At 37.5% G+C, this 72,089-nt stretch overlaps 3 protein-coding genes across 3 annotated transcripts; 2 read left to right on the top strand and 1 right to left on the bottom strand.

Annotated features, from left to right (window-relative positions):
* The first annotated feature begins 19,007 nt into the window (after window positions 1-19,007).
* On the top strand, window positions 19,008-25,972 carry LOC144350013 (BMP-binding endothelial regulator protein-like). The gene is made up of 6 exons (XM_085494314.1): window positions 19,008-19,139; window positions 21,199-21,530; window positions 21,791-21,886; window positions 22,770-23,008; window positions 25,141-25,421; window positions 25,625-25,972. Exons 1-6 carry the CDS (start codon window positions 19,027-19,029, stop codon window positions 25,632-25,634), a joined length of 1,071 nt encoding a protein of 356 aa, XP_085350440.1. The 5' UTR covers window positions 19,008-19,026; the 3' UTR covers window positions 25,635-25,972.
* A 7,664-nt stretch (window positions 25,973-33,636) lies between these two features.
* Window positions 33,637-55,663, top strand: LOC144350012 (uncharacterized). The gene is made up of 8 exons (XM_085494206.1): window positions 33,637-33,683; window positions 37,568-37,621; window positions 38,137-38,407; window positions 42,895-43,294; window positions 45,799-46,075; window positions 51,604-51,754; window positions 52,335-52,470; window positions 54,105-55,663. Exons 2-8 carry the CDS (start codon window positions 37,614-37,616, stop codon window positions 54,254-54,256), a joined length of 1,395 nt encoding a protein of 464 aa, XP_085350332.1. The 5' UTR covers window positions 33,637-33,683; window positions 37,568-37,613; the 3' UTR covers window positions 54,257-55,663.
* A 4,105-nt stretch (window positions 55,664-59,768) lies between these two features.
* On the bottom strand, window positions 59,769-69,819 carry LOC100369711 (D-beta-hydroxybutyrate dehydrogenase, mitochondrial-like). Its single transcript, XM_002733746.4, has 3 exons — window positions 69,385-69,819; window positions 65,094-65,246; window positions 59,769-61,256 (listed from the first exon to the last, which is right to left on the bottom strand). Exons 1-3 carry the CDS (start codon window positions 69,797-69,799, stop codon window positions 60,790-60,792), a joined length of 1,035 nt encoding a protein of 344 aa, XP_002733792.2. The 5' UTR covers window positions 69,800-69,819; the 3' UTR covers window positions 59,769-60,789.
* Window positions 69,820-72,089: the final 2,270 nt, after the last annotated feature.

The following is a 72,089-nucleotide window of genomic DNA, read 5'->3' as shown; positions in this document are numbered from 1 at the left end:
CTTAATCAAAAATAATCCATTAAGTAAAACCAATTATTATGTTATTTCATATATATATATATATATATATATATATATATATATATATATATATATATATATATATATATATATATATATATATATATATATATATATATATATATATATATATATATATATAGTGAATAATCTGAATCACAATAACAACGTCTGGTTATAATACCTCGTCTACCCAATTGGCACGTAACACACACATGTGCATAGAACTCGTGTGTGTTAATCAGTCTCTGACTGAAACTAATTTACATAACAGGTATGTTTTTATTTATTTCGCGAAAAATAGATTATGAGACCATCTTTAGGATCTTTAATTAATGATATGAAACTGAAATTCATTTTCGAAATATTTAATATCTATTATTATGAAATGATAAAATCATTGTCGGCTGTGTTCCGAACATCCTGTTGATGCTGATACTGCCCGGTTGATCACTACACACCAGCTGCTGCAATGTATGTTTTGTGAATGCATACAATTTAAATAGGCTTTGTTTTTTGTTTTGTTGTTACGATCGTCCGAATTTAGCATGACAATTTTTTCATGTTCACTGAAACCAGGAGGAACAACAACGTGTTTTGCAAAATTGTTGATTATATACAGATTAATAGGTTTGTGCACAGATTTTGAGATGTTTAATGACTCTCGAATATATATGAGTTTTCCCTAGTGTTTATGATGCGATAAATAACTCACGTCAAGTCATCGTCAACTCATATTCAACATGGTATTGCCCCAATGATCGTCCAGACTCTGTGAAAAGAACATAATATGAACACAATTCGACTGTCTGCAACCAGGCAAACACGGAATTACACAATATTATCATATATGTTTTTTTTTTATTTTCCTAAAATAAAACTCAAAATAAAAACGGCACTTGTAGATCGAGGTGGGTAGATGACGTGGGTCCGTGACGGAATAATCTTTTCACATAATGAAAGCATGTGTGCAGTGAATGCTGACTGGTGTTGAAAGAAAATATCCACATGATTCACCAAACTGTATAGAAAAAATTAATACGTTTCTGTTATTATATGTTAACGGTACAAGGAATACTTATTTTTCATTATTAATGTGATTTACCAGCATTCCACTGAAAAAGAAAACAACTAAATTCTTGTTTTCATATTGGCCGTAACAAACGGACGACATGCTTTGAAAAAAATGGCTGTCAGGTCAGATGTTAATGTTTCAAAATACGTATTTTAGACGTGATTGCGAAAATAAAGTGTATATATTTTTTTCACTTTTATCAAATCAGATTAAGTTTACATTGAAATATTTAAAATAAAAGTTAAAATAAAAGTTAAAATAATTAAAGTAGTTAAATCGTAGCTAGTATAATGGACAAATTAATATTAATTAGCTCATGATTAATAATGACCTCATGAATATTAATTAGCAAACGAATTGATGCTCAATAATGGGATACATTATCGCGAATAATCTGCTGCAATTACATCATAAAATACACTGGTATTGATAATGCTATAACATAATATAATATGATATAATATGATATAATCAAACTATTGTTTATTGTTTTCTGAAAATCTATTTCATATTGATGCAATGTATTGTTTTGTGAATGCTTACAGTAAACATTGCCTTGTTTATTTTTTTTGTCATCATGAGTGTAGGCTCTCGGCTTCAAAGATTTGTTTCGTGGATTGTGATTGTCCATAATGTATTAGATTGCGTTTACATTTAGGTGATTTATTTGTCGCAATGATTTTTCTTCTTTTAGCCTATTAGCCTATTCTTGTTCACTTAGAACAGGAGAAACTACAAATTACACATCGTTATCGTTGTTTTTTGTCTTTTAAATTAGCCCAAACGTCAAAACTCCAAATGAAAAAATTATTCCAAATTGGTAACGCGGTAACAGACAGTCACGTAAAATGCCTTTTCAAATCAAGTAGTATTTGGATAGCTTGTTATGTATGCATATGTTGTCTTCTCGTCGGACGAACGGCATCAAACTTCACTAACGTCTGACAGAATAGTGTATGTCTCGTCGTCAGGATCAGTACTGTGAATTCGCAAAGTTCACCCCTTCTTGCAATGAGTTTCGATGAATATTCATTTTGGTGGTCGTGGTAACACTGCGCGGAGGGCGCAACTCACGCGATTTTGTCAGGCTACAACAGACTGTGTCTTCCCTGTGCTCACTCGTAACCTGGGAGACAAATCCGTGTTTGAATTGTTGGCAAAAATCACAGATTGTTTTCAACACGATGACGAACATTGGGCAGAAATTTGCAAGCACTTTATCACACGTTACTCTTTGATGGCTGGATGATTGGTTTGGACATAAAACATCATTCTGTCAGGCGTGTGTTGGGTTTGAAGCACTGTAGAGAGGGCAACCCATACGAGCTTGTCACGCTAGTGTCTGAGCAATTCAAATAAACTTTATATATTTATACATTTGTTTGCTTGTTACTCAATGGCTTAAAATGATATAAAAAGTTATAGCCTTGGATTCAAGTAAAAATGACGTTCATCATGATGAGTTTTATTGATCAAATTGCCCAATAATTTGCTTTCACTGAATGAGTTCTAGCTTAGACAAGATTTCACAGTCACGCTTGGTTTCATTCATTCATGTATATACACATGCAGTCAGTATTCGTATTTATAATCTTCAGTCAGGTTCCATTTCATAATGTTTAAAGCCAGTACCATTCAAGTCCTGCATTTTGGTTTTGTTCAATAAGATATAATTATCTGGTTTTATTTCTGTTTTTTTGTGATTGTATATTTTTGCCCTCTTTTCTCAATTATGCTGTCCTGTGTCTTATTTGGAATATGTTAATTTGATGATGTCATATTATCCAGACAGTACTTTGAAAGTTTAGCTGTTATGTGTTAGAACACGATTTGTTTTATATGTAAGTAACATATTATATTTCTGTCAACAGCGAGTCTTTATGGTTAAAATGATGTTCAATTGGCCTACAGTATTCAGTATTTTACTGATCATTGAGTGCAACAACATTAACAAACGGCTTCACAGAAAATACTACATTGGATATGATGGGAAGTCCGTATAACGTGATCGGTGATATTACTATCAACGGAGATGTAACAGTAATTATTGAAGCTGGTGTATCGTTAAATTTTGAACCTGGTACAGGATTAACCGTTGAGGGTGCACTGGTAGCTGTTGGCACAGCCACTGAAAGAGTCACATTCACCTCCCTTCAAACAAACCCGAATAATAACTTGAGTGGTGACTTTGAAGTGGCCTCCGTTCGATTGGTCGATGGATCAAATCCTAATGAAGGTAGACTATAAATAAACATCAATGGTAAATGGGGGACTGTCTGTAAAGACGGATGGGGACCTACTGAATCAAGTGTCGCATGTAGACATCTTGGTTTTGAAGGAGGTTCCTTACATGCAAGTACACATGGTACAGGTGATATATGGATGGACGACGTGGAGTGTACTGGTTCAGAGTCATCTTTATTCCAATGTGGAAATGCAGGTTTTGGAAATCACAACTGCGGTAAGCGTGTATACAATGTACATTATAGTTGTACTATGTTAACATTGAATACTTTATCATAGTGTCTTTACATTTGTAAAATGTGCGGATGTATTTAATTTGTCAATACAATTTGATGTGCCTTATCCTTCACAGACCACAGCAAAGACGTTGGATTGATGTGCATTGGTACGAGACAGCCTTCTTTGTCTCACAACTACTGGAGAGGTATCTTATTTACAGGGGAATCATCTTTGGTGACCTCTTCATTAAAAAACGTCGATATATCTTTTACATCTAGTAACACTCTATCTGAGACAGCAGGAGCTATTGAGATCGTAGGGAATGCTCCAAGTTTTGAAAGCGTCTACGTGACGAATTGCTTGTCTAGTGGCATGCTTGTGTCAACTGTAAATGACATAGAAATACGTGATACACGGATAGAGAACTGCATGAATGGAATGGTGATATCGAATGTTGGCGGTACTATTGATGTCACAGCGGTAGATATAGTATCAAACAATGGTTATGGTATTCAAATTATTCCAGCAGGTACGTTTTATGGTGCTCGACATCCATATAGTTTATGGTCGTTGTAGGCTGAACTAAATAATCAAAAATTGGGTTTATTATAGAAGAAACAGTCAAGGTTGATGCAACGAATTGACATCATAAACATTTGACATAATTCGGTAATATCATACTGTGTTATATGCGTGGATTATTTACAGTGTGACTGTGAATAACTAGGAATTACGTTAATCACTTTTTAGCATGTGTAGACATAAGTTGTAAAACGATGTGGTCTGAAGCTGTTTAATGCAGTGAAACTAGCAAGCAATTAATATGTAAATCGTTACGTATAGCACAGTTTGAAATCACTCCCATTGTTTATATTTCCCTTATAACCCTCATCCGGCTTAATGGATAATGGTTAGTGCATCCACCCAACGTGGGGAAGATTGCGAGTTCGACTTCTGTTGTCAGCTACGCACACAGCAGTGAAAAACGCAAACATACTTTCCACTTTCCACTTTGCAGATTTTATGACTGTAGAATAAATAAGTTCTTGGAAATGATAATACAGATATTTTGTTGAAAAAAACTTACGACTTTGTTTCATTTAGTCACATCATTTAACGGTATAATCTCATTTTGCAAACATCTAATTTAAAACCAGCGTTTTTGAGTCGGCTAGAAACAATTACATTTTTTTTTATTTTGTAGGTATAGTGACTATTGATCTAGAAGTGTCAATCTCGCAAAGTGCAATCAATCAGAATGGGAGAACTGCAATATCATACCAAGGCGAAACGAATAATGCAGCTGGCATTAGAGTAAACGTTAAACAAACAGAAATTGTTGGTAATGGAGTTTTGCTTGCATCAACGCCGTTAAACGAAAATGGTGCAATTACATTTGGAGTTGGAATAACTGAATTTGATATATCATCAAATTATTTTAATGACAATTATTTTGGTGGTATTGGGATTGATACAAATGCTTTTGGTGGAACAGATGATGGACTAATGAGATGTATTTATGACAATAGTTTCATCAGCAACAAAAAAAATGAACTGATTGATCTCAAATCCGATGATGAGACTGGTTGGGTCCTTGTCAGTGGCAATGACTTCCTTGATAACATCCTTGATAATGACAAAAGTATCATAATGATCCAAAATGTAGTGTGCGATTTAATGAACAATAAGTTTATTCAAAACACTGGTATGTACATGATCCACCGGACGCATCAAACACCACCAGCTGCCGGTCAACTATGCTTCTCTAATCTGCTGCTTTTGAACAAAGGCATTCATCCAGAAAAGAAGATTACTGTTGTAACCATTGGAAGCGGTATCGCTTTTCACAACAACCACTTTGAGAATCCAGCGAATGATTATGAGATCAGTGGTGAAGGTGAAAGGTCAGATGTAACAATTGATGCTACAGGAAATTGGTGGAATTTTATTAATAGTATCGATGTTTTGTCCCGAATAAGAGATGGTTCAAAAGTGCGTGGATTTCCAACTGTTAATTTTAAACCGATTCTAACAACATCATCAATTATTCATGGTAAGTTACAACATAATATCCATTGTGATCCATTTTTATATTGACATACTCGTGACGACTGTTTATTCATAGAACACAGTGGATGCCATGAGCCACAATCCTATGTGTTTTAAAAAAAGTATTTTGTGAACTAAAACCATATTAATGATTTTTGTTTAAATATAGCAACATCCTTCAACTGGCTGCGTCAAACAAACAAACAAACAATACAAATAATGCGCAAGGTGATATATTATGATCATTACATAGTTTATGCAAGGTACATTGAGTTCATTTGCTTTGACGAGGGCAAATTACTGTAACATTTTTTTGTTTAAATATGTATAACAACCTTTCCAATAATGTCATTAACATGTTTCAAGAATAGCACTGCCGAATAGGAAAAAATCACAGAGAATTAAATCAATTAATAACGTCAACAACTAATATATCGATGAATTTTTTTCCAATTCGTCTGTATACATATTGCTAAACATTGCTGTATATTAAATAGTACAGTGCCCTCCAAAAAGTGTTTAATGAATTATCATATGACTATCGTGCAAATAAACATAGTATGACGTATAACAGTGGTGATTCGTATTTGTTCCTGTTCTCCGTCACAGAACGAACTACTTTCCATGCATCAAAACGATCGTACGCAAAGTTTTGTCTGCCAAAATCACATACATTTTGACGTCATCAACCATTGAGACAAGTTTATTTCGGTGGGATGGCAATTTATTTTGGCTGCTTCGTTTGTAAGGTTGATGGTGATGGTGATCAAGTCACCGCTACAGCAGAAACTCCGGAGCTGATAGAACATGATACTACTGGATGATACGTGTATTTGATGAGTCCACAAAATGAACCATTCAAACAACAGCAGAGGAACACAGCCGAGCTAAAAATAATGACAAGTAGTCAGCTACTGCAGATAGAAGGCCGGTACAGCAAATTTAATCTGCTAAACTTGATGCTTATTTTGGGTAGCAGTTATAGACCAGACTCAATGAATGAGTCTAATTTGTCACAGTTAAAATCAAAAAGGCAAAGGGAACGAACCTCACTCAACCGAAGTCGTTACAGCACAGGAAGAGGACATTTTATAGGAAAAGGAATTCGTTGGAATGAAAAGCCATGATTCCAAGGATCTACAATAGAGGGGGCATTTCAACGAAAGTTTAAACAAAAGAATATTCGGTAAAGCTACCCCTAGACTATGCACACCCAAAACCATCACTAGTCCCGTATAACTGTTTGTTTGTGCTTACAAAGAATTTAAGTCTTACCGTCTGCATTAAGTAAGGAATCTCCTTTTTTTGCCCGTAAGGCAATAATAAATTCACCAACACACGTATATTTTTTATATGTGTTACAAATATATCCGAGTAAACTTCAGCAGATGTCCGTTTTTATACAGTTACGCCTTGCTGTGGTTGTGTCACGATTGTATCATAGACTTGTTGAAATGATGCCATAAAACTACAACTGAACAAAAAGTCTTATGTAACGTTTGTCCTGATTGTCTTGTCTTGATCCACAGTGTTTTACGATATCCTAACTCCGTGACAACAACCTTGTTATGCTGCCGGAACACATAATCATCGCACTGCAACGCATGCGCTCACAGTCAGGTGTGAAATAGCTAGTTGAGTGTCGTGCAGGGATCCGGTTTTTGTATTTGAAAGATCGCACACCAAAGGAGACTTTTGATGAAATGAAAGAAATTTATGGTGATGATGCCCCATCATATAACCTTGTAAAACGCTGGCATCATGAATTAAAACATGGCCGGAAGTCTGTAGAACAACTCCCAGACCTGATCGTCCCTCTTCTGCCATTGATGAGGCGTCTGTCCATCAAGTTGAGGCAGCCATTTTGAAAGACCGACGCATTACTGTTCGTCAAATAGCCCAAGAGGTCAAGATTAGTATAGGGTCTGTGGAAACTATCATTCATGACCATTTGCATATGCATAAGGTATCTGCCAGATGGATTCCCAGGTTGCTCACACATTTCTAGAATCAAGAACGGGTCGAGTGCTCCAGGATGAATTTGGAGATGTGCCAAGAAGATGAGTCTAAGTATTTCAAAAGACTGATTACACAGGATGAAACTTGGGTCCATCACTATGATTCAGAGACAAAAGCCTAGTCAATGCAGTGGAAGCACTTGGACTCACCACCTCCAAAGAAGGCAAGGGTGCAGCCCTCCGCTGGCAATGTCATGCTCACAGTCGTCTGGGACCAGAATGGAGTAGTGATGACAGATTTCCTGGCAAAGGGTACCACAATTACAGAAGCCTATTACGCTTCACTTTTGATGAAATTAAGAGAAGCTATCAAAATCAAGAGGCGGGGCAATATCAGCAAAGGTATCCTTCTCCTGCAGGACAACGCTCCGGTCCACAACTCGCATGTCACCAGATCAGAAGCACTATGAAAATCCTATGAAATTCTATGGCTATGAAATCCTCCCCCATCCTCCTTACTCTCCTGACCTTGCACCCTCTGAATGTCATCTCCTCCCAGCCATGAAGTTGTTTTTGAAAGGAAAGCGTTTCACAGATGACGCAGCCCTGATTTCTGAAGTTATGACGTGTTTGGAGGACCAACCTGGGGTGTTCTACATAAACGGTGTCCAGAGTCGCATCAAACGATGGGAGAGATGCACAACACTGGGTGGTTCCTATGTAGAGAAAGACTAATAACTGTGCCAAGTTTCATTAATCTCCAGCTATGGGAAGTGGGTCAGGGGCATTACTTATTGAATGCCCCTCGTATATATATAACCCCACATTTTTTTTTAATTTTCTATAAGTTATTTGAATGAATTTGACATAACTTCCCGTACAGTAAGTGGGGACATGTTGCATACTGATGAATATGAAAGACAAAGTAACAAAATATTAAATTTTTATTCTGAAATGAAAGACTCGTAATTCAACATTCGGTAAAACAAAGATCGACGGTTAATAACACACCAAGACAACATTTGCAAAGCTGTCAATCATGTGTTTCCGACTCCGTTCTCTAACTAAGTAAATTAGAATATTTATAATATACGGTATAATAGCAATACATAAACTTTCCTCTATAGATTCATGCCCAATTGGGTATACTCTCCATGGATCGAATTGCTATGGTTACAAGGGCGGGGTTCGGAAACTTGAGGATGCGAGACAAATATGTACGGTATGTAACGTGTAATGTAGGAAATGTTAGTAAATTTAAGTAAAAGCTATGAAACTATTTTTTAATTGCGTGTGTATTTATTGCATGTATCGGCAATTTATTAACTGCTGATTTCAGGATGAAGGAACGACACTTGTATCAACAGATGACGAGAGTGGTGTTAGTAATATACTTGTCAGTAGATCTGGAACTGAATGTACTTCAGAATTGAAAGTATGGCTTGATGATTTACAGGTAAGTGTATTTCTACTCAAGAATAATGCTTAATGAAATACACACTATACATTTACACATTGTATCATTTATGGGTAATGAACATGATAACAAAAAAGGGTTCGACTGGTCGGTCTAAACTATTTGGTGTGTAATATGTATTTCGGGAAATCCAGCTCATGGCAGAACGTAATCTCCAAGGAAAGATGATCATAAATTTTTTTTTAAATTTTTTTCTCGATCGGAATACTAGTTTTCTAAATAATTAAAAGATGCGATAATGTATGTGATCCAAACCATGATTATGCAAACCTTTTGATGCTGGCTTTTTGTGTGTTTTTTTTAGTATTGCAAGGTTCTGACAGTACAACTAGCCACTGCTGTTTCTACAGTACAGATCGTCAACTGCGAGCTTAGAAATGCGTTTATGTGTAAAGTTCCAGGTAACATATATTCTGACTATTCTCAGATGTATGGTGAAAGCTACTGTGAAAACGAATTGAAAGTATATTGCGAACTTTAATTATGACGCTGTTGGCTTATGTTATCAAATCTTATCTTTGGATGAAATTTTTAATTTGAACCAATATCCGAGCACGTTGATGTACATGGATGTTTGACTAGTTAAAAGAACACATATTGTTTTTCTGTTTCCTGCACACATAGATTTACGGATAAAAATGTAAACTCTCTGAAATACCAAATATGAATGTTGAATGTATTGTTTTTGCTCTAGTGACAAACAGTTGTCCAGCGTCCTGTTTAAACCATGGTATATGTATTGATAGTGTGTGCATTTGTAATGATGGTTGGCAAGGCAACGATTGTGCATCTTTTAATTGTGATGATGTCAACGGATGTTCCGGTGAAGGAACTTGTGTGGGACCAAATCAATGCAAATGTAATGATGCCTGGCAGGTAGGGTGGCAATATCTAAATGTTATTTCAACAACGGAAGACTTTTCCTGACCAGAGACAGTTTGCTCCGCTGAATAACGCTTTTTGATTGATGTTTATGTTTATATTTATAATTTAAGTGCTGAATGCAAAAATTGTAAAGACCAGTTGTCGATTCAAAAAGGAAACCTATTTCGACAACTACATTTGCAACTACTTAATACTTAATGTTGCTCCTTAGTGGACAACATGTTATCATACGCATTCGATATTTTTTTTCGCCCTTGATTCACTAACCCACGAACTTCTCCATAACAATGATATTTTAGATAATATTGGGATGTGTGTGGATAAATCACAGAAAGTACTTCTGATTACATACTTGTGTCCACTAGTACATAGTTTGCAAGTAACTTTACTGTGCTGTAATACAATAATTTCCGGAATGTATAGTTTAACATATTGCATATTATCTTCTGTATAGCGCATGTAAGCTCTTTCTTTGATTACCATTAGGGAGATTCATGCGATGTTAGTCTCTGCGCTTCGATTGATACATGCAGTGACTGTGCGTATTACGAGGCGTGTGGTTGGTGTGATACGACGCTACAATGTGCACCTGGTAATGGTGATGGACCAATCAGTGGTCAATGCCCATCATGGTTTTATTATGCATGTATAACAATTGGCCCTGTCAATGAATGCAATAGCAACATACAGGTATGGATGAATAGCAAAATATAAAGAATGTTTTATTTTTTAAATAGAAGACGCGATTACACTAATTAATACCAAAAGACTAGATTTGTGCCTCGAGCTCCCTCGTTCTGAAGGAGATCTTGGCAATGGTTCCATGGTCAATTTGAAATCAAAACATCTGAATTCCAAATACACCATTTTGCGCTTACTGAGGTCTGCGTGTTATACGAACACAAACACAGAACAAGCAAATATCATGGCAACTAACTGGCGTCAAAACGTAGCGTGAGATTCAAGAATTTCCACGGTTAATAATGTTTAATTTTGGTGAAGTAATGATATCTCAAAGCCATATTCCTCTCTGAACGATTGGCATTTAGACATTGAATTATAAAAACGAAATTCAAGTTCAAAATCAAATCATTCGATTTTTGCTACAGACTTTCGGTCAACAAGTTTGGTTCATGCAATACCAGAGATATCGCAGTTGAACGGAAAAAAACACCTATGGGATGAAAAACTATTTGCAAATTATAGCTATCCTTTTTGATGTGTGAAGTACATGCTCTCTACTCCTTAACGGAGGCAAGAGATATTTATTTACTAGTGAACACGGACGATTAATGTATCTTCTGTTCAGTAACAAATATTTCTAAATAAAAACTGAAAGCTATCTAATAAAAGAGCATTTAATGCGTCAATGCATGTTGGAAGGGTGAACAACTCATTCACCAATGGAGTGATACAGAAACTAATAGAGTTTAGATCGCTAGACACGATAATACATGTTTACAATAATATTCCAATAAAGTGTTCATTTTATTTCTTGTGTATCACAAGACATTTTACGCTTATTGTATTTGTCAACAGGGGATCGACTGTATGAACAACCAGTGCACAAGTTCAACTGGTAATTCCTTTCCTGGAAGCTGTACAGAATGTCATGATGTCGAACATTGTTTCAATGAAGAGGTTTGACTGTAATGATATTTGTATAATTTCTATAATCGATACAAATTAATTCAAATGAGATGTATTGAATGACTAACTGACTGGCTGACTGACTGACTGACTGACTGACTGACTGACTGACTGACTGACTGACTGACTCACTGACTCACTGACTCACTCACTCACTCACTCACTCACTCACTCACTCACTCACTGACTGACTGACTGACTGACTGACTGACTGACTGACTGACTGACTGACTGACAGGCTGACTGACTGACTGACTGACTGACTGACTGACTGACTGACTGACTGACTGACTGACTGACTGACAGGCTGACTGACTGACTGACTGACTGACTGGCTGACTGACTGACTGACTGACTGAATGACTGACTGACTCACTGGCTGACTGACTCACTGACTCACTGACTGACTCACTGAATGGATGGATGGAAGGTGGATGAGGGATGGATGAATTGTAGATGAATTCGGATCATTCTGTTTCTCTTTTTCCTAGCCAAGTGGTTGTCGAGGGTGGGACAACACACTCTGCCCTGGTGGTATTGTGCTTCCTGACTATAGCGATCCAACACGTGTGGACAAAACCATACTGAAAAGCAATGTGAAAACTATTGACGCCTCTCAAGCAATATTGTATACATGTCCAACGTTGAATGTTGATGACCAAATCGACAACACAATGCTATTTATTACGAAAGAAGAACTTGACGTTCAAACGGGTGATATTATCTGCAGCATTCAGGGCGATGGTATAATGCATAAAATATTGGTATATTTGAAACTAGGTAGGTTGTATGCGTTGTGCGATGGGTTGACAGCATGTAGGTCACTGAGTTATCGAAAACATTGACAGTTTTTGTGTCGTATTAAACAGACGTTCAATTATTGATTTTTTTTAAATAAAGAGTGGGAGAAGTTTATGAAAATAACCGAATGTTTGTGGTTATATACAAAATTTGCATATATTTTATTACTCAGCATGTCATTAGTTTATTCTATATATTCCTCCGGTTACACGAATTCACAATAGTGTCGTAGATATTATACTATTATGATATTTTCAAATGGAAGTTTCTGAATATCCCAACATGACGTATTCCATCATTTGTACATTTTTAGATATATACACTGTTCTACTGGGAGAATCAGCACAAATTGGTGACGTCCTTCAATATGCTGATTTTCGACAAGAGTTGGATTTAATCCCGGTGGAGGACAGCTTGGCAGAAGAAGGAGAAATTAGTCAATATCTATTGGAAGAACTCATAAATGGTGATATAACATTTGACGATGTTGATATACATGTTCTAGAAACAGGTATTTGTATAATATGGTCTAAATATTTCTCACAAATGACTAATCCTCGTTTTCCATAAATGAGTATGCAATCTTATATTCCAAGTGATAGTTCTGTCATGAATTTGTTTTTGCGTATCTGTTGACCGACTTAATTAACTGATTATTAGCTGAATTGCTGTGTTATGTCTGTCATCGTTTAGGTCTATTTGAAGTTTTGGACAGAACTTGGCTCAGTGATTTGGAACTAATTACCAGATAGCCGCCGTTTTTTAGACTACTCATTCTGACAGTTGGTATCCGTAGTTATTAATGTAGTGAACGATTAATCAAAAGATATGACGTATTCAGTACTTAGTGTGATTGGCTTTATGATTGAAGTTTACGCCTTAGAGTCTTTTACTGTTTTGTAATTGGTTAGAGTTTTGAAAATGAATAAAGAGAGTTTGAGTTGGTCTTGGCGAATACTCCACGACAGACGCAGTCCGAGAGAGTCCAGGGGCGAGCCTTGAGGCAGTCCAGTCTTGGGCTAGCCTTGGGTCAGCCTTGTGAGAGTCTTGGGGACTTTTCCCCAGGGCGCTGTGTCTTATAGAGTGCTCGAAAGATCGACTAAGACGAGAGCTGAAACGTATTTCGTTGTGTGTGCCTTATTTGACTGTAAAGTTAAAGTGACTTTCCCGATTCCGTACCTCAAGGGGACGAGATATAGAGACGAGACGAGTTTCCCCCCTGACACGTGTGGAGAACCCTGTGGAGAAGAATTTACCCCTGATAGTTCAGTTGATGAAGATTGTCTCCCTGAAGAAAGTGCGCATGCGGTGTTGATACATTTCACAATATTTCATTTTGTTTGAGTAAATGTGTTCGTACCTGAGCAAATTCACAGAATCAGAATTTTTTTAAATTGCATTGTTTATTATTTGTTTAATGCTTACCTACATCGATGTTCACGCACGAAATATATATATATATCATCAAACGTTTGTTAAATAATGTCAAATCATCTGCATTTCCAAAGTAAACTACGCACTAAGAAATATGAAAGTGTTATTAAATATACTTATATATAAAGGTGTTTTTATTTGACTCCCATCTACAGACGATGTGGTGTACAAATGTCTTGGCAGCTTTTACGATATTGAGATTGAAAATACAACAGAAACTGTAAAGACGTTTCACATCCTTCTTAGTGGCGGTCTTGTATTCGATATTGGAGATATCATAGTCTCGAATCACAGTGATGGATTCCTGGAAGATATAGTTGGAGTTGATGATGGTGAAACAAATGGAACATTTGTCAGAACAGAGCTCACATTTTGCGGAATTCCAGGATTAGTCGTTCTCGAAAAAGTAGCACCTGGTGAGCTGGAAGCCACAGTTGGAGACACAATTGTTGGCAGAAATAGCAATCCTTTTATTGGGAAGGTAATTTCTCAAGCATTGTTTGATTTATCGATTTTCATGTGACCTAAATGATACTATAGTGATAATATGTATAACATGTGCCTTATGACGATATGTTCTAGGGATGTCGTTTATGGAAAATAAAATTTCCACTAACTATTTACATAGCAGATTTAAACCATATCAAACAGTATATGTTATGAAAGCTCATAATTCAATCTAAGTAAACATTAATGTTATGTTAGATACAACCTTCATGTGGTCATGTTAGTGCTACATCTTATATTGAAGATTCGAATGGATACTCTGAAGAAATTGAAAGTGATATCGCATTTTTTGTTATACTAATTTGCATATCGATAGATAATTAGTAGTGTTGCTGTATTATTTTATAAATGGTCAAGAAATATTTTGTGATTAATATTTCGATGTCCAGTAAATGGTAGATAGATGGTAAGCATCAAAACAGTGTCTAGCATTTGTCAAATATGTGGTCACATGAGGGCTGTGATATGTAGCAATCAGCTGATCAAACTCAGCCAACCATCGTGAATACACTGAAGACGACATTCAAGCTGAGAAATCTACTTTATGCTGTTTATATTGTTTTACATATAGGTTGTGAGTTACAAGACTATTGGTACGTTCACTCTAATTGAGTTGCTTGAGATTACCACCACGGATGAGCTGTTTACTGCAGATGTAGGAAGTCTGCATCCAGTAGGAACAAGGAAGCGTAGGGCAACATTGAGACCAAGTTTTGAGCTGTCTTTCCCGTATGTCATTAAGGTATGTCCATTACAATGAAATATGCATCAAAATATAAATATGTCGATAATTTTTTGCTAGATTCAAGTTTCATTAACAAAATCTTTTAAGCTTTTCACATTAAAATGCCAACACATAGCCTGTCATGTAAGGTGCAAATATAAAACAGTTATGATAAATTTGCAAACAACATATTGCGTTTTCTCATACTAGAGAGGCCCACATATTTTGACAATTACTCCAAAAGTGGTGTTCCAATCAACTTTCAAGTTTAGCTTTGAAGCCGATTGGTGGAATGGCATAACTTTAGTTGGAATGGAATTTGACGGCTCTCTAACCAACACTGTTGAGGGAAAGTATGAATGGAAAGCAAGGTACGCTATGGAGCTTAGATGTAAATGATTTACGAGACCTTTTTAGGAACGATATTTATTTGTTCCTCATATAAAGTTCCACTATCGTCAATGCGTTCATTACCCATGTACAATGTTAAATGGAACAGTGAGTTCGAGCCGCAAAACACGCCTGTTTCATCACTTTCAGCGAGAGCATGGCGGCCATTTATATTAGTAGAACATTCACATAAACGTTAATAAATATATCATAGTAGTGACACATTTTTAGTTAACTCAAACCTTCACTACAACTAGTCACGGCAAACGGTAACAGATTATATATTGATAACAATAACAGCATATTTCATTGAATACATTAAAATATGAAATCATATCGTAATATTTTTTTTAAATATGTTTTTTGCAGTGCTTCAGTAGATGGGTCTAAAACTCTTGTTGATAAAGTACTGGCTCGATTTATTTTGCCTTACGTGTTTATTCCTGGCGTTATAAAATTTGTCGTGGATGTAGAAGGGTCGGCGTCTGCAAGTGTAAGTCTATTTTATACGCAAAGATATTACACCTAGAAAATTTGATTTTCTGTAACATGATATCCTTTACCTTAGAAGCTAAATATGTGTTCATTCCAATTATTGTGACACTACAAGTATTAATATGAGGGTATTACGAGGATACCAAAAGATATGCACGAAGACCAACGTACAGATGTAAGATGTCTCCATGCATATTTTCGGTATCCTTGTAATAAAACTTTAGAACAGATTGGCTAACATCTTTGTATGGGGTCCGGTCAAATCCTGGGGGCTGCCATGTGTGTTTGTTTTAGAGCACACTAGAAAAATTCATGGTATATATCCTTTTTCATAATTTATGTAATATTTACATTTCCTCAATGTTTTTCATGTTCAGAGTTTGGTTTTTGTTGCTGATAATTGATTTGACAATGTATGCTCTCTCTCGTTAGATATCTCTGGGTACACTTACTGGATCTGCTGGTATAAGAACTGGTCTGAAAGCTGGAGCTATATGGACAGACACATATGGCCTTCAAATTCCAAAACCTATAGTAAGTATAGTATAGTCTAAAATCGCAATGGCTTATGAGATTTTTTGAGGACAATGAGAAACAATAACAAGTCTGCTAAAGTACTAACTCAAATTTTGAAATCTGTTGTCAGCTAACACTGGATCCTATTTTGAAAGGAGATGTGAATTTTGGTGAATCAGTAGAAATCACAGTAAATGCAGAAGGAGCTATTGTCCCAAAATTTGTAGCAGAATTGCCGCCTCAAAACAAGAACCTCATGCATTTGCTTTCAAAGCTTCCGTGGTGGTTAAAAATACTTCCAGGTGAGTAAACATATTATTCCAAACAACTCAGAAACATGTACGTTTTATTTTTCTATTATTCAGGAAGTGAGGGTTATAGCTAACTATAATATCTAATACCTAAATTGTCACATTTAGTATTGAACTATGGCCCATCCTAATACTAGCCATGGTTTCGCAGCTCGTAGGGTCGTATTCTTACAAACAATCGATACATCACGTTGACTCCTTCGCCGCTGATTCAACTGTAAAAACTACTAATTCAAACGAATTGCCCGAAATATATGATGGGAAAACAAATATATATTTTACATATTATTTTCTGTTTGTGTTTATATTTCACATGCGTTGTGTTGCGAACCCCATATCGAACACGACGCGGTGAAGGCATGTGTCTTGGCGCTCCATGTTTGCAAATTCTGCTGTTGAATATATATTTTGTTAAGGTGTTGCAAAGGCTTCTGGGAATTTCGCGAAATTGACTACAATTTCCAATATGTTTGTTTTCTTCTTGCCGATAGCAAGGTGATTTGCTAGCCATTAATATTTTTCTCGTGTTACTGTGTATGATTTTGCAAAACCGAAGTGTGATCCCATCACAGAATCTCGCATTTCAGTAACTGTTTTAAACACTGTCGTTTGTTGTTCTGTTCCGTTTTACGTAATTCCAATTTCGAATTGGCTTATCGGAATCTTGTTTCATTGAAAATGTCGCAGGTGATTTTTGAAAGTTTTTCGATCAAAATTATTGGGCTAGACCACTTGCAGTGGGATGCTGGTGATGATGTATTGTGTCAACATCCCATTTACTATTCTTTTTATATTTGCGTTTTTGTTTGGTTACTCTATATGACCGGGCACTAATCGGTTTACGTTTGCTGGCTTATAGTTCTATTTTATGGTTCATTTTAATGTCCCATTTTTCCGTTGTTTCTATAAATACATAACTATATATATACATAACCATATAATTGGCTTAAATATAACGCTATCTGTACTATATGTCGGGTATTAGGATATTAGAGGTGTAAAATGATCTGTTGTATTGTTGTTGATTGTTTTGTTGTTTCAGTTCGTTATTCTGGATTATTAAGTGATTTGTTTACTCGGGGAATCTTCGCATTACCTTCTATATATATCTTCCAATTATTGACTTGTACGATTTACACCCGCGTCTTCCTGTTGTATCTGATTGACGTTTTCCCGCCTGACCAAACGGCGTTCCTCCTAGACTTTTTTGGTCGATGCCCCATCACGTACACCCAGATAACTGGTTTTACTCTCACTGGGAAACTGTTTAGCTGTTTTGTAAGCTTTTATTCAACTCCGCTTTCATTACGGCCTTTCTTGTGTTCTGCTAGCGATTGTACTTTTCCCCGACATGTGTCTGTATTCAGGAGATCGCGTAGAAATAATGTTGTTATATCTTTGAACAAATGTTTTTAAATGTACTCACCAGCTGTTATACGTCTAGCAAATGCATATATCTGCATATCGGCGTTGTATATTGGGATTCATCTAACACAATCACATGACCATGTGGACAATGACCACATAACTGTTTAACACACATGTACAAACCGTGTGGCTTTAAATACTAAATTGCCAATTATGTAACGAGAAAATATTAAATATTATCAAGATTTATATACAGGTGGAAATATAAATGTTATCACAATGAATGTACCCAAACTACTATATCATGGATAGGGACTAATAACCTCTGTCATGATGTTGAAGTTGAAGATGCTTTTTAACGTGAATTTCAACAAGTCACATGTTTTTTGTGCTACTATGAGTAACCAGAAACAGAAACTGGTGTAGTAGGTATTTAATTTCAAACGCAATCATGTATTTCAATGATTGAAGGGATCCAACTTAACTTGACCGCCATCTTAACTCCTTGAGCGTCATAGTTTTATCACTAGATGTTGATGCAAAATGGTGTTTATTGTTATTACAATAAGTTTGAACCAAATGGATATAGATTTTATTAGCAACGGGAAATAAGAAAAAATATGTACGTTTTATTTTTGTTTAAGTTGAAATCTCTTGGATGTTCCTAAACTAAAACGTGTAATGATTTTGTGTAACAGTCATCGCATGTAGATGGATATGAACATTTTCTGGAATAACTTACTTATAATACTTGATAATAATTGATTGTAGGAATAAAGAAAGGCACAAAAACTGTTGCTGGAATATCCCTTGATATAGCAGTTCCGATTAAAGCAGAGGCTCAGGCTACCTTGTGTCAGGAAGACTGTGGTGATCCCAACACACCAATACGATTTGATGTGATGGGAGGTGTCCCGGAAGTAACAAGCGATTTTAAGGCAAAACTATTCAATATTTTCGACATCGAGGTCAACGTTTTTAAATTAGAATCAAAGAAGTTTGTAAAGGAACTCGGGTAAGTTTATACTTAGGTTTGGCTATCAAGCACATTACTGAGTGTCACACGCAACGTAATATTACCGTAATTGGTATAGTACAGGTGTGATGGTTCAAATACCAAAATGGCAGCAGTAACAGAAAGACTTCCCTGGCGGCGATGATAAAATACGAATACGGAGCCAAAAGATGAGGTTTCAACTGGTACTGGTATTATTATACTCTGCAAACATCAAGTACAATAACGCGGTAAAACTCCACTACTCCAATAACTAGATACTTAAACTCCAATACAATTCAACGAGATCTCCGATCTGATCTCAGTGTTGAACAACTCCCCTATATATACCCACACTGTCTATAAATAGACCATTACATCAGCATACATAATGAGTCTGGAACTACAGTGTCCTATTACCTATTCAACCAACTTCTAAAAATTCCACCCAGACACAGTACGGTTCTAGAACATTCTCAGTCACACGGAAGTGGTAAACAAGTCGTATGCGACACTGAGTTATATATAGCTTATAATTATTAAGGATGCTTTTCTTGTATGTCTTTCCTATCAAATTCCTTATGTTGTTAAACCATTGCCTTCATGAACCACTTCTCAAGCTCTTCCAGGTCACAACATGTCTAAATAAGTGGCTAAATCTGCTAAGCAATCACAAGAAAACTATTATGTTTATTTAACCTTGATTTAGGCCACCGATCCTTTATATGTTAAGCAGTAGACAGGGTAGTAGCTAGAGAATAAGAAAAATAAATAACAATATACTTTACAATCTGTCTTTTAGTTCAAATGAATGACATATATAAAGTGCGAAACTGACAACAACAATGTTTTTTGAAGTCAGCAATTGGTTGAATTTATGAAGAGAAGGGTACGCATATAGTGTTTTTACGTAAATAGCGTTGCCTCAGCAGGTTCCATGTCGGATATTTCTTTATGAAATCGTATTCGTCGCCAATTTCTCTGTAGCATAAATTACAAAATCACATATCAAATCCTTGAAGTCTACCGGTTTCTATTTCGAGAGGATGACAAAAGCTACTAAACTTAGCTAGTGACCTTCGTGCTTTAAATTTATCAATACACAAAATAATTTAATAATTTCTATAGTTTCACATTTGTACACAAGTCGGCCATCAAGTCTTGTATTTTTGAGCTGCTGTCTCCGCTTTTAATCTCATTTGTGAAAGGATTATAACGCACACACCTTGATATAACAACACGTAGCCAAACTCATAATAGAACAGTACATTTTTAATTTCAGTGGCTCAGGAATATTTCCATCGTTTGTCCATATTATACAACTTTTTATAGTATCTTTCGTGATATTCCGTGATCCCACCGTTCCGTAGAATCAAGCAGTTGACAGCACAACTTAATAAATCAAAATACGTTTTACAGTATCCGAGATACACTACTTCGATTTCGTCATATTTTTGTAAAAAAATAAACCTGGTTAACTTGGTAACTATGATAATACACCATATTTCCAATTCAATTATATAAAAGCGGAAAATACAACTTTGTCGAAGCCCACTCCAAGATCAAAATAAAGCGATATTTCTTTTGTAACAGACGATTTAACATGGGATTAAATTGAATTTTATAATCAAAAACATCTTTCCCGTCAGATTAATGTAGAGCTTTCTGAAAATCTGCGAACAAATAGTATATGTCTGGTCACTACAAGACAGATGCTTCTGTAACTGTATAACTGCATGGAGTGTGACAAAGTGGTCAACAATATCCTTCCAGCTTGCCATTGTGGGATAATTTGAACGTTTGTCGCCCATGCTTTTTAATGGTTATTTACTAGAGGGTTGAGTAATGTTTCAACGGTAGTCTGTATACCGTTGATTTTCATCATTTATCTGAACATATGACGTTGAATATTACAGCAGTGCCATAAATATGCTAGGAAATTTGATATTTTGCCCACAAACGGTCTACAATTACTAACAGATGCTAGAGTTTGCTACTAGTTCGCCTTGCATTGGAACTTTGAATACTGTTCGTAAATGTATATGACATATAACTAATAGACTTGTTTCGTGTCGTAAAGGTGGTGTGAGGCGTTCCCTCCATGTGAAGAAACAACTACAACAACACCACTTAGTACTTCAGCATCAAGCACATCAACTCTAGGCTCTACTACTACGCCATATCCAGAGCCAGAACAATGTGAGTGCAATGGCAGTCGAGTTATGTCAACTTATGATCAATACGGAGAATGTGACTGTGAATATTGTATATGTCCACCAGATGAAACGCCTTACTGGGTTGAAGGTGTGTGTAAATGCAGACCTAAGTACGAATGTGGCATATATCCAGTATGTGTTCGTGGCAGGAAAGGAAGTAACTGTTCAGAGCCAGACTGTACCCCTTGTGACGACAGTAAGTGATTGTTGTTGTTACACGTTTCTATATAGCATAGAAGTATACCATCATTTCTGATTGACAATCATATAAGTAAGTGATCACCATAATCTAATGCGTCATTCTGAGTTCAAGGCTACATATAGCGTTGTGGCGCAATAAAGTTAAACAAATATTCTGCCTCAAAACATTAGAAAAGTTATGCAGGTATTGGATAATGTTTGCCAACAGTGAAACCTATAATTTCCAACATGGTGACGGAATATTTCCCTTGACAGGTTGTTCTGGACATGGGACATGTGTAACATCATATGACTGTTCTTCCTACTGTCATTGCGATTATGGATACACGGGACAATGCTGTGAGAAAAAAGGTAGGATGCATAGTTTATGACCCTGTATGATTGAAAACATTACTATTAAACGTTCAAGTGTTGTGAGGGTCCTCTAATAATAAAAACAAACATGGCGTCACCCAGGGTTTGATCAGACCCCACACGAAGATGTTCGCTAAATCTGTTTTATCTGTATTTTGGATTTCGGCATTCCCATGATGTGTCATTGGGAGAGAAAGATATATAATATGCACGAAGGTCGATGCAAAGGCGTACTGTCTGGGTGCATACTTTGCGGTATCCTCGTAATGGCCTCATATGCTTTTAAATATGATTATTACTTTTCATTCATAGAGGCTAATGTTTTATTTAGAATCATTTATTATTTGTTCATAATTACCTTACTCGCCAGTTATCATACTTTGGTAAAGTACGACAAGGACTGCATTTGAGAATATTTAATATTATATAGTAAACGTCATTGAAGGAAATTACCAATCAGCGCACGTATTTTTTTGAATAATCAAACAAGCCACGCTGATTGGTGCATTTGTTAGTTACTGAATACTACATTGTATGTATATTGTAATAACGATTCACTTGTTTTCAAACAATGCAAATTTCTAAGATAGAAATGTTTCTATTTAAAAATCAAAATTCACTAATAACATTCGATTTTGTCAAAGCGAGAGTCTTTTTTCCTCGATCTTATATTTTTATCAATAATATGTAAAATGCAGCATATATTATTACTGTAAAATATTTTGGTACAAAGCAGAGTGACTGGACAGACATGCGCGAGCCCAGTATTTCATGTTCAGAAAAACCAAATCAGTTACGATATATCTTAGAGACATTTTTTTTCCACCAGCAGTGACCTACTAATTATATATGTAAATATATACTAATATTTTTTATTTAGATGGCTCTGATATCAGAGATCCGCACTTAAGAACGTTTGATGGACTGAAATATAACTTCCAAGGAAACTGTTCCTACGTGCTTGTTCAAGACTGTGTACATACCGTCCCAGAATTCACTATCATAGTTAAACATCATGCAACAAGGATGAGGCACGGTCAGCACTACGCAGTGGTCTACGGTGCTACTATAATAGTGGCAGACGATGAAGTAAAGCTTCTTCAAAAACGAAAGATTGTAGTAAGTGTGTGCTAATCTATACACAAATCTCGCGAGATTTTGGTTTTGAGAGTGAGTGCTATGCAGCCATGGGATTATCAGGGGGAAATTCTCTTTCTCTCGGGTTCTCCACACTTTCAGGGGGAAACTCGTCTCGTCTCTCTATCTCGTCCCCTTGAGGTACGGGATCGGGAAAGTCACTTATACTTTACAGTCAAATAAGACACACACAACGAAATACGTTTCAGCTCTCGTCTTAGTCGATCTTTCGAGCACTCTATAAGACACAGCGCCCTGGGGAAAAAGTCCCCAAGACTCTCTTAAGGCTGAACCAAGACTCGCCCAAGACTGGACTGCCTCAAGGCTCGCCCCTGGACTCTCTCGGACTGCGTCTGTCGTGGAGTATTCGCCAAGACCAACTCAAACTCTCTTTATTCATTTTCAAAACTCTAACCAATTACAAAACAGTAAAAAGACTCTAGGGCGTAACCTTCAATCATAAAGCCAATCACATTAAGCACTGAATACGTCATATCTTTTGATTAATCGTTCACTACATTAATAACTACGGATGTCAGAATAGCGACGGTATCTTGTAATTAGTTCCAAATCACTGAGCCAAGTTCCGTCCAAAACTTCAAATAGGCCTACACGATGACAGACATAACACAGCAATTCGCTAATAATCAGTTAATTAAGTCGGTTAACAGATACGCGAAAACAAATTCATGACAGGATCCAAAATAATCGAAGTTGAGGGCGTTTCTAAACCAAAAAGTTGGCGTTTTAGCAGCGGCACGGACCCGTCTACCTTAACTATTGGAGTACACAATGCGAACTCAATGTCATCTTTATTAATGGCGCAAATGCAAAATAGTTTAGTTGTAATCATGCTTTTTCCATTAAAGTTTATATTATATACTTTAAAATGTCTATGAAAGTGGTTACATAATAATAATAATAATAATAATAATAATAATAATAATAATAATAATAATAATAATAATAATAATAATTTTTGTAACGACCTATAATTTTTAACTGCACCTGAGTCAAAAAATCTAAAATTGCGCTGGAATTCAGATGTCGGCCTGAAATGACTTTCGGCAATCAGTTTTTACTTGCGGAATGATATATAACCCACTGTTGACATTTGTATATACGACTTGGAGTTTAGCGATTGGGCTAACGTACTGCAGATGACATGCAGTCGCACGAGAAATCTCGGGAAGTACATTGCTGCTCATACGCGAATGGGAATGATTTGAGTCGTATAAATTGACTAATTCTCAAATTGGTTGTCATCATCTGTTGCTATTGTTTTGTTTCCAACACGTAACCTTCTGTGGCCTATGTTCTTCAAGGAGAGTCCGCAAGTGATACCTTTTCAAAACCTAACCGACATCGACACACTCGTTTATTAAAGTACATAGATTGTATAAAAAAAATATATTCTGATAGTCTCATTCATATAACAATATAAATCAGTGGACTTGATAAAAGTTGTTATTAGATTGAAAATAGTGGCTGAATCTCTAAAAAAATATCTTTTTGACACATTTTGTTTTTGGCCTCGTCGATCGGTAAGCGTTGTACAATTACAGTTTCTGACTGTAATACACGAGAGATCGGTTGCCAATACTATTACTTATTTAGCGCAAATCACTTCATATCATAATGTTCATTATTATACATCTGTCACCGTAACGCCATAAGTTACAGCGTGGCGTAAATTTGCGGTATTTTACGGGATATTTTCATCCTACCATATAAGGAAATACGAATTCCAAATATGCAATTATGACGCGCGTAAGCGTCCTCTAATAATAAATACAAACATGGCTGCCATCAGAGTTTGACCGGATTCCACACAAAGAAGTTCGTTGATTCTGTTCAAAACTTCTTGGATTTCTGCATTCCAATGATGTGTCCTTGATGATGTTGATGAAGCAAAAGGTGTATAATAATAAGATTATTGGAAGCATACCTCAAAGTATGCACTCAGACAGTAGGCCGTCGCATCGACCTATGCTGCGCGTCGGTCAATACTCGAGCTGTACTGTCTTCGTGCATACTTTGAGGTAATAACCTCTCGTAGTAACTTCGTAGTATTGTGTGTGACTGATGAATTTGACTGTATCCATTTCCCCCAGATTAACGACGTTGTTTCAACAAATAAGTATTCAAAGGTAAGTCCGGATCTGATAATCTTCAGTACCGATACAGAAGTCAATGTCAAGATCATGCGTCATATACACGTGGTCTGGGACGGTGATAGGACGCTGCATGTGACAATTTCGTCTAAGATGTCTGGGAAAATATGTGGTTTACTTGGAGATGATGACGACGACATGACAGATGACTTCCGAAAACCTGATGGTACCATGGCTAAATCAATTGAGGAGTTTGGGAATAGTTGGCTTGTGCCAGGAAGGTGAGTAATAATGTGATAATGATATAAAGAGATTACATGATAGAAATGAATCAGGGATATCACGTGATATTTAAAAGTGTTATATATGTCCAATGTGATACAATTTTCCCATGTACAATGCAATGTTAAAGGTGTTATTTTAGCAATGTGTTATTCTGTTTCTTGAAGCGATTTTAAATATTAAATGTCTTTTTTTGTTTCAGTTGCGACTGACCTAGTGACACGGCAGATGGATAACGGCCAATCAAATCTGCAATATAATATGCATGCAGTCAATTTTATTTTATTTATTTGTTTTTGCTTTTTTTGTAGTTGGGTTTGAGTTGTGAATCAGTACTGCATTTATTTTACTGTGATTCCTTAAATTTTTCGTTTTTTGTGTGCCTTATGTTTTCATGTTTTCTGTTCTTTCTAGTTGTATATTCAAGGTAATACGATTTCATATTGATATTATTCATTCAACTTGAAAAGGGAAAAAGGGAATCATTAAAATGGTCATCGTTTTTGTTTTGTTTTAATGGTTAAATAAATAATTATTGTTGCACACCTAATTTGTCTTGATTCTTTTTCTACATTTTCTGTGTGAAATTTTAAAAAGTCGTTAAAGCGCGGTGGTCGTTGCGCTGCGCATGTGCGAGATTTGTGTTGACAAACATTGATTTTCCCACAATCCAATGTGCTCTTCAAATGGAAATCACAAGTATGAGGTTTGATCTGGGAGCGACATGCACCGATTGCCGCCGATGACTCCTTCGATACCTTCCAATCACCTAAAAATTACGTAATTAAAGATTGGAATCCTCTCAGTTTGTACTCGTTGATCTGCGCATCACTCAAAGTCGCCATCTTTGTTTATATGAGACCCATATATCTCGCATATATCAACAGATATACTCTGATGAGAACAGCTTAAAACCTGACATTAATCCAACCTAATCAAATGAGGTAACCGAGTGAAATAACAGATATAAGTGCTCAATCACACAATTCTCCCACAATTATATAGACTGTGCCTGGTACCAAATACTCGCCCAATATTAGTCATACAATTCTACATCGCCTATCATTCAAACAGAACCATTATTTTTCATGTTAACAATATTCTCACAAGCGCACAACTGGTAGAATCAATAAATCGTGAAATGAGGAGCCAAATATTGCATCATGCTTTTAATTTAACCCACACTATATTAAAAGTTCCAATTAATTATTATTTGGCAGCAGTTGAACAATTTTGCTATGTAACATTCCTTGCGCGTTTCCGGAGTTCAATGACTTGCTGCACATCATATGGCATATCAAGGTATATGCTGTACACAACTTGTTTTCAATTTCAACCATTTTACCTACCGCAAAATCAAATTGACTGAAATGGTGTCAAGCATTGGGAAGGAGAGAGTCACGGGTCTTGTTCTTGCCCCTCCCCCCAAATAGTGTTTCAATTGAACGCCATCGCGTCTACTGTTCCAAATTGGTCAGAGAATGAGTTGGCACAACGGGAACCAGAATCATGGTTCTCTCAGTCTGAAGGAGATCTATGTTGCCATTTGCATGTACGTAATCAAATATAGCTCTTAATAACGCGTATGTATTACAGTGATTACAACACTACGAATCCCGAAATGATTGTGCAAATGGTGAATTTGTTGACCTACTAGTACAATATATCATGTGACAATGCAACGTGCAACAAGTATTTTCTAAGAGCTTGAAGGGAGGTCGTCCCTTGCGCATGCGTCAGATGGCCATAGCGTGTCATTGCTTACAAACAAGCGTCTACCCAAGAGCCTTTGCGTTGTTAGCGTGTGTTGTTATCGTCGGTTGGGACCCAATTCCCGCGCTTTAATACTTCAAGCACACACAGTAACTATTATCACTAACCATGGTTCAGTTTTTTGTAACATAAACAGATCCGCCGGAATGTATGACTTGTTCAGTCATAGCGACTATCGAATTACCGAAACATGACGAAATAATTACTAAGAATATCTGATAATTTTGTGGAATATACAAAATGAAAAAAAAACATTGGGCCGTGGACAGGTTCATAAAACTACTGAAAAAAACATAATCATAGCTTCGATTAGTGTATTTTGAACGTTTGTATAGATTTTCTACTGATGATCCCATTTCAACTTTTCTTGCCGTATTTGGCCTGTTTGAACTAGGGTTATGGTGCATTCTGTGTCGTCACTGCTTTGATTTAACATTATGAAAATATATAGATGTTGTTTCAAAAGAAAATGAAAATTGTGGTCCTGTTGTATGGCAAATGTATGAAAAAATATTAAAGATGTCATGAATTATACATGAAAACAGTACAGCCAGAGTATTGAGCATCACGTGGCGATCCTGGGGGTCAATGTGATCATGTACTGCCTGAGTGCATAATTTGCGGTATTCTCGTAACAACCATGATATTATACATTTTATCGATCCAATCTCTTGGGTGGAGTAGTAAGTAAAACGATAAAATTGTTGAAAATTTCATGATCTGAATTTCATTTTTAAAAACGTCCACAATCTTGGAAATACCACGTAAACAATCTATATTTGGATTTCGCTGTTTCTAATAATGTAGATGCAGATACCTCGCAGATTTCCAGAAAATTACAACACGCTGTTTTAGAGATCGATGTATAATACTTATGGCTACTTAAGCAGCCTCGGAACTTCATTGTACAAGTTAGATAAAAGTCAACTTGGTCAAATAATATTATGAAGAAAAATAACTAAAAAATGCATCGTTGTGCCCAATGCATATATGTGAAAAGCTATTGCAACATCGAATTGTTGTCAATTTTGCTTGGCAGCAGCTAAAATTTCACTAATTCAAGTTTATGCATAAATTAACACCCAGGCTAGTTGTCTGTACGATTGTAACACCAAACACGATGCCCCGACGGCGTTTTGAAGATAAACACATTGTCAATCATTTGTGAAAATTTCAAAAAAAAGGTCAAAGCGTCTAGTAGGAGCTATTTTCTGGGATGTGCACTAAAAAGAAGCTGAGATAATTGTTAATTTGCATATTTTATAGTTAAGTAAAAATATGTGCTGATTTACATCGCCGTTGGATTTAACAGAGTTCCACTAATAATTTTAATTTCAAACTTTCATAGAACACAGATGTTCATACAATGCCATAACAAATGAAAAAAATGTTAAATTTGTCAAAATCTGCAAAATAAACTGCATCTCTATCTTAAGCAGCCTCGGAATTTCATTGTACAAGTTAGATAAAAGCCAGGTGCACTTCTCTTTAGACAATCATGAGTTTTAGAAACATATTTATCACATGTATCATGCACTTTCGGTGTAATAACACCCGTGTGATATTTTTGGTATTACACACTTTGAAAGTGACGTCACACTTTAAGTCTGTGATGTGATTGGCCAATACAGCTAATTTCACCTTTGACCTAATCAGTAAAGTTAGTACTGAATTATGCAACACTTATGATGAGGCAGATTTTAATGAAAAATTATGTAGAAATTATTACATATTATACTTATTAGATTTTTAGATTCTATATAATCTCTGATTTTATCGCTGTTGAATAAACAAAATATTAAAGATATTAATCACAGTCTCAATTCTCCCAACCCGAAAATAGTTCGGGCATGATAATGTTTGGTCTGCTGTCAATCGTACAAATTTGCATCTCAAAGTAAACAAACCTTCAGCTGATCAAACGTTCGAAATCATGATACATATGGGCGACTTAGTCAATACTTTTGATATAGACGTGACAGAATTTATGAATGACGAGCAAGAAAGACCAAGTGAAGGTACGTTTACGTTGTTTCTTTCGTCAGAACTGATAAACTGAGATCATGATCACTCGGCGTATTGTATGATCGCATAATGCACTGGGTAAAAATACATTACAATACTGCGAGTACTAAATAAAATTATTCCACAACATGAATTTATTTTTATATTTATAATAACAAATGTAACATTTCTTTTCGTCACAGAAAATGCTTCCTTGGGTGAAGCGACAGCACAGACCACTGACAGCGACGGCGCCGAGGCCGGGCCTTCACGACCATGTAGATATGTGCCAGTCACCGATGACGATGTCAGAAGAACAATCGAAACTAAACAAAACAAAAACACAGCCAAGAAAACTCTATATGATCTGAGATTACTGGGCAAATTTTTGAAGACACCAGAAATAAACGAAGGTAGAGAAATCCACGAAATCCCTCCAAATGAACTGGAAACAATTCTATGTCCGTAAACCAAACGGTGATGACTACGAGCCTACTTCCTTACGATCTATGCTTTCCAGCTTTGAACGTCACCTGAAACGACACAAATACATGTATTCACTGATCAGTAGTATTGAGTTTAATGAGGTGCGGGAAACAATAAAAACAAAACAGAAGAAATTAAAGAAAGATGGTAAAGGCAATCTACCGCGAACAGCTGAGGCGGCTACAGATGAGGAAATCGAAATTCTGTGGGAATCGGGACAGTTTGGGTCCCACAGTCCTGAAGCCATAATAAATACTATGTAGTTTTATAACACAGTACATTTTGGTCTGAGGGGTAATACCGAGCACCGTAACATGTGTTGGGGAGATGTGAGTCTATGTACTGATAGTAGCGGTCGTGAATATCTTGAGTTCTCTGAACGGCAAACTAAAACTCGGACTGGAGAAAATCCAAGGGATACCAGAGAAGTGAAGCCAAAGATGTGGGACGTCCCTGCAAATCCCAGAAGATGTCCAGTTGCTATTGTAAAAAAATACCTCAGTCTACGGCCAGCTGGTTACACAAATAGTGACGACCCATACTACATCGCCACGCATTCTCGCGGACTGCCCAGACCGGGTGAGCAGTGGTTCCGTCACCAGCCTATCGGGATTAATAAAATAGGTTCCCTGATGAAAAATATGTCAACTGCAGCAAATTTACCCCCAAACAAACGCCTCACAAATCATAGTGCCAGAAAGCATCTCATCCAGAAATTAAGTGACCAAAATATACCACCGACACAAATAATGCAGATCTCCGGTCATCGTAACATTCAGTCCGTCAATGCCTACAGCACTATATCAGAAAACCAACACAGAGAAATTTCTGGCATTTTAAATAATCAAATAGCCACCCCTAACTATAGCACATCAAACCCGTGCCAAACATCAATACCTTCTGTTATGCAACCTCAGCCACAACGTAACATCGCGTCCCAGTTGACATCAACCAATATCAGCCATCATGCCTCGAAAAGACGTCGGATATATGTGTTTGATTCCTCTCAGTCATCAGATGAGAACTAAATAATAACTTTCAATCGACGCAGCGTTGACTTCCATGTTTGATCTCGTGGACCCATGTCAATGATGTCATGGAGTGACGGGGAAACCCCCGATAAATACTTGTAGTTCCTACACCTTTTTGATGTATTTAATAGTTTTTACTGCTTTCGTTTTTCGCTTTAAGTGTTTAAGTTAAAAATAATGTAATTTGTTTATTTGTATTCTAACTAGTTTGGTGTTTGGACTTTTATTAAAGTTCTTTTTGATCGCTTTTGTCTCTTCAATGACTCTTCACTTTTACTTGTTCGACTGGATCATTGCGCCCAATGTTTGCGTTGTCGATTTCGGCTGCCGACGACAGTGGAAACATTTGGCTTTGAATTACAAAAAAAACAAAACATGTGATAAATAGGATCTCAAATTCGTGACCGTGTAATATCGGATTTATTAAACTCGTGTAGTAATTTGCCAAAGGCTCGGTACATATGAAAATTACTACACTCGTTTAATAAATCCGATATTACACGGTCACTCATTGGAGATCCTCTATATATGCTAATGTAAACATAACCCTTGATACATGTTTTGGGATGAAAAGCCAAGACAAAACACCATTTACCAAATTTGACAAGTGGAGGTTTGATACGTGAAACAGGGAGGCCGAATAAACTCATAGAAAACGAACTCGCCCGTTTGAATCGCGTTCACAATGAAAATGTACTACGCGACTATGGCGTGGAGAGTGAGACATACTACACATACCGACAAGAGCTGTAAGTGCATACCGAACCTCGGGCCAAACGTGACAGTTTTTTTAAAATTTAAAAATTTGCACTATTGTAAGCATAACGCAGTGCATATCTGTGAGACAATAGTACAATTATTGTTTAATACTCACTGTAACCATCATTGGTGACGACGTCGAGTAGTCGCTTCTCTCCGCTCAGATGTTACCGGTAGCTAGTCTCGACCCGTTTGAATCGACACTTCACCATTCAAAGAAATAAGAACAGCAAGTTACAAATTAAATGTTACATTACATTACATTACATTACATTACATTACATTACATTACATTACATTACATCAACAACAACAACAATTGGATCATCAAATGGTATTATGAAAAAAATAACAAAAAAAGTTCTAAAAAGTGCATGTTGTGTTCAATGCATATATGTAAAAAGTTATTATAACATCGAATTGAAGTTTCAACAAAACAATCTGTTCTGAAACATATTTTCAAACCCAGTTAAAAATATGTTGATTGTTTGTTAAATATTTACTCAAAAGTCACTGAATTGAGGTCCCATAATATTAGTTTTCATACTATTTACTATGTTCACACAATAAACATTTGGGCAGTAGTAACATTTGGCAACGGGAAAATTTTTTTTTCAATATGGCACTCTTCAAAAAAAATGGTAATACTATATAAAAATGTCTTGTTTTCCAATATCTTTCACCAAGTAAGCTATTCATGCAAGATTTATAAAATTATGTGATTATTGTATGTGCAAAAGTATTGTGATTTGTCATTTTTAAATTTAATCTTAAATTTGACCATCACAATGTGATTTACTGGGTGTAATAAATGTTTGTAATGAACGGAACAAACTATGGTTAAATATTAAAAGCGTAGTATTAGATATTATTTGTGAGCGCGTCTGTAAAATCATGTGAATAAAAAAGACCCCGACTCAATAAAAATTGTATATTTGTTTTGTTGTTTGTTTTTTAAATGCTTGGTTACCCAAACTATTCTAAAAATATGTTTTTTCTCCAGCATCTAAACCATTCTATTCTGTTTCATTGTTCCCCATTACTAATTCTAGCCTAAACATTTTTTCCGCCTAGTATTTAGTACAATATTTTTCCTAAATTTATTTTTTGAATACCACCTTTCACCTCTAGATATTCAACTTTTCTTTAATTTATGTAGTCCACCATCTTGATTCTTCAGCAAAGGATTTTGGGTAAAGTATGACATCATATGATCCTAAGTTATCGATGTGAGTAGGTTATCTAGGTGGTGTGGACCACAAAAAGGGGACAAAAAATTGTCATTCTATATTTCACGATAAAATATTGATTGTTACCCCTTTTACGTTCTTGGCAAATATCTTCACTTTATGTGTATTTGTAACGGAAGCAGGCCCGTTGCCCGCCGGCCATTTGCCTGAAAAAACGGAGGGCAAAAGGCCGGGGCAACGGGACTAGAATTATTTGTAACATTCTAATTTCCATAACTGTAATTATATACATGAGTAATATGCACACTGAAACTTTAAACGAATTTGCACCAGTAATTCTCACGCTATAGATGTCAGCATTTTCTCAATTTTTCACAACAGTGGATATGATGTCACACTTTACCCACAGTCCTGTGCTGGAGAATAAAGATGGTGGACTACATAATACTGATGAAAAGTTGAATATCTAGAGAATGAAAAGTGAATGTAATGTAAAAAAAAATGTAAATTGCGTTCTTCTACATTTGTGGAGCTCTTTTTCTTAAACAGCATTATATTGTTTGGCTTGACTGTTCTTTTAACCTCAATTCATTGCATGCATTGTATACGATATCTAATACAAGTAGAAGAGCAAGTACTAACACCATACATATTTATTGATTCATTTATTTATCTTTTTGTTTAGACCTGACGAAGCTTGTACGTGAGCGAAACGATGCAAATAAAGTGTGTAAAGTTAAAGTGGTTATTTGCTTCCATTTTTGTTTTTCAACAATATCTAATAAGACGCGTTGCGCACATTGCCTTACTTTCTATGGAATGCATGAATTAAAATAAAAATACAACAGTACAATTGTGAAAAAATTATAATTTGTATGAATAACGCGCGATGTGACCTAATCATAATATTCTGTGTATCAAAATCGACACGTATTACGTACAGCTGTTTCTATAATTCAGATTATATAGTTAGATTAAGTTAGTTTCAGTTCGTGGTTGATAAACACGCAGAAAACAGGTATGTATATATTTTATATTTCGGTACTCTTTGGGGTGTGCATATTTGAGTACTCGGTTGAGTTGTGGTCTTCAACTGTTACTTGCAGAACGCAATAATTGTAATGTACTAGTAATCCGCTCCGTGACTAGTTAAAACCACGCACGTGATGCGGCCATGCTGATGTATACATAGATCAACGGGTCGTGTTTAGAATTGAAATCCTTAATTGATTGATTGTCAGATGTATGTATATTTTCTGCGGGTTTCTATTGATAACTTCCAATGAATGGACACCACTCACGCCCGGGGGTGGGCAGTTGATACATAGCTGGGTATGGAGGTGCCCCTGAGTGCTCAAAAGTGTGGCCATTTTTATACCAGGATAGTGGCAAAATCTATACCCATATTTATACCAAAGTACCATTTCTGTCACTACTGTTTATTCCAAATAAAACAGTTACCATATTTGCTCTATTAGAAGAGCATCTCTAATAGAAGAACATGTAAGCCAACAGTTGCATTGTATATTAAATTGATTAAATATGTATTTTGACCATAAAACACCTCTGTCACATTACATAAGTATTCCAAATCGGAAAAATATCACTAATATTTATACTATCTTGACCAGAAATAAGACCGATACTTATACCTAAAATCCAAAAAACGAGACCGTTACAGAGGCACGTCCCCATTAGACAATTTAAATGTATTTTTCACCCACCCCCCGCGGGGGCATTCACGATCTCAGCATTGCTTATTATCCGTATTCAGTCTAACGCACAATATTTTCTACAAAACCTGTCAGAGTTCCTAAAAATAAAGGAAAAAAAAATAATTAATATAACCCGTTAAAGAGTGGCGAGTGACTGTGTATTTTTTCCATTGTAAAATGAATACGTCTGTGTTAGGCATGGTGACTGGTTCTAAATGGAATTAGCAGATGTTGCATTTTAAAGTGCCTGTGCAATGCCCACCCACACGCTTCCCATTTTAGATCTGTGCCCCACTGAAATGGGCAATTATTTATTTTTTTGCTGAAAATGATTACTCGTATCCAAGTAAATTTGAGATATTTCCCGTGCTGTAGCCACGCCCACCTATCCTGAAACGGTCGACTGTTTCCGGATTTCCGACTCTCGCCGAAAGTGCGCCACCAAATGCAAAAATATGAGAGGAAGCCATACCCCTGAGCCGTACTTTTATATCACTGTGTCATTCAACGTACAACTGTACTTTTAAACGATATACATTTTTTTAATCGGCGTATCTTTTGTTTGTTTAATTTTATTTTTGAGAGAGCGAATATTTAGAAGTTGTTTTCACAACAAACATTTATGATGGTTAAACGTTGTGTTGTGGGCGGTTGCAGTATTGCGTATAGTCATAGTGTAAGTATTTACACGTTTCCAATCGATCTGAAGGTGCGAAATCGGTGGACGACAGCCGTGAAAATAACGAGAAAAGGTTGGGGTGGACTTCCTCCTAACAGCGTCATATGCAGTGTCCACTTCACCACAGATTCTTTTTTTTGTGTGTGTGTGTGAAAAACTGTCCTTGTCCATGACAAAACAACTAGGTTTTAACGAGAAACGCCGACAATACAAAACGTTTTCGAAAAAATAGATTCCGAACCAGCCCATGATCACTGAGACGGATTTCAGAAGGAAGAGAGACGTCGAGTATGTGTTTCAAATGATTTGATTTTTTTGCGATCCCGATTATCGCTTTATAGAGACCACCCGTGTTATGTAAAAGGTAGCAGTAACTTTGATAATGACACGAAAACGAAGCGTCGGACAAACAGGAAATTACGCAGCCCTCAGGCTTTTTTCATTTTCGCAGGCTAAAATTGTCTGAATTGTTCGGTTATTGGTGTTGAATGTCGAATTCACACGTTTGTTGCCTTTACTTGCAGCTTGATCGGCGTAATAATTTACGGAATAAGAATCCGGGCTTGAGCTGTCAAATGTACTTTTTTAATATGTCATAATCATGAAAATCACGCTAAATCCACTCTGAATTTGTCTGTATGTGAGTCGCTCTCAATTATTTTTGTTATCCAATTAAACGCCGCCATTCACGCACTTGTCCCCCTCATGAACCGACGCGTTCACCCATTACAACGCGGCAGTCATTTATTTAGTAACTGTGTTTTGTCGTTTTTTTTTAAAATTATTTCTTTATTTTATAAATCAATAGTGTCTAGTATCCTGCTAAATAACAAGACGATTCAGCCGTCAAATTTGATTTTGTCCAATGCCGGAGTCCAGCGACAGTGTACAAACGTGCTCCGGTGACGGTAACACCACGGTGACTAGCTACACCAGACCGGACATATTTCACATCTGACTCAACCCCATGCAACAAACTTGATACTATGTGTTCATTATGGTCCATTCTTCCTCGACGAACAAGTACATAAGTGGCAATTTAGTCAAAGACGAGAAAACAGCACAAGAAATTTGCCTTATTTACACGTATCGGCAATGCAAGCTGCCCAGCGACTTCCCTTTCTGACGTCACAAGGGGAATTTCTGTATGCAAATGAGAAGCTAATGAGGAGCCTCGTTTTAAAATACGCAAAAATAAAGTTTCCGTAGACTGAGTTTAAACACATTTTTTCACTTAAAAAAAAATATTTATGCTTAGAAACATAAAAAATAATTTTAGGCGTGAAAATAGCAGCCATTTCACAGGCACTTTAAGTGGATTAGTGTGTCACCTTTCTGTAATAAATAATTTATATTTATATACTGTAAACCATGTAAGGATGCGTTGACCAAATATTGAGACAGTACGCACACACATCGCCCCATATAACGCAAGAAATAAACATCCAATATTTATGGCACAAATTTTCCACTGTACCGCATGGCATACTAGTAGTTCCTGGTGAAGGTGAGATTTGGAGGCGGGGTCAATATCAAACCCATCGACGACTCGTTAACGATTTCGGCCTTCTCAACTGAAATGCTTTCATGTACATACTGTGGCCCATATATAGAATTGGTCGGCTTCTTGAAAATCGCTCGGCTACTTGAAAATCGTTCGGCTACTTGAGAACTGCTCCGCTACATGAAAATCGTGCCGCTACTTGAAAATCGTTCCGCTACTTGAAAATCGTTCGGCTACTTGAAAATTGCTCCGCTACATGGAAATCGCTTCTCTACATGAACACAAAAATCGGTCGGTTACTTGAAAATCGCCCTGCTGTCTAGAAAATCGCGTCGTATGTTGCGAGGTAACCTTCGATCTGCAGTTATGACCCGGAAGTAGAACATTCAAGGTATACCATTGATTGTGTATGCTTATAAAGTCGGGTAAACCACGTATCTATCTGTTTGTTGAATAAAATAAAGTCAACCAACCTTACTTACTTTAATTTGCATGTTTTAAATGTATTGGCATGCTGACTAAAGGCTTTTAATGCAGGTTACAAGTCAGTGCGCCATTCTAACCCTATACAACCACAAATTGTTATGACTCGTTACCAAAATCTACTGTACCGTGTATCACGTTTACATCATGATCACTACAAATTAGTTTCATGGCTTTACTATTACTAAGTTTGGCTTTTATCCACCTATAAAACGAGCGTCCTCATGTTGTCAAATTGAATAAAATAAATACGATATTTACTATATGGGGGACGCCATCTTGAATGCAGCATAAAACTAAATAACAGAACAAAATTCGGCTGAATTCGTCGTTTTTGTGTGGAAAAATCCCTTAAATACGAACCCATAATTACACGAAGAACATAGAACATTTCCTGGGGTATTTGAAATCAAAAATTGTCATTCCAGCTCAGCAGCCAATCAGCGACGGCCTTACAGTCAGATGATATAAAACTGTACTGACAAAATTTAAATAAGATTTAAATATTGTTTATTCACCAGGGTAAATGAAGTATATATTATATATTAACACAGATTATACGTCACCATGTCAAAGTAAGTAATTACGTCATACAAATATATATGTTTAGTTCGTTATAAATAGCCTGTGTTTAAACTATCTACTGATTAGGATAGGCCGCATAAAAAGCAATGTTATACTAAAAACACTACATCATCATACTTTCTATGCTTCCATTGTATTGAGTAATGCATGCCCTGATCAATGTTTAAAGGGCGGTAGTCGTCGCGCCACGCATGCGCGAGATATATGGGTCTCATAAAAACAAAGATGGCGAATTTGACTGTTCAACGAGTACAAACTGAGACGTTACGAAGCTTTAAATTAGGTATTTGTTAGTTAATTGGAAGGTATCGAAGGAGTCACCGGTGGTAATTAGTGCAAGTCGCGCCCAGGTCAAACCTCATACTCACGATTTCCATTAGAAGAGCGCATTGGATTGTGTGGAAATCAATGTTTATCAACACAAATGTCGCACATGCGCAGCGCGACGACTACCGCCCTTTAATTTGCATTTGTTTCATTCAAGTATTGATTTTATTATTCACAGGTCGCCACTCACTATATTTTCAAAATTTGTGTTGCTGGTGGTGTTCCTAATTTTAGTAATGTTTAATCTACTTTGGAATTCTCGGAATGACCAAATAAATATACCATCTCCGTCAGTTAGCAATTACAAAGACGATGGGACCCTCGTAATCCCATTTCGAGCAAATATATCAATGGGCCCGACGAAGTCGCTAGATAAGACAAAGAAAGAAGCGGTTGTGCACAAACAGGACAAACATGTTAATATGACACCAGTTCCAGAATCAACTAAGGTATCGTATGTTCGTTTTTTTATGTCAGTAGACATTAAAGGGCGGCAGTCGTCGCGCAGCCTCCTGTTCGATATGGGACTCATAGCGACGTATACAACGTGTGTGAAATACATTGTTTATTTACATGAAATTCGAACACGCGCTGCGCGACGACCACCGCGCTTTAACCTTACCGAAATTGGAAAGGTCTGAAACATGTCTGGTTACTGTGTCCGAGACATGCTTGATACGTAGATGTGTCCTAAGCATAATTCAGACACTTAGTATAATTTCAGACGTTGGACACTTTTGGCACAAGAGTGCAGATAACCTGCGAAAACACATAATTAAAACAAGTGTTGGGACATGTTTGTAGTTTGAAGCAGCACTTCCATTTTTAAGTTGATAAAAAAACAGATCTCGCCAAGTGGCAGTCATTGTGATTTCAATGAAATATTACCTGACTGAAACTGTTTGGTATGTTCAATGGCAGTTTAAAGCGCGGTAGTCGTCGCGCTGCGCATGTTCGACATTTGTGTTGATAAACATTGATTTTCCCACAATCCAATGCGCTCTTTAAATGGAAATCAGAAGTATGAGATTTGATCTGTACACGACTTGCACTGATTACCGCCGGTGACTCCTTCGATACCGTCCAATCACATGAAAATTACCTAATTAAAGTCGCCATCTTTGTTTATATGAGACCCATATATCTCGCACATGCGCAGCGCGACGACTACCGCGCTTTAATGGCAGAATTGTACCATTTCTGAACTCCACTGTGCCAATGATACCACTCCGTGTGTACCTAAAATCCAATATGGCGGACTTCAAATCTCACAAAATATCGAGAGATTGAGCCAATCAAGTTACTAACATATCTCAGTAGGATTTCATTGCGTTAAGAGTGGACACTAACGGTCGCCTTGATCTCGTCGAGGGTGCGATAAATACGTGACTAGTCTGTGCCTCTCAATCATTATTCTCTATATCTAGCCATCTCGCCCACAGGTGTAAATAAATCGGTAAGAGTAACAGTGGTTGAGAGAATACAAAAAACTCATGAGTCTCTAGCACCCATCGTGTTAGGAAAAGCTGTATTTCACTGCAGCTAAATCATTTGATTGGGCGCGCTAAGGAGCTGGCGCCACCAATCAGAGTTGCTGTATTATAAATGTGAAGATCGGGGAGCTCATCACAGATTAAAACAATGGCGGCGTGTTGGCTTTTCGCTGATTCACCGCGACTCAAGAACAGAAGGTCTATATTAGTTTACACGTTTTCAAAAATGTCTTATTCCAACGTTGAAAATTGTTTGTGGGTAAGTTAATGAGGACGATGGAATGTCTAAATATTTGTGTAAATTGTGTTTTAGTAAACTGACAAAACTGTCGAAATATATCGACTGGCCCGATTCCGAGTCGGTCTTCGTTGTAACCATGGAAGGTACTAATGTTGCAACACAGTCGAGGGACTGTGTTTGCAACAAACACTTCGTTTTCCTCAGATACAGCACTAAACTCTTTCTTTTGATGATCAGTAAGCTCGTTCAAAGAAAAAGCTAGCAAAACGTTTTTTTTTTATTCCGTCATATTAATTTTACCAAGGAATGTGTAATTTCTTTTGTGGGTTCTGATTGGGTGATGCAAATGAGCCAAGGTGAATTTTATAATCGTTTGAGGGCGTGCGACATACAGTAAATCGTGGTGAAATCTGCCAAAGGTTTAATGGCGACGCTTCGGCTGAATAAATGGTCCTTGGCTGCCAAAGATGCTAGTATCAGGGGAAAATTCTTTTCCTCGGAGTCTCCACACTTGTCAGGGGGGAATCTCGTCTCGTCTCTCTATCGCGTCCCCTTGAGGTACGGGATCGGGAAAGTCACTTTAACTTTACAGTCAAATAAGACACACACAACGAAATACGTTTCAACTCTCGTCTTAGTCGATCTTTTGGAGCACTCTATAAGACACAGCGTCCTGGGGAAAAGTACCCAAGACTCTCACAAGGCTGAACCAAGACTCGCCCAAGACTGGACTACGTCAAGGCTCGCCCCAAGACTGGACTCTCGACTCTCCAGGACTGCACTCTCTCTCTTCTGCGTCTATCGTGGAGTATTCGCCAAGACCAACTCAAACTCTCTTTATTCATTTTCAAAACTCTAACCAATTACAAAACAGTAAAAGACTCTAGGGTGTAACCTTCAATCATAAAGCCAATCACACTAAGTACTGAATACGTCATATCTTTTGATTAATCGTTCACTACATTAATAACTATGAATACCAACTGTCAAAATCGCGACGGTTATCTGGTAATTAGTTCCAAATCACTGAGCCAAGTTCCGTCCAAAACTTCAAATAGACCTAAACGATGACAGACATGACACAGCGATTCGCTAATAATCAGCTAATTAAGTCGGTTAACAGATACGCGAAAACAAATTCATGACACTAGCTCCTAACGGGGTCAGGGTTGTCGTTTCCTTTTATGGTCTATGTAAATTGATAGTGCTTTTGGAATACATCTCCCACTATGGCAACATAATCGTCAGCAACGAATAGTCATGCACTAAAAAAACATATTGTAACGAATTGGTCAATGTATGTCAACTATGTGTAGTGCAATGTCACTAATGTATTAGTTGTGTGGTTATCGTCGGAGCAGAACTACGTCACAGAACGTTCTATGTTGGTAAGATACGAACTGTACATGTATTTATATGGGCTCTGCCTGAGTTCCTGTGGAACGCTGGGAAAAGAGCCGGTGAAAACAGCTGAAGTCGAGAAAACAACACAAACTCAACTACGAGACTTTTCCGTACAACCAAATGTATAAATGTTGCACATGTAGAGGTAACTGTGTTACACTGCTTAGGGGAGTCTCAACCAATAGCCTGAGGTACAGTTTGTTTGCGAATTTTCATCGTTTTTGACAGTGAAATGCTCCCTGGAATACTTGACTAAAGACACATGAAGTGTCATATAAATTAGTGTTGACGTGTCTCACAATCTGTCAATTTGATTTGATTTTCAAGATCCATAGGAACCCATTACTATGATCTCATATACTTAGTCGATTACTAAGATCGCAAGTTCACAGTTCTCACGATCCTGTGCGATATGGCCATGATTGCTGAGACCTGCCACTCCGTTTGTAACTTGCTGACCACTGCTTAAACATTTAATCTATATTATCATTTATTTATTATATTTTCATAATTTATCAACATCGTTCGATGTCTGATCCACACATTCATTAAAACTGAGGGAAACTATAGTCGTGTTCACGCTACACCAAGTAAGGGCGAGTAGTTACCAATGTTTGGCATAGCTTTACTCGTGGAACTATTTTCATGACGAAACATTTAAAGTCGCCATCGTTGTTCATACGAGTCGCATATCTCGCGCATGGCATTACGGGAACAACCCATTAAAAGAATGTACCCCAGTTCCTCGCTTGGTTATCAGTTTATGATCAGGACATTAGTCTTATTTAATTATTTATAAAGATTGTTATCTTATGCCACGTAACAATGTGTAAACACATGTGTACTGACTGAAACTACTTTTAGACATTGATTGACCTGCCAGTTTAGAAAATCACGTGGAGTGCGCGTTTGTGTTACTATATCACGATCGTACAGAAATCATACACATTTTTCGTGATCATTAAAAATAATTCTTAGAACAATAAAAGAGTACAAGTATTTTACTTTCTCTCAGTTACAGGAGTTTTCTGGCGCACCAGGTTAGAGAGACACATCATAACGTTTCGACCACCCTGGAAAAGTCACTTCCGTGTTAATGTCTGCGTGGATTTTTCGTACTTTGGCGACCGCCCATCGATTCGCACTATCAACGTAACTGCCTCGATGACGTCTTTCCGTTCATACGTGGAAGTGGTCATACTGATACAATTACGGGAAAAATTAACAAATCATGTACGCTCCTATAAATTTCGACGAAATGCCGTAACTGAAAATTCAACTTGACACCAGTTGTTTTTATAGGACTAAGACTGCATAAAGGTCACATTTGCATATCCCTACGCATAAGAGCGAAGTGAAGAGGCCGTTCCAGATTGAATACTCATGTTAAAATATGACGTTAAAGAAAACTCCACGGAGCTCTAAACTAAATAACATTTTCAACAGTATATGTTTATTATCATAATTATAGAGTATATAAAGAACACATCGTGAAAAACCAAAAAATAGTTCCACGCGCAAGAAAGTATTTATGAGTACTTCGTCTTAGGCATTGCCTTCTAATCTAGCATATCTAACTTTTTACGGCCCATATCAAAACAAGTAAACAAACTCCACATGACGTCGAGATTTTATCGCACCCGAATAACTGCCTCAGCAACTCGGTTTTTTTGTGGCTAGGTTATTAGCGTGTTGTTCCCGTAATGGATATTCACTTTCGATGCATGAAGCTTTCAGATAACAACTACGCAAATCGACATGTTAAACTGTCATTGTTTTTTCTCATTGTTGTTCACAGAGGGTCGGTAACGTCACGCAAAAGGAGAACTGTAGCTCGATTAGAAACGTGAGCTACATCCTACCACACTATCACAGTACTGGTCCAAGCACGTCATACAAGAAGGTTAGATGGGCCGTAGCCTTAGCTATCTATCACAACACGGGAATAATGGCGGTACCTTTTAAGGACCACAGGACACAAGTGACACCAGGTCAATCTCCAGACAAGAAATTTGAGGACACTTTCGATTTAGAACGCCTGAGACAATGCATACCCGTTATTTTGCCATCAGAGGCGAACGTGTTGTGCGAGGACAGACTCATGCCAGGTGTCATCGAAATGATAGAGGATCCGAATGGAAAGCCATATGTAAAGTTCGATGTTTTAAGGAGCTATCCGTCACTCAGATATCTTGACGGTACTTTAGAATGTTAATACACAATAGTTAATCCTAGCCAGGTTTCCACGTCACACCAGAGCCACATTCTGTAATGTGATTGGCTATTTTGTTGTCACGTGGTATGGCGCAATTACAACAGAACTACGCCGCGCCAGCTTCCTCTGTCTGTTTCTCTATTGCGCTACTGAAAATAGTCAGCAATACATTTGCTGTACAATTCCCGCCAACTATAAATTTGTGTACCTCAACCCTCGGTCGATGTCAACACCAAAGGTCAGCCAGTCAAATAATCAATAAATTTCATGGCCATATTTATCAACTTGGGGACGATTCCAACGCCACAGAATCAGTTATTGTATTTTGTGGTTGTTACGTTTTCGAGGTCGCAGTGAATCAATGTAAAATTAATATAGCAGTGTTGTGATTGTTTTGACGGTTGGTAGGTAGGTAGGTAAGGTTGGTAGTTAGGTTGGTAGGTAGGTAGGTAGGTAGGTAAACCGCTTAAACCAGAACTTTTACCTTCAACAAGTCGGCGATAGGATATTTTTACGTGCGGAGGCGAATGGATTTGGAGTGCGATATTTTGACGCGTTGGCAGCAGAAATATACTACGAAATAGCAATTCCCGAACTAATTTACTCCTTTGTCGGAACGAATTTCCAGAAATATTTTTGTATATATCCTGATGTCTACTGTCGATCAGACAACTTGCGTCAAACCCTAAAATACTGCATAAATGTATTCAAATAGGGGATTTTCCGTACAATTGCGAGATCTCGCGAGATGTATGAAAAACGCGCGTCGAACGTCTGCCGCAAAAATCGAACGATTTGATTTTGAACTAGAATTTCTTTATTTCGTAACTCACATCGACCGACCGATCTTCGACAGAGGAATATTGCTTCCGAATACCCTCACTTAATCGAAATTGCCTATCATCAAATGTGGACAGCACATTATTAAGCATGGAAATGTCCCCAAAATACTTTCGCGTTTGTCGAATCCCACGCGATGTTTGACGCCACTACTACGCTATGACCTTTGTTTGTCCTGTTTTTACTTCGATTTCACGCATAACGCGTGATTCTCGCAGTGTACGGAAAATGGTCTATTATGCAAACCTGCTTGAATAGCGTGTGTGGTATCTACAGATTCATCAACCGATGTCGGTATTCCTACGAGAGTCAAACGAGGTGAACTGAATTTGCCGGCCCGGCCACGAATTTACACCAAGCAGCGAAACATTCGAGTTCTCGGATACAGACATTTAAAACGAAAACAAACTTCCCGCTCTGCCGGTGTTTAAAGGGTAGTGGTCGTCGCGCCGCGTCCAGTTCGATATGGGACTCATGGCGACGTATACAACGCGTGTAAAATACATTGTTTATTTACAAGAAATCTGAACACGCGCTGCGCGACGACCACCGTCCTTTAACTTTCCGCTCATTGTGTGGTCAATCCAAGCGAAATATAGAATTGATCTGACTCTATAGAGTCAGGGTCTGTGAGACTCGATTGGCGATGGCGTTGATTGGGATTTTGTTTAAATCCGGTAACTTATGGAAATAATGGTGTTTGCATGACATGAATAGAATAATTTACTCATTAAAAATGTGACCAATCAATTGACCACGTCCAATTTCAGACAAATCGTATATCAAATGTTGTGGAGTCTGTTATCAGTGGTGAGTCGGACTAACAGACAGAGGAAGCTGGAATACAAGAAAAAGACAAACACCACAAAACGGCCTTCAAACTGTTCGCAAATCTACGTAATTTACAAAATTACTAATTTTGAAGTCAATTCAAGCCCTTAGGGCCCTTTAACAAAAATTGTAAACTTTTTTGTTGTATTTAGACTAGTTGAGAGAACTTGTGGCTTTATATAACACTTGCGTTTTTAGCTGGCAGCTAAAATTACTGGAAATATTTAAAATCATAAATCCCTAAGAATAATACCAGAAATATAGTGTAAATCCACCGACACGCAGGGATATTGGCGGGTTTTGTGTTACTAGTATTCAGTCGTAATGGCAAAAGTTCAATGTGCTTGTATGAAACCGTTTTGCGCGAATTGTATTATTTACTGTAAAACTTGTTGAAAAAGCGACATGCAATTTTAGCGAATTGTGGTAACATGACGTAACAACGAAATGTTGATTTAGCGAATCTCTCATGTCCTTGTTGATTTCCTGTTTTTACAATACTTGTCTGTCGCTGACCAGAACAAATGCACAGTTATCACCTCGGTAAAAACAAAGAAAAACTGCCAAGTGCAATTAGGAAGCGCCCCAGATTGTTATGTTCCGGATTACTGAATACAAATCCCCAAGTCTTGGCCATTTTGAATTTATAATAAAGTCATTAGCGACATCTTTAATTAGCGAATCAGTTCCCTCGCTAAAAAGACATGTTTTACAGTAGTATGGATCACATATAATTATTACACTGCCTTTTTTTACACTGGACTGCCATGATAACATATCGGGTATTAATTTATCAATTGTCTTTCCAATACACAGTCGGAAATCAACCCCGTAATCGATTCCCGCGTATCCCTATAACGAAGGAGAGGATTCCAATGAAGGAGGTCGATTTCAAGACGATATCTGCATCATATCAGTGCATCGCCGTTATCCCGTATGAAATGGACATGGAGGATAAGACTCGGGTGAATAAATTGGTTGACCGGTATCTTGTCAGAGCTAAGTACATCCGGGATATCGCACAGCTTATTGTAAACAAGATTTGTGATGGACATTTTGCCGTGATGCACTGGAGGAACAAAACTGGCGAAACGTTTGTGAAAACTTTTATATATATTGTAGCAATAAACTCCATACGAAAGCGGGTATAGCACGAGATTTTGCGTAACTCTCGACCTATACACATGAGCACCTGCTCAGCGATTGGGTATATGGAGTGGACTGTGCAAAATCTCGAGATATACAAGACTTTGGTGATGTTTTATTTTTAGTATAGTATACCAACTTCATTGTAAAATGTCTGCGTTATTCTAAACAAGCAGCCTATCGGCTGAGATAGCTCCGCTGTTAGCAATGCACATTTCAATTAAAGAACTGAAGACATCATTAGAAAATGAACAATATTTATAGTATCAAAGCAATCGGACTTACTTTTTTTAACAAGAAGTCGAAAATATCACTTTCTACCAAAAATGACAAAAATATTCACCAAAATTAGAGAATTGAAGATATCATCACGAAATGAACAAATCTGAGAAAGGTCTACATTTAGTATCTATATATGTAATATCAAAGCAATTGAACTTTTGTTTTTTAACAAGAAGTCAAAAATATCACTTTTTACCAAAAATTTCAAAAATATTCATCAAAATTAGAGAATTGAAGATATCACCACAAAATGGACAAATCTGAGAGAGGTCTACATGTAGTACCTATATAGATACTATTAAAGCAATCGGACTTGTGTTTTTTACCAAGAAGTCGAAAATATCACTTTTTACCAAAAATGACAAAAATATTCACCATAATTAGAGAATTGAAGATATCATCACGAAATGAACAAATCTGAGAGAGTTCTACATTTAGTACCTATTAATGTAATATCAAAGCAATTGCACTTGCGGTTTTTAACAAAAAGTCGAAAATATCACTTTTTACCAAAAATGACAAAAATATTCACAAAATTAGAGAATTAAAGATATCATTACAAAATGAACAAATCTGAGAGAGGTCCGCATGTAGTACCTATATGTGTAATATCAAAGCAATTGCACTTGCGGATTTTAACAAGAAGTCGAAAATATCACTTTTTACCAAAAATGACAAAAATATTCCCCAAAATTAGAGAATTGAAGATATCAACATGAAATGAACAAACCTAAGAGAGGTCTACCCAAGGTACATATATACCAAGTATCAAAGCATTCAGGCTTGTAGTTTTCAAATAGAAGTCAAAAAAGTAAAACAATGACACAGACAACGGACGACGGCGGCGGACGACGGACAATCACTCATATGACAAAGTCGACAGTGGAGCTAAAAAATGATTTACTCATTCATCGATTATGAGCTGTGTCCGAATCGTAAAATATAATTTTTGCCGATTTTAGTTAACTTTTAGCTCAGCACACATCCTCAATGTCAGTGTACCCGTGTTCCGGCCCCTCTATATCATGACCATCAGGTTGTGACTCAATCAGTGCACCCAAAGCATCCCCATCAATGTCAGTTTTTGTCTGTTCATGAGATTCACATTTATTCAACAATTTGGCATGATAGAGCTTTTGGGTGCCATCTTTGTCTATCCGATAGTCTACCTGTCTCACTCGTTCCGTATGGTCCCTGCCACTGTAACCTCAGTTCATCATTGGATGTAGGAAGCAATAGCAGAACCAAATCACATACGACAACTGATCTAATCTTTGCACGTTTATCAAAATGTAGCTTATACATGGCACTAGATTTGTTTAATTAATGCTGTGCTAATCGGCAAGTACTCTCCAACCGATTTCTTAAATCAATTACATATTCATAATTGGTTTTCACCTCGGCGCTTGAAATATCCTTCGTCCTCAATCTGGTCATTGGATCTATCACAGTCCTGCCACTCAAAAGTTCAAATGGAAAAAAACCTAAACTTGCCTAAGGTGCTTCCCTACAATGGATTCAGATAGTGGCCCAGTCCTTGAGCTTCTCAGTACACATACATTTAAGCATCGTTTTAAGTACTCCATTAAAACGTTCACATCAGTAACAAGTCTGCGTATAGACTGCAAACGAGCCACCTCCATCACAACCTCAAACTGTCTGCACTGATCAGTAAGGACTTGCTCGGGAATCCCAACTCAGGTATAGATATTTATCAAGGTTTCAGCCACAACATCAGCAGTATCATAGTACACTACTGTCAAAATATACTGGTACCCACTAAGAGTAATAGGTTGGATCACGGTAACCGTGGTTGGATTGTCCCCACTACGTCGACGTCCATAACCCCTTGTTGAATGGAATTGTAATAAGTAGCATGATACATAATGACTTATTTGCAATCTGACCCTTAAGTGCGGTACGTTGACAGATGTCACATGATTGGCAGCATCTTTTAATATCAATGTGCATTCCCGGCCAGTAAACTTGTCTTGTGTTTCTAGGCGACCTGCTAAAATAGAGTCAAGGCCAAGTCTCATAATTTCAAGTCGAAATTGAGTCTGTACCACCAGTTGACTAACTTTTCTCCCATGTTTAAATGGGGGAATAAAACTGGCGGTATAATATACCCTTCTTCTTAAAGAAATTACTAACATTAGACTTCCCTGATGTTATTTTGACCTGGGATTTAGCCAATTAGGGTGACCGCACAAAACAAAGGATCACTATACTGTGTCTTGCGCACCTCTCCAGGAGTTACCAAAATATTCTGAGTTTTAACAACAGTCTGCTCAGCTAAATTGTCCCCTCGGAGCATACAATCTGTGACCTCCTTCAGGTCCCCGGGAATTACAATTGATCCAACTGTATTAGAAACCTCATGTTTGTCATTATGATTCACACGGAGGTCCTGGGGTCCTTAGCCCCAGGGATATTGACAATCAACAATTCTTACTGTGGATTAATCATACATGCTGCTATTAAGGTCAGTGTTATATGGTGTGATGATATGTATATCTGCCTCAGGTGCCATCATGAATGAACCATCGATCATTACAAATTTACGAGTTGAACCATTAAACTGTGTGTGCAGTACCAAACTTTTTTTCTGATAACTACACCCGTGCAGCCAGGATCCTGTGAAGTCCTGATCTTATGGCCATTCACAACACCCTCAGTGACTGGCATATGAAAATTTGCCACCCGAGCACGCCCATCCTCACCTACTGCCCCTGAACATTGAATTACAGTGTTGGCGTTTCGTACACACATATGTCCGTTAGCGTTAGCAGTTTTGTTTCCATTAGGCTACAACAAACAAGCAGACACAATAGTAGCATCTGACTGGGCTCGTGTACCAGTTGGTGCTTGAACACATGCTGCAACAGTCAATCTCTTTCCGGTTGCAGAATGAGTCACAAAACACTTTCCCTGTTTATGAACACGACCACAACGAAAACATTTCAACTGTATACAACCACTGCCTGTACATGTCTGTGTCTGTGGTTTATTTTTCTATTGGACGGCTACCATTTTTTTTAAAGCATTTTATTTACCTTTGATACGCCAATAGCCTTAGCTTTTTTGTCAGTGCAATCACGAGCCTCATTTCTGAGGTCCGCAAATTCACCAACTTGATCTGCAATCTGCTAGTTATGTTCCCAGAACCAACGCATCTGGGCTACAGGTACTCAAATATCGTTCTGGTTCACATATGATCAAGTTTATGAATGCTTCCAGTGTTATCTCAATACCCGACATCTCAATCCACTGATTTAAATAGTGAGTCAACCGTCACAAAAACTGTTTTGCATTCCCATATTTGAAGGGAATGATATTACAAAATGTATTACGCAATCTGATTAAAATCTGATACGGGCTTTAATTTTTTTGGCTATAAACTTATTTTAATACTTTGAGTTTGATTTTGTGATTGTTTTTAATTCCGCCCTACATACATCTGATCCGACGATGTAAGTCCTGTTCAAATCTCGCGTAAGTAACAGCCAATCACAGCCCCCTTTTTATACAGGCTGTCGGTTGCTTACTTTTCAGTGTAGCGATACTCTACGGGCAATCTTTCTGTACATTATATTTTGCCCACTTGAATAAACCATTAATAGAAAATTGCTAGTATATTTTTATTTACAAAAGAAATTCCACAGCATTTTACAAGTTTTGTCATTACATTGAATATTTTTTCACTTCCATCAAATGTGTACACATCCTGATACATTTTCGCCAGCCAAGGTTCGTTTATTCAGTCATCGCTTCAATTTTACATCAAACACTGAGCATAATTATCTAGAATGGAAACAAAAAAAAGTAAGTCGTAATGATTAGAACACTGTAAACAGCTATAGTAAACAATGCAAACTGATTTTAAATTGTATAACGGTCACCGGCCCGAGATGTGTTCCAAATAAAAAATATTTTATTCCAGTCCAAATCAGCTCAATTACTTTAATAAAGAGTTATTGTATAATGTACAAAATGTTTATACATTTTGATGAATATTTACAGCTACGGCTTCAATACCGTAGACGGTTTTGACCCGATCGTCAACAAAACATCACCCGTCTCCAGGGCAAGCGACTGGAAAAAGACACTGGTGTTCGGTCAAACCGGTGGAAACAAAATCGTCACTCCCAGAATAAGTACGCAAAATAACGATCTAAACTCGAACCATTCGAGCCACAATATAAACATTAAAAAAATGACTTTCGTTGCATTTGACAATGATAAACTTACCGAAAAGCCGTGTTTTCTCGGTCGCTAATGTCGGTATATTATAAATCCGCCATTTTATTTGAGTGTGTTTGCCACCGACTCTGCCCGGTGACGTCATAATGTGCGCTACTGAAGGAGGTCTGTGATTCGTTGACTAAAATCATCGATAGTGGGTCTCGTTGAAATCTCGTTACATAGACATCGGGTCAGATGTATGTAGGGCGGAATTAAAAAAAATCGCAAAATCAAAATCAATGTAAAATAATAAAATAAAAAGTCATTAATAACAAAAGTAATAAAAATAAAATTAAAATAAGTTTATAGCCAAAATAATTAAAGCCCGTACACTACATCAGATTTTAATCAGATTGTGTATTACGATACCCATTACTAGTCAGATTATTTGCTTTAAAAATGGCTGCCATCACAATAGACCAATCACTGGTCGCCTCGAGACTCAGCGCATCATAAACAATCAAGACCCTACCACGCAACATCCTACTAAACGCTACACCCAAAACAGGTTTCACCCACCTGCAGTTTTCAGCATATATCTCAAAACGATTAATATATAGATCCATGTCAGCATTTCTTTATTAGCGGGGAGGGGGGGGGGGTATTTGGATTTTGGTTGAAAATTAGGATTATTTTGGACGCTGTGCCTCAATTTTAGCCATCTCACGCATAGCTAACTCCAACTTTACCTGCATTTCGCGCTAGCTTACTTCTTATACCCAGACGAATGAATTAATAAAACAGTGCTCTACACATTCCACTATATTGCTAATTTCACCCATAATCAAAACCTCAACGATTTTGTTCATATCACTCACATAAACAAAAATAAAGTGATAGCAAACTACCATACTATCTTAACCAACGATCGAACATTTTTCCTGGTTTCTGGAGAAATGTGTAAGCATATTATTTTACCGGATTTTCATTTTGTATAATTTTTTGCAGGTGTGGATTGTACAGTAGCAATAGAGCCCAGAAAGAGAAAATGTTTAACGTCGTACAGGACGCTATTCCAATTATCGTCGCTGGAGTTGTGAACATAACCAAATCTAATAGCATTAAGTGTCTATATATAGCCAAGCCTAACTATGAACAAGTAAGTTAATAATAATAATAATAATAATAATACTAATAATGTTCGTAATGATTATATTCGTAACAGTCTTGGTAAAAAACAATTTGCTGAATCATCATGTTGGTAATCCCCATGTTGGTTATCACCCTTTCGGTAACTCATCATGTTGGTAATCGTCACATTATTAATCATCCAGATGGCAATAATGCTGGTAATAATCGTGTTTGTAATCATAATGATTATCATGATGCTGGTTATCATCTATTAGTAAATCATGCTTGTTGTCATTTAGGTAATCACCATTTTAGTAATCTTCATGTTGGTAATCCTCATGCTGGTAACTGTGTTGTTAGTCATCTGGGTAATCACATATTGATCAGTGTTCCTATTTTTAATATATTGAAATGCTCTGTTTTCACCCATTGTTATATAATACAATAGGTAATGTTGACTCTATATTTTTATCCATTGTAATATATTAAAATAGGTTATGTTGACTCTATATTTGTACCCATTGTTATATAATACAATAGCTAAAGTTGACTCTATATTTGTATCCAATACAAAAGTTAATGTCGACTTTTGTTCTTATTTGTTTAAGTCTATAGTCAAACACTTCAAAGCCACTCCTCTTAAAGTCTACACGTTGGAAGACTTGTTTAAACTAATTCCAGATTTTAGAAAGTATACCAATGACTATTATGTGTTATCCCTCATAGAACAAGAAATGGCTGAACGTAAGTATTTCTTAATTCGTTCAACTACTTATAGACTAAGGATTAAATTTAAAAGTTTGTTTAATAGCAGCTGACAATGTCTGTATACAGTCATTGTATGCAGGGGGTCATGTGACCACCAGAGGCATATAATTTGTTAATTACATAATATAGATGACATGCTGCTTGTTATTTTTTGAACATTTTTTCGGACATTTACTTTCGAATAACAAGTTACATAACCCGAATAGACCACTTTTTTGTCATATTGGAGGGTGCAGCTGTATGTCTGATAATACTATCAACAAACTTGTCACTGGTTTGAGGATTATTCACCGATCGACCCACAATTTGTTTAAATATTTCTCTATCACTGGTGATAACATTAGTTATCAAATGTAGCTGCAAAGAAGAAATTGTCAAATTCGATGCTATATACTTCTGAATGTAGTTACTCATAGAAAGCGTTTGGAGTCTGCATCTAGTTAAAGTGGGACGGTCGTCAATTGCGCACGCTCGGGAATTGAGTCCCAAGCGACGATAACAGCACACTGTAAAAACTCATGGGTAGACGCTTGTACGTAAATAATGACACGCTATGGTCGTCTGATGCATGCGCAGGTGACGACTCCCTCGCTTTGAACAACCAAGCATTGCATAATTACTCTTTGAGTGCATAGAACACAGTGAGTCTAGATTGTGCATATTGATTGTATAATTTGACTAATGGCTTTTATTTTGAATATTTTGAGGAAAACAAATTACCAAATAGCATTGTCAGCAAAATGTGATGATATCAACTTGGTGTTTAAATATCTAATCATTTATGAAATGAAAAGTAGAGATGAATGCAATGTAACATGTGGCCGTCCTTCTCCAAAGCTTATACCCACCAAAATTAGTGAGATACTTTACATGGTTCTACCGATATTAGGATTCTATAATTAAATATTCATTTATTTAACTAAAAGCCAAAGTAAAGAGATCATTGCAATTGGATTGATGAAAGACATTTAACTTTATTGAAGTGAAAAGAACCTGTGGTTGTTATCAAAAAACAAATATCACATTCTTTACAGAGTTCTCTAAAAAACGCAATTTAACACTTTTTATCAAAACTCGTGAAATTAAGCTGGTTTTCCGATCATTACCGAACGTTTCAAACCTTATGCGTAGTGCTTCATATATTTATCACTGTGTGTTCTATTTTAGAAGAATGATAAGACAAGATAAAACAAAAATCAAAGACTTACTTTGTATTCTAGTCACTAGAATGAACAAAATATCAAACAAATATCAAATAATGTACTTGGAGAAGATGCCTTGTAATTCTGAAACTTTAAAGCGCGGTAGTCGTGATATATGGGTCTCATATAAACAAAGATGGCGACTTTGACTGTTGCACAGATCAACGAGTACGAACTGAGACGTTTCCAAGCTTACATTAGGCAATTTTCATGTGATTAGAAGGTATCAAAGGATTCACCGTCGGTAATCAGTGCAAGTCGTGCTCAGGTCAAACCTCATACTTGTGATTTCCATTTGAAGAATGCATTGGATTGTGGGAAAATCAATGTTTATCAACACAAATGTCGCACATGCGCAGCGCGAAGACTATCGCACTTTAACCCTATTTTTCATCTTTTATATTATAGGTGTACCTCTATTCATAAGCTCAAGAACGTCTAACTGGTCGTTTTATGTGGAATATACGAGGTACATACGAGCGAAGGAAACCTTTGGAGTTAATCAAATACAGGGATTGTCAAAATATGTGGTCAGTTCTAATCAACAGATAATTAAATAGGACCACTTGTGAATATGGTGTACCCTATCCCCGAGTTATGTTCGTCTTTCCGGGTGTATCAGCTATCTCCCTACATCATCTTTTGCATAATACTAGTATGATGGAAGTTCGCCCTCTATGTTTTCTCTGCTGGGAATATTGTGAAAACGACATTTTAGAAAAAATGCGTACTAAAGTTAGGCCAAGGAACGTCTCTTATTTATTCCAGGCATGACTGTGTGTAACAGAAGTCTTGAATTGTGTATTATTCTGATTGGCTAAAAGTCGTTCATTGCTGCTTGCAACTATATTTCTGATAGAGATCAGAGAATACCCATCACAGTATATATGTTAGTTATTAGAACAGACAGCTCTATGTTTTTGGTATTCTGTTGATGGTACGTGTGTGATGTATTCTTTATTCATATGGTATAGTGACAGTTTGATTCTTGTATGTTTATGCACATTTAGGATTTTAATTAACAGGTTTTGCTTCGTTCTATATGCAGTGAGATGCTGAAATGTTCGAGTTACGGACATTGAATATTTGTAGAAGCCCCGCCCACTTTTGCAAAACCACACCCACATTGAAACTCGATGCTTAATTACTAGTTAACAGAACTTCGAGTTGTGAGGAACATGGATTTTCTATTTTGTTTAACGTTCAAAATTAGTAACTCAAGTTTGAGTTCCGGGAAATATACGACATTAAACAATACACGCGTAAGTGTCCTCTAATAATGAAAACAAACATGGCTGCCACCAGGGTTTGGCCGGACTCAACACAAAGAAGTTCGCTGATTCTGTTCTAATTTTTTTTTGGATTTCGGCATTCCTAAGATGTATCCTTAGAAGGAAAAGATGTATAATAATAAAGTGATTACGATGATACCTCAAAGTATGCACTCTACCTCCGATGTGCGTTGATCGATACTGCCGCTGTACTGTCTTCGTGCATACTGTAAAATACTTTATTTTCGCTTGGAATTAATTTTCGCTACATTCGCTGAATGAATTATTCAGTGAAAATAAAATTCAGTGAATGTACCTTTTTTCCTATATTTTACATTCATTTTATCAAAAATGAGTGAAAATAAATTCCATACAAAACACCCAAAATTAATTCCAGCTAAAATAATGTATTTAACAGTACTTTGAGGTATTTTCGTAATAACCTCGTATACATGTATGTGTTCCTGGTAATAAAACAAGTTGTCACAGCAGATCGCAAGCCTGTGCTGTGCTATGGTTGGTTGGTGTCCTTATGAATGAACACTGGGTATAATATTGGGTTATTGCCCATACTGGTAAACACGTGAACAGTAAGCTTTATAGGGTTTGCCTATGTTTTATTTTACAATTCTGCAACATTGACATCGTTAGTGTAATAAAGTAGTGGTTATCCATAACACACATTGACCAAAAGAACCTCGGACACAATGTATTGTTTTACACATGGTTGACATTGATTAATCTACATGCAAGGGTAATCTTTCCCATAATGCATTATGGGCAGTAACATGCTCAGTAGTAGAGAATTTGAAGTTCTTTCCCACAATGCAATGCATATATGGGCAGTAACATGCTCAGTAGTACAGAATTTGAAGTTCTTTCCCACAATGCAATGCATGTATGGGCAGTAACATGCTTAGTAGTTACAAATTTGACGCTCTTTCCGACAATGCAATGCATATATGGACAGTAACATGCTCAGTAGTACAGAATTTGAAGTTCTTTCCCACAATGCAATGCATGTATGGGCAGTAACATGCTTAGTAGTCACAAATTTGACGCTCTTTCCCACAATGCAATGCATATATGGGCAGTAACATGCTCAGTAGTACAGAATTTGAAGTTCTTTCCCACAATGCAATGCATGTACAGTAACATGCTTAGTAGTCACAAATTTGACGCTCTTTCCCACAATGCAATGCATATATGGGCAGTAACATGCTCAGTAGTACAGAATTTGAAGTTCTTTCCCACAAAGCAATGCATGTATGGGCAGTAATATGCTCAGTAGTACAGAATGTGAAGTTCTTTCCCACAATGCAATGCATGTATGGGCAGTAACATGCTTAGTAGTCACAAATTTGACGCTCTTTCCCACAATGCAATGCATATATGGGTAGTAACATGCTCAGTAGTACAGAATTTGAAGTTCTTTCCCACAATGCAATGCATATACGGGCAGTAACATGCTCAGTTGTACAGAATTTGAAGTTCTTTCCCACAATGCAATGCATATACGGGCAGTAACATGCTCGGTAGTACAGAATTTGAAGTTCTTTCCCACAATGCAATGCATATACGGGCAGTAACATGCTCAGTAGTACAGAATTTGAAGTTCTTTCCCACAATGCAATGCATATACGGGCAGTAACATGCTCAGTAGTCCATCATCATTCGGGCAATATTACGATTTTGAACAGGCAACAAATCATCATTTTGCCCTCACAAACATGTGCTATTTTAATATACACACAGGCAGTACACGGGCACATCAACTCTGCTATGCATGAGGCAAAATAATCACAGTATTGCCTTTGTGTATACTTTGCTGTATCCCCTTTCAATAATCCTCATATAATATTCGTCACCACAAATCCCTACGCATCACCAAACTAAAATCCTAAAACACTTTATTTTACAGTTGTCAGACTTGTGATTTTTGGCTGTTGTCTAAATTTTGGACTAATGTTAACTTCCCTACGTCCAATTACCCACCATAGACTCCGGTCAGTCAAAATGACTACTGTAAAACATGTCTTTTTTGCGAGCATGTCTTTTCAGTGAATTTAGCGAGAGAACTGATTCGCTAATTCAAGATGTCGCTAATGACTTTATTATAAGTTCAAAATGGCCAAGGCTTGGGGATTTGTATAGAGTTATCCGTAACATAAAAATCTGGAGCGCTTCCTAATTACACTTGACAGTTTTTCTTTGACATTTGTTTTGGCACGCGACAGATAAGTATTGTGAAAACAGGAAATCAATAATGACAAGAGAGATTCTCTAAATCAACATTTCGCTATTACCTCATTTTACCACAATTTGCTAAAATTGCATGTCGATTTTTCAACATGATTTACAGTATTTTGAACTGAAGGCGTCAGATGGGGAGAGATGGTGGACTCCAAGCAAAACAGTTATGCATGAGGGCATAGGCTGAAAGCAAGACCTGAAATGTCCAAGGAACGCTGACGGGGGAAAAACTTCTCCACACAAATCTATAGCCAAGACTGCTCTATCGCCCATGTGCAGGGAGCCATGTGGTCGTCCAGGCTGGGTCAACAATCAAGACCACAACGACTGGACCCACCCTAAAAAGACCTTCCTCAATTGATTGGATGTCTCTTAGGTAATAATTGATAAAGACGTTTTGCATTCTCCAGAAGCCTGCCCTAAGCACATGTTCGAGGGCATGTGCAAGAGCAAATGATTTAGCAATCACACGAACCTCATGTACTCATACTTGGTGTCTCCGTAAACCTCAAACATTGTGATCCATCTAGAATTGTCAGGGAGGCTAGTCTATCCTGCTTACCCTTGCCAAAACACATAAACATGTCTTTGCTGCCTTGCCTCATCTCCCTAGTACGTCTCTCATAACTATTCAAAGCTCCTCCTGATGTTCTGGGTCAACAATATTGGTCAAACGGAAGATGACGATCAACTGTGGATCGTGCCCTGGGATTTGGTTCTTGGCGAGAAACCTGATTTGTGTCTTTAGCACAGCTTTATTGTCCATAAAGGCGGCACAAACGTCCAAGACAAGGCCCCTAACTCAGAGCAACGCCTTCCAGAGGCAAGAGTTAGTAGGAAGACTGTCTTCCACGTCAAATATTTCAGTGGTGCTAACTCCAGCAGTTGAAAGGGTGGTCCGCTTCGAGCCGACAACGCAACCGACAAATTACAAATGGTGGTTCCCTAGATTGGGGTCTTGGCCTCTGATTATGAAAAGCAGTAAACAGTCTCCTATTAATAGGACAATCGGCTAGTCTTGTCACCAAAGATTTCTCGATGGTGGGTGATAAGGCTGACCTATAGCCAACAATTGCTGCATAGGACAAACCAAACTCGTCAAACAGAGAGGCGAAAAAATCAGCTACCTGGCCAACAGTGGGGTGGCATGGATCAACCTCCCTTCCACTACACTACGTATGCCCAGCATTTGGAGATGTAGGCTGTGTTGGTGGAACCACTATTCACCCTGGCCAGGACACTGGCAGCCCGCTCAGATAAACCCTTTGTCTGTGCGAGTCTACTGAAAGCTTCAAGGCATGTGAGTGGTACACTGCTGGGCTCATTGGTAGTCTGCTGTTCGGTACAGCAGATCAGAATTGGCCAGTAAGATGCCACTAGCGTCAAGATGAAGGTGTGCTGCTGTCGAAGTTTCTCCATGACCCAGTGAATCAGCGGGAGGAGAGGAAAGGTGTACGAGTCCATGTGTGTCCACAGGATCGACAATGCATCCATGGCCCATGTTCCTGGAGTCGGCAGGACTGTTACATACGTCGGGAGCTTGGCATTCCAAGGTGTGGCGAATAGGTCTATCTAGGGACCATCCTATAGCCGAAACAGTCTGGAGGATACCATTGGGGTACCTGCCACTTTGTGTTCTGGAAACTGAGTCACCTGAGTCGCCTGGTTGTGTAGAAACCAGTCGCCTCGGTACAGGTTGATGTGTACCAACGACTGATGCACCAGCAGCACCATAGCCCATGCTCTTGGAGTCAGATTGTTACTACTTTGAGGGGATCATTAACATGGAAGGCGGGATAGCAGCGGAATTTCGAAACTGTGTGTCACCACCTGGAGTGTCAAGGGGTCAGTTACCTGCTGCTTCCAAGCTGAAATACACAGGTGCAATCTGTTAGCGACAGGGACATGTGGCCTTGGGTTCGGCAGTTCTACATTGGGACAATCTCTCCTTCACCAGAGTTCCCTTGAGGTTTTTAACACCTGCCGCCCAATGCTTGCCCATCCCCCTTTTCACAGGAGGAAGCAACAAACTCGCTATAATATGTATAATATCAAAGCAATCGGAAATCGAAACCATCACTTTTCACAAAAAATGAAAAAAATCTTCATCAAAATTAGAGAATTAAAGATATCATGTTGAAATGAACAAATCTAAGAGAGGTCTGCCCAAGGTATCAAAGCAACAAGGCATCAAAGAAACAAGGTTTTCAAAAAGACGTCAAAAAAGTAAAAAGACGCGGCACCGATGGACAATCACTCGTATGATAAGCTACGTATGACTAAGTCAACAGCGGAGCTAAATACTAAAATCTCGTGGCCAATTGGTGGTCATTTACATCTAAGGCCTATCATAATCAGACGAGACAACTCCACAATCAAAATCTTTTTGTTGAATATACCAGTACAACTTTTTACCAGTTTTTTATGACATACTCAGGTGCAAAAATATGAAATAATATCCTGGCTACAATTAGGTCAATTATCTCACGCAGCTCGTTCAAAAAAATAATTAAACAATTATTATTGACAGAAAACAAGACACATATGATTTTGTTTGCCAAGTTGTTTATTTATTCATTATTTTTTTTAACCTGATTTATTTTTCCACAACTTATTTTCTTAGACTTTAAAGTTCTGTATGGCATCAGGTTGGTTTTGCCGGCACTGCTGTCGCGGTTACCCTGTGGTGTTTGGTGCTGGGGGTGGTTAACCACAAACATGAGAGATGTTGGTAATGATGTCCTATAGGGAGGGGGGGGGGTATAAGCGTCCATGTTTGTGGTCCACAATCCCCGGCCATAGGGCGCTGCCGGTGTTTCCATGGTGGTGGTGTCGGCAATGCGTGATGTCATACATACATATTTGTTCATTTATTGGCTAACGAGCTGTACCAGGTATGTTTATTTATCACTGATTTGTATTAATTTACATATTCATTTATTTAGTTATTTATTAATTTGGTTAGTTAATCTTCATATTAATATACTTATTTTTGGCCCTCCACTTTATACATTATACTTCAAGTGTATATTGGAAATCAGACTTGACTAGCAGTAAGCCTTTTTCCTTTTTACCCAATATATATATTTTTTTTTCGTACCATTTGTTTTTCTTCGTATTTATTTTTGTATGTGGTTAATTTGGTTATTATTTTTCAGTGTTTTTCCATTTTTTTGCTGTTCTATTCCAAACTTTATTTGACTTAAAAGTAAAATGATATAAAAATACTTCTTCTTTATTGTAGTTATTGTATCACAATGTTTGTTGGGGAAACTAATTATTATGCAAATTAGGCATATTGTTATGTAAATTTGTGATTGACATGGAGTTTGGGGTTACACTGGTATAAAATGTGTTTTTCAAAATTAGTTACCAAGTCGGCAGATGGTATAAAATAAATGTTTTCGTTTTTTTCTTCCAGTTTCCAACAAAATATCATACTTTAGGATGTTGTCTCAAGAGTTGGGGAAACTAATTATCATGCAAATTAGGCATATTGTTATGCAAATTAGTGATTGACATGAAGTTTGGGGAACACTGGTATAAAATGTGTTTTTTTTCAAAATTAGTTACCAATATAACCAGTCACCGAGCCAAGTCGGCAGATGGTATAAAATAAATGTTTTCGTCTTTTCCTTCCAGTTTCCAACTAAATATCGTACTTTAGGATGTTGTGCCAGGAGTGCATCTTCATACGTATCAAGTACCATATCTTGTGACAAATGCCCACTTGAACAGAAAGTTCTCATTTTTTCAACTGCGCTATCAAAAGTTTCTTTTCCGTAATCTTCTTTCACATTGGGTTCCATTTCCCGCCACAGTTTTTCAGAGATTTTCCTAACACTGTCTTCAGTGTATAGTCCAGTAGCACGGATGAAGTTTGCTGGTTCTATGACTGACACAGGCACATGGAAAGGTCGCATCTCGAGACGTAGACTGTCAGAGAATGCTTCAATGCCTCGTTTACAGATGCAGTACGCAGAGCGACCAGGAGGTGAAAACAAGCCCAAGTAAGAGGACACGTTAATCACTCGACCTACGAATAAAAAATGAAGAAATGCCCTTAAAATATGAATACATAGAATTAAAAAGTTCATTATATTCACGGATAAAGTAACAGGGTGTACAAATACACATTAGTACAACAAATTGAAACGGCGAGAAATACAAGATTCAAATTTTTAATTTTCATTGTCTCTCAATTCAAAATTACGACCAGATTTGGAATTGTTTTTTGTCGCACACAAAAGGCAGTGTATTACCCAGCTACATCTCAGCCAGTCAATATAACAGCCAACTTTTATTGACAGATATTTTATTATTATTTTTTTTTTGCGAAAAAACAAAAAAAACAACCTCTTGCGTCAAATTTCAAATTCTACATATTTACCATATAAAGTGTTTGAATGAAAACTTAGTAAGCTATACTGTCCTGAATGCTTCCGCAGATTGATGGGTCACTTAGGGGCACTTGAGCATCCCTAAGATGCTTGCTAACTGAACTGAAAATTTTTTAGAAAGTAATAGCCAATGAGTTTGTATTCAATAACCAGTGTTTCCGCTACCGTTGGCCAAATCGGCAAGTGGCGAAAAAAAAATCAGAATGGCTAATAAAAAGTTTCCCCAATTCGTCATTTGGCGATTGCTAAAATTACAACGAAAATGTGTGAACTTTTTTCTATTTGCCTGCCCAGAAAGATTTCCACGTGAAAAAAATCGAAACACGTAAACACTTGTCTAATTAGCATAAAACAACTCTATTTTGTAAGGCTGATTCCAATTGGGTATCTTGTGACCTCATTCAGTTTGTTATCCAATAGCGTGCGCTGTATTATATAAATGACGTCATCATAACATTCTTTAAAATGGCTGCCAATATGCAAGGCTCCGCTCGTAGCAAACGAATTTATCAGGGTACGCTTGACAGTTTCGTAGAAGGACAAGTAAAACCACCTCCTTCGAAAAAAGACAAGTCTGAGGGTGATCACGAAGTTCAAATAAATGTCACAACGGATGATAAACCGAAGAAAAATCAAGGTCCCGAAAGTACCAAGAAAATGGGAAGTCGCGTCAACCATGGTATGCGTGATGACTGGGTTAAATCATACCCGTGGCTAGAACTTGATTACACGAAGAACTTGATGTTTTGTAAATTTTGTAAAGAAACAAGTAAACGAAATATCTTTACTAATGGATGCGATAAACTGAAACTTGACAATGTGAAGAAACATGCATCGACAAGGGATCATAAACAAGCAAATTATGCAAGATAAATTTTCATCACGAGATATGAAGCATGCAATGAAAAATTCGTTTGCCGAAGCGGAGCCTGCTATATTTGCAGCCCTACGCAGCGTGTACTGGTTCGCCAAGGAAAATATCGCCAATGTAAAAGTGACATCTATGAATAAGTTTTTGAAGGAACAGGTACGTAATATATTACTAAGAATGTTTTACCTCTTCACTCGCCATTACCTAGTTTATTTAGTAATTTTTTGTTGATAATTTGTCAATTTTAAAACAAAACTAAAATGATTTTTTTTTTAAATTTTAAATTTTTTAGGGAGTTGAATCCGTCCAGAATTTGAAGTGTGATGACCGAACAACATATGAGCACTCCAGCAGTATAGAAGGTTTTCAAGCATCTATTGCTGATGTAATAAATAACAAGATGGGAGAAGATGTTAAGGAGGCTGAGTTTTATGCTATTTTGTCTGATGAGACTACAGATGTTTCGGTTGATAAAACCCTGATTGTTTATATACGTTTTGTTGATAAGCAAGGGGAGGCCAAAACTAACTTTTTAACAGTTGTAGAGTTAGACAGTGGTGATGCTGAAACAATAACAGAGAAACTTTTGGAAATCATTAAAATAAAAGGATTTACAGTTGAACATTTTATTTCACTAGGTAGTGATGGTGCATCAGTGTTTACAGGCAAAAAGTCTGGAGTTGCTGCACGAGTAAAAGAGCAAAATCCTTTTATAATGTCTGTACATTGTGTAGCCCATCGCTTAGCCTTGGCTGCATCCCAAGCTGCAAAATCTATACCATACCTTAAAAAATACCAAGAAATAATAAATGCCATTTTTAAATATTTTCATTATTTGCCAAACCACATGAGCAAACTAAAGAAATTACAGCACATACTGGGCGATGCCAAAAGAAGATTTAAGCAAGTATTTAATACACGTTGGCTTTCATTTAGTGGGGCTGTTGATGCTATAGTGATATGTTTTGATTCACTGATAACATGCTTTATAGAACAGAGTGAAAAAGGGTGATCCATGTGCATCAGGTCTTTTAAAGTCAGTGTCTAACTGCAAATTTCTAGCCACATCTTGTTTTCTTTCTGATGCACTGTATTTTATCAAGCTTTTATCTCTAAAATTTCAGAGCAGAAATGTTACATTTTCATCAGTTTCAAGCGATATACAGTCAACTATAGATTCTATTGTTGCCCTGAAGTCTATTGATGGAAGTAATTTGAAAACTTTATTTGAGGCAATTCCAACAACAAGTGAGGGTGATTCATTTCTTTATAAGAGTCATACAATTCAAGATAGTAAGAAACAGAGAAATGATTTTAATTCAGTACGAACCCAATTTATTGTGAAATTGGCAGATGATATTGCCACTAGGTTTTCAGATACTGGTATTCTTAAAGCATTCAGTATTTTTGAACCAGATACTCTCCCTAACAATAAGGAGAAACTTTTAGATTTTGGTTTTTCTGAAATTGATACATTAGTAGAGCATTATGGTACTGAGAAGGTATTGCAATCTGGTACAGTTTTTGCCCCACTAATTCATCCAGTAGATACAAGGAATGAGTGGATCAATCTAAGGACTTTATTACCTGGCTGTAAAGGCATGAACTTTGAACAATTTGGAAAGTATTTGCTCACAAAATATAAACAAATTTATCCAAACCTTGCAAAATTGGTGCAGATTGGTCTAACCATTCTTATGTCAACTGCTGAATGTGAACGGGGCTACAGTGCATATAATTTGTGCAAAACTAAGCTTAGAAATAGGCTCAAGGTGGGAAATGTAAGTGTTTTAATGAACATTAGACTAAATGGTCTAGCACTTACAAATTTTGATTTTCATTCTGCTTATGCTGTTTGGTGCAGTCAAAAACAAAGGAGAATTCATAGTAGTGTCCCAACAACTGAGGTGTTCAATAATGTGCAGAGTATGGCCACCAATGTAAGACAATTACAACACTCTAAGTGAAATTGATGAGCAACTAGACTATAGTTCTGATTGTCTAGACCAAGTGTCAGACACTGAAAGTTAAGTGAATCAGAATTACATGGTGTTAATTAAACATTGTATTGTGTTTGTTTTTTCTGTATTGCAGAATATTGTTATACTACATTGTAATACTAATGTTCACTTTTATTACTTGAACATGTTAATAAATGTCAGTTACATCACAAAGTTGTGTGTTTCATATAAGCATTATATTTCATGCTTAAATTTTACTCAGTTCTGGGGTCCCACTCTTTTTTTTATAGTTAAATTATTTTTTTTTGGTAAAAGCCTGGTTTTCATTTGTCAGCTTCTATGTAACTGGAACTGGCTATAGAAAATTATTTTTGGCTAATGTTTTGGAGGTTACAATAGCCACTTGGCTATTATTCTCATACTTCTAGGGGAAACACTGAATAACTGTCAAATGATGGTAAGGTAGGATGATTGAGTATGATAAAATGGTCAATTTTAATTTTCAGTGCAGTAATTGTTTTCCATCACATCGCCTGCCTGTTGATGCCGTTTTTTTTTTCGATTTATTTTAGCAATCCACGGATTCTATCAGCAGGACATAGGCCATGTGTTAAATTATCTCAGAATGTCATTCATCTCACCTTTTGATTTACGTAATAAAGGCAGAAAAGCTTTGGTTGTGCGTACCACTCCCCACAATGTTACATCAGCTATCTGTTTGTACGTTTCCATTGTGCACCACTCCACGTGTCCATAGGTAGACAAGCCAGCATTATTCACCAGGGCCCATAAACCTGAATATTTAACAAAGTCGGCAATATGAATAAGTATACAAATATCAATCAACATAGTGCATCACATGGTACAATTATTCTACTCACTGTCCCTGTAGGGCATACATCCTTTTTTTTCTTACAAGCATAATGCAATTGCAATTATTTTATATTATTTTTTGCAATTATTAAAATTTTTTTTTTTTAATAACAAATATTATTAAATTTAAACCAACAGGAAGTGTGTAGGTAAATGGTTTTGAGCTGTGTAAGAATGGGGGGGGGGGGTGATTTCTAGCTTGCCATTTAATTGCTGGTTTTCTTGGTTACCGGCATTCTGAGGAGCTATTGGGATGGAGCTGATACTACTGTGTATGTACAGTCATACACAATATTGTTGCCACATCTGAAGGATTACTAACAAAAACATATCGCCATATTTAAAATGAACATGGTACCGTAAAATCTGTATTGGAAGCCGCATCCCTAATAGAAGTCGCATCCATTCTTTTTGAATAATTGAGAACCAAAAATTCACCATTTCTCATATGTGTAGATGCTCTAATAGAAGCCGCATTCCCTCTGTTGTAATCTACCATTTTAATAGAAGCCGCAGCTTCTAATACAGATTTTACAGTACTAGTAGATGTTTTACACAGAATAGATGTACGACTGCAAATACGTTTTGAATAACTGCAAATACGGCTTTAAACAGAATATTCAAATTTTATTTTATTTTCAGTGCTAGATTGACAATAATAGCAGTCTTGTACATACCAGTACGTTGAACTAGGGGTAATTTTATCATTGACTAGCATCTGTCTGCATACCTTGCTGGTATGATGTGCTGGGTCAGAGTAAAATGCATCATTTTTCCCAAAATTCACTATATAATTTTAAATGAATTACCGATAGTACAATTTGAGCAGTGAAAAGAAAATCCAGCAAATATAACTTTTGTTTCTATATTTGACAGTGAACTCATCGAAAATGAATAAAAAATAAACACCATACAAAACACCCAAAAAGTCTAAAATATTAAGTATTGTACCAATGACAGAATGTACAAGGCAGAATAAAAAAAAACTACCAACAAAAAGCTGCTCTCTGATTGGTCTGACTGTTAGGTGTTAGGGTTGGGTAGCCAATCGGGCACAATCTTGTAAGTAGCTTCGCAATGACTCTGCAAGTCAGGATGACTGAGAATATGTTACATTGACCACAAAGATGACTGGTGGTATTTCATATCTTGCAATTTTAGGGAGATTCCCAAAGAATTCAATAATGAACAAACTGTATTTTAGCTTTCAAAATACAATTTTATTAAATATTTTTTTTTACTGGGCACTGCCATACTTTGCATATGTGTGTATTTAGCCCTGCGTACAGTGTTGTGTGTACGAGACGCGTTCGGTTGATAGATGTCCCCAACCACAGCCCTGTGTACAGTGTTGTGTGTACGAGACGCGTTCGGTTGATAGATGTCCCCAACCACAGCCCTGCGTACAGTGTTGTGTGTACGAGACGCGTTCGGTTGATAGATGTCCCCAACCACAGCCCTGCGTACAGTGTTGTGTGTACGAGACGCGTTCGGTTGATAGATGTCCCCAACCACAGCCCTGCGTACAGTGTTGTGTGTACGAGACGCGTTCGGTTGATAGATGTCCCCAACCACAGCCCTGCGTACAGTGTTGTGTGTACGAGACGCGTTCGGTTGATAGATGTCCCTCACCACAGCCCTGCGTACAGTGTTGTGTGTACGAGACGCGTTCGGTTGATAGATTTCCCTCACCACAGCCCTGCGTACAGTGTTGTGTGTACGAGACGCGTTCGGTTGATAGATGTCCCCAACCACAGCCCTGCGTACAGTGTTGTGTGTACGAGACGCGTTCGGTTGATAGATGTCCCTCACCACAGCCCTGCGTACAGTGTTGTGTGTACGAGACGCGTTCGGTTGATAGATGTCCCTCACCACAGCCCTGCGTACAGTGTTGTGTGTACGAGACGCGTTCGGTTGATAGATGTCCCCCACCACAGCCCTGCGTACAGTGTTGTGTGTACGAGACGCGTTCGGTTGATAGATGTCCCTCACCACAGCCCTGCGTACAGTGTTGTGTGTACGAGACGCGTTCGGTTGATAGATGTCCCTCACCACAGCCCTGCGTACAGTGTTGTGTGTACGAGACGCGTTCGGTTGATAGATGTCCCTCACCACAGCCCTGCGTACAGTGTTGTGTGTACGAGACGCGTTCGGTTGATAGATGTCCCTCACCACAGCCCTGCGTACAGTGTTGTGTGTACGAGACGCGTTCGGTTGATAGATGTCCCTCACCACAGCCCTGCGTACAGTGTTGTGTGTACGAGACGCGTTCGGTTGATAGATGTCCCTCACCACAGCCCTGCGTACAGTGTTGTGTGTACGAGAAGCGTTCGGTTGATAGATGTCCCTCACCACAGCCCTGCGTACAGTGTTGTGTGTACGAGACGCGTTCGGTTGATAGATGTCCCTCACCACAGCCCTGCGTACAGTGTTGTGTGTACGAGACGCGTTCGGTTGATAGATGTCCCCAACCACAGCCCTGCGTACCACCTGCAATTTTATTTTAAAACATTTCCGATTCAGATAATTTTGTAATGATTGTTACGGATAACTATCGCTATTTCAACCGATTGCAGCTGGGAAACTACTTATTTTTAACTTGCGCACCAACTCTGGTACGCTCCCGGACTTTGTCTAAGCATGGAGCCAGAAAGGGAAGGAGAAAGGACACTGTTTATGCCTGTTTTAAGCAGAATTAATCTTTTTAAAATAAGCCTTTTACACCATGATTGAGACCGTTTTTTTACTGTAAATCGTTTAATTTTTTAAACACAAGTTGTTGCCTATCCATGACCAATTTTATTAATTTTAGTAATTATATATTTTGTGATAGCTACTTTACTTTGTTTTTAAAGTATAACATGAAAATAAAAATTCCTATTTCATATAGCAATTTGATGTAGTTGATATAGTCTCCGAACTTACTGTAAAGGGCTAATTATTCACTGGGTTTTAATTTTGCCTATTTCGCGCTAAATTAAAACCCAGTGAAAATTGTGCATTTTACAGTATACATCATGAAGTCAACCAACAAAAAATTAAACCCTGTTAATTTTGTTATAACGAAGTGGTCAATATCTAATGAGCAAATAAACTATAACTATCATAGAACAGGCAGAAACAGTAGTGTCCTCTCTCCTTTCCTTTCTAGCTCCATGGTCTAAGGAGGTACACAGCGCCGTGGTGGGGGACATCTATCAACCGAACGCGTCCCCGTACACACAACACTGTACGCAGGGCTGTGGTGAGGGACATCTATCAACCGAACGCGTCCCCGTACACACAACACTGTACGCAGGGCTGTGGTGAGGGACATCTATCAACCGAACGCGTCCCCGTACACACAACACTGTACGCAGGGATAGTGCGTAAACTGCTATTCTATATTGCACGTTTTCTTCTATGCACAGCTCAAAACACTAACACCGGTCGGGACTCATTGATCGTAACATAAATTACAGTCACAGAAAAATGCAAAGGACGTCACGCAGCACATACTTGAATTTTATGTAATCAAACAATGTATTAGTATTTCACAAGCGTTGTTTTTGCTGCAGTGTAGCAGCTCTTATTGGCCGCTTAAGCTATTTTGATATTACGTTGCCCCGCAACGTATACCACGACCAAGAGAGCTGCATAAACTGCAGCAAGTGTTGTTTACGAGTACGTTAGTTTCCTTAGGAAATCAAGTCACTTCGACCCCTATCCTGTTCGACCCTCGACCCCAAGTTAGACACCTCGACCCCGTGCCCCCTAGTCACTTCGACCCCCAGAGTTATACACTGTGCGTCACTTCGACCCGAGAATTATGCAACACTGTCGACAATATCATTTCTGTTCATTCTATCGCATGCAACTGCAAAATGACGCCATCTTGGACTGAACCATTGTACTTGATCGGAGACACCCTATTATCCCGCAAAGGAGGTGTTGCCGACGCACATATTTTTACTAAGTAATATTTCAATGAGGTGAAGCCGAAACCAGTTGTCACTAATATTGACACTTAATAAAAGGTGTGATAAAAGTAATTATTAAAAATAAAGTTTGGAATCTCACCTCGCTCCCCGGTCAGTTCCTTCACGCATTTCACTGCCATCTTCACTTGTTCATCGTCTGCAACGTCCAACTGTAACACATGCATTCTGTTAGAGCCCATCTTTTCTAACTCCACAGCGCCATCACCACCGTTGTCTTTGAAAAGACAGCCTGCAAATACTTCAAACCCGAGCGAGTAGAAATGTTTAGCAATGGAGAGCCCAAACCCCCGATCACATCCGGTAACGAGGATGGCTTTGTTCCGAGGATCGACTCGCTTCCCTGGTCTAGATACAAGTAACATAGCCCCTCCGATAACAGACATGATCACTGGCAAGCATATTGAGCAGCAGTCGTCTCTGGTAAGGAGAGCTACGAACGAGAAAGCAATTAGGAGAAAACCACCAAACCACATCGTTGAACTATTCGACGCCATTGCAGCTGCGAGAGTGAGAGGTCAAATGAAAGACACGGCACTCGATCCAGGGTAAGGGCCAGGATTAACCACTTGAAATGAGGGGGGTGACTGAATAAGTGTGACCAGAGGCGGTGGCACGAAATTTTGCACGGAGGGAGGGTGTCTGCTAACCATCCCTCGCGCATGCCCATCCTCCCAATACATACATGTCCTCCGTGGAAATCTAGATCCTCTGAAACGCTATTTTTGCATTTTGATGGGCAAGACAGGCATTCCTCTTCAACTGTGTCGCATCGACACAAACATACAGTGTTTCAGCTTGTTTTTTTTTTTGGGAGGGGGGAGCGTCGCCACTGTGTGTTTTTTTCGTTGTATCTTATTTGTATATTTTTATTGAATGTGACAATACAATAACACATATTTTTTCTCATGGTATAGCTTGCAAGTTTTTCAACAAATATCCCATCCTTAATTTTATCGCTTTGATTCAATGCTTGATCACATTTCCTGTAGAACATGTTCAAATTGGTTCCCTGAAGCACAGTTATCGTGGTTGTATAGCGAAGTTTGTCATCTCCGAGGTCATGCACGCGTGTTCGTTCACCCTTTTTTGTAATGGGAGCTTCCACTTCCACTACCATGTTACATTTTGATTGGCTGCAAGTTAACCGGCCGCACCAAATGTACCATATGCAGGGAGACCGTCAGAAAATACCGGTTGTGTATTACTTTTACAAATTAAATTCAATGTATGTTGAACATTCCTGAATCTTAATTTTTTCTAGCGGTAATCTTAATCATTTAAATAATTATTGTCATGCAGCGACACCGGGAAGAAAATATTGAGCCTCCACGAATTTCCCGGGGAAACCCATATTTGAAACTCCATCATTTGCATAAAATTGATACATTTCATTTTTTTCAACTGAATTTGTAAACAGTTTAAAATAGACAGACGAAGAGATTTTCAGAAAAGAGACTGTAGCACGTTTATCGGCTCACTGTATTGTAAGTTTAGGATTTCGCTTTTGTCGCGGTGTTTCCTGATATGAGCTGAATACCGTGGAGTGATCAGGTAAGTTTTGAACACGAATTTAGTTTACTGGCATTGGACGCTGGTTGATCAAGACAGAGCATTGTTGCTGTTTTCGCGCGTTCTCGTCCACGTACAGAAATTCAGATTTAGCCTGTTTAGAAATCCGCAATGAGCAAATAAAGCATTAGTTCGCCCGTGAGTGAACGTAACATAGATAATGTTTGTCTTCTCGCATATTCGATCATATCAGTATCTTTTCAATGTTAGATCACATCGTTATTCCGAGTGCATCTGACTTTACAGTGTCGTGTGTGCTCACGCACGCTTTTCGGTGCAGAAAGCGGCGTGCTATGTTTATTTACTGAGCGAGTTGCGGGCATAGTGCCCCCTTTTTGTGGGATCGGGCAACGCAATATCCATATTTTGTGAAATTTATGTTGCCCCAATTTACGTTCCTGTACAGTCCGTGTTTTTTTTATTAGTAGTTCGTGGTTGCTTTTCTGTCTGATTCCGGGAGTCCGACTACTCCTTCAGTAAGACCAACCCCCCTTATAAACATTGACAGTATTTCGAATGAAGTTCACCTCTGCGAAAACAGTCTGTGTCAAAACATAAGTTTCTTATATTTGTCGAGCGATCCGAGGGAAACAAAATGCATTTTTGTTGCGAAATTGTGATTGCGGAGCCGGGCAAGTGACGACTTCAGTCACACTCAGCTAATACTACCAGGCTTTGCTGTAGTTCTATAGCTCCGGATTTTGCTGGTGACTACCGGTAATAGACGAACGAATCAGACTACCGATGCAACAGAAAACGCCCCAAACAGACACCAGCGAAATCCAAAGCCACAGAACTGCAGCTATTAGCTTTTTGCCTGCAATCTCTCGCTTGTAATTGTTCAATGAACTAAAGCTCGACTGTTTACCTAAAAACTACGCAACATACGTCGGACGACACATGATTTTTATAACGCGGGCGTGGCGACATAGAGAAAATGGCCTTGGGCCTGTATAATTTATTTGGTATTCTCGTAAAAATGGCACAACCTTTTCTTTTCAAAATTTTGGATCTATTATTTTTATTTTGAGCGGGATTACTGAAAGTCCGTTAGACGTCTGCTTAGCAACTTGCAGACGCAGTCATCTGCAGACAAAGTCACAAATATCTGCAACGTTTTGATTTAAATGTAACAATCATTTCATAATGTACAACATAATACGTAGGTTTTTTGTCACAGATGGCTTTTAATTTTGTGGTTATTTACTTCACTAT

The sequence above is a fragment of the Saccoglossus kowalevskii genome, chromosome 20, assembly GCF_978046115.1.
Source record: "Saccoglossus kowalevskii chromosome 20, keSacKowa6.1, whole genome shotgun sequence".
Classification (NCBI taxonomy): Eukaryota; Metazoa; Hemichordata; class Enteropneusta; family Harrimaniidae; genus Saccoglossus; species Saccoglossus kowalevskii.
This window is presented reverse-complemented; position numbering and strand designations above follow the sequence as displayed.

Bases quoted from the DNA above. Each gene is read 5' to 3' on its own strand.
- LOC144350013 (XM_085494314.1), top strand. From the start codon at position 19,027: ATGGGAGGTGTCCCGGAAGTAACAAGCGATTTTAAGGCAAAACTATTC. The intron at 21,887-22,769 runs GTAGGATGCATA...TTTTTTATTTAG, and splicing joins ACAATGCTGTGAGAAAAAAG to ATGGCTCTGATATCAGAGAT. The intron at 23,009-25,140 runs GTAAGTGTGTGC...CATTTCCCCCAG, and splicing joins TTCAAAAACGAAAGATTGTA to ATTAACGACGTTGTTTCAAC.
- LOC144350012 (XM_085494206.1), top strand. The intron at 38,408-42,894 runs GTATCGTATGTT...TGTTGTTCACAG, and splicing joins CAGTTCCAGAATCAACTAAG to AGGGTCGGTAACGTCACGCA. The intron at 43,295-45,798 runs GTACTTTAGAAT...TCCAATACACAG, and splicing joins GTCACTCAGATATCTTGACG to TCGGAAATCAACCCCGTAAT.
- LOC100369711 (XM_002733746.4), bottom strand. From the start codon at position 69,799: ATGGCGTCGAATAGTTCAACGATGTGGTTTGGTGGTTTTCTCCTAATT. The intron at 65,247-69,384 runs GTGAGATTCCAA...TTAAATATTCAG, and splicing joins GGAACTGACCGGGGAGCGAG to GTTTATGGGCCCTGGTGAAT. The intron at 61,257-65,093 runs GTGAGATGAATG...TTTTATTCGTAG, and splicing joins TTTATTACGTAAATCAAAAG to GTCGAGTGATTAACGTGTCC.